This window comes from Triturus cristatus, chromosome 7, assembly GCF_964204655.1.
Source record: "Triturus cristatus chromosome 7, aTriCri1.1, whole genome shotgun sequence".
Lineage (NCBI taxonomy): Eukaryota > Metazoa > Chordata > Amphibia > Caudata > Salamandridae > Triturus > Triturus cristatus.
The window spans coordinates 1,734,094,802-1,734,166,890 of record NC_140590.1 but is presented as its reverse complement, the minus strand read 5'-3'; positions in this window follow the sequence as shown (position 1 = coordinate 1,734,166,890).

Sequence of the window (72,089 nt, the reverse complement as noted above, 5' to 3'; positions counted from 1 at the left end):
GGCGGGCTCTTGGGCCAGGAATGGAGATCCTGGAAATTGCAGTTCTGCTACCAAAAGGAAAGAGCCCAACATCGACTTACTGACAAGTTGACTTTATTCGTCATTAAATGCGGAGAGAAATGCACTCTTTAAATCCTAACGCGTTTCAGCCTTTTGCCTTGTTCACAGGTGAGTGCAATAGTATTGTGTAGTCCAAGTGGTCACGTGGTTAGCTTCTCAAACCACAAACACCAGCATGCATCAGTGCTTCAAATGCGCTGCAAGACATGGCACATAACCCAATTTTTGCCAAATAGCATTTTCACAGCCAATGTCCAACATGTTATCAGGTGCTTGCTGGTAAAGTATTTAGTTACGGCACAGTGCCGGTGCCTCCGCACCTCTTTAAATGATTACTTGCCATGCGAAGTTGTGGAAAAATGACGAAAATCACTCTCCTCTCCCTTTCTCACATAGAAAGCAGCCAAATACCTCGGAAGTCCTTTGTGTTGGCGCTTCTGTGAGCGGATCATGCCCCCTCAATTTAATAACACCAAACAAACTCCACTTTGCCGGGGGCCCCCAATCCTACAGGGCGGGCTCTTGGGCCAGGAATGGAGATCCTGGAAATTGCAGTTCTGCTACCAAAAGGAAAGAGCCCAACATCGACTTACTGACAAGTTGACTTTATTCGTCATGAAATACGGAGAGAAATGCACTCTTTAAATCCTAACGCGTTTCAGCCTCTTGCCTTGTTCACAGGTGAGTGCAATAGTATTGTGTAGTCCAAGTGGTCACGTGGTTAGCTTCTCAAACCACAAACACCAGCATGCATCAGTGCTTCAAATGCGCTGCAAGACATGGCACATAACCCAATTTTTGCCAAATAGCATTTTCACAGCCAATGTCCAACATGTTATCAAGTGCTTGCTGGTAAAGTATTTAGTTACGGCACAGTGCCGGTGCCTCCGCACCTCTTTAAATGATTACTTGCCATGCGAAGTTGTGGAAAAATGACGAAAATCACTCTCCTCTCCCTTTCTCACATAGAAAGCAGCCAAATACCTCGGAAGTCCTTTGTGTTGGCGCTTCTGTGAGCGGATCATGCCCCCTCAATTTAATGACACCAAACAAACTCCACTTTGCCGGGGGCCCCCAATCCTACAGGGCGGGCTCTTGGGCCAGGAATGGAGATCCTGGAAATTCCAGTTCTGCTACCAAAAGGAAAGAGCCCAACATCGACTTACTGACAAGTTGACTTTATTCGTCATGAAATGCGGAGAGAAATGCACTCTTTAAATCCTAACGCGTTTCAGCCTCTTGCCTTGTTCACAGGTGAGTGCAATAGTATTGTGTAGTCCAAGTGGTCACGTGGTTAGCTTCTCAAACCACAAACACCAGCATGCATCAGTGCTTCAAATGCGCTGCAAGACATGGCACATAACCCAATTTTTGCCAAATAGCATTTTCACAGCCAATGTCCAACATGTTATCAGGTGCTTGCTGGTAAAGTATTTAGTTACAGCACAGTGCCGGTGCCTCCGCACCTCTTTAAATGATTACTTGCCATGCGAAGTTGTGGAAAAATGACGAAAATCACTCTCCTCTCCCTTTCTCACATAGAAAGCAGCCAAATACCTCGGAAGTCCTTTGTGTTGGCGCTTCTGTGAGCGGATCATGCCCCCTCAATTTAATGACACCAAACAAACTCCACTTTGCCGGGGGCCCCCAATCCTACAGGGCGGGCTCTTGGGTCAGGAATGGAGATCCTGGAAATTGCAGTTCTGCTACCAAAAGGAAAGAGCCCAACATCGACTTACTGACAAGTTGACTTTATTCGTCATGAAATGCGGAGAGAAATGCACTCTTTAAATCCTAACGCGTTTCAGCCTCTTGCCTTGTTCACAGGTGAGTGCAATAGTATTGTGTAGTCCAAGTGGTCACGTGGTTAGCTTCTCAAACCACAAACACCAGCATGCATCAGTGCTTCAAATGCGCTGCAAGACATGACACATAACCCAATTTTTGCCAAATAGCATTTTCACAGCCAATGTCCAACATGTTATCAGGTGCTTGCTGGTAAAGTATTTAGTTACGGCACAGTGCCGGTGCCTCCGCACCTCTTTAAATGATTACTTGCCATGCGAAGTTGTGGAAAAATGACGAAAATCACTCTCCTCTCCCTTTGTCACATAGAAAGCAGCCAAATACCTCGGAAGTCCTTTGTGTTGGCGCTTCTGTGAGCGGATCATGCCCCCTCAATTTAATGACACCAAACAAACTCCACTTTGCCGGGGGCCCCCAATCCTACAGGGCGGGCTCTTGGGCCAGGAATGGAGATCCTGGAAATTGCAGTTCTGCTACCAAAAGGAAAGAGCCCAACATCGACTTACTGACAAGTTGACTTTATTCGTCATGAAATGCGGAGAGAAATGCACTCTTTAAATCCTAACGCGTTTCAGCCTCTTGCCTTGTTCACAGGTGAGTGCAATAGTATTGTGTAGTCCAAGTGGTCACGTGGTTAGCTTCTCAAACCACAAACACCAGCATGCATCAGTGCTTCAAATGTGCTGCAAGACATGGCACATAACCCAATTTTTGCCAAATAGCATTTTCACAGCCAATGTCCAACATGTTATCAGGTGCTTGCTGGTAAAGTATTTAGTTACGGCACAGTGCCGGTGCCTCCGCACCTCTTTAAATGATTACTTGCCATGCGAAGTTGTGGAAAAATGACGAAAATCACTCTCCTCTCCCTTTCTCACATAGAAAGCAGCCAAATACCTCGGAAGTCCTTTGTGTTGGCGCTTCTGTGAGCGGATCATGCCCCCTCAATTTAATGACACCAAACAAACTCCACTTTGCCGGGGGCCCCCAATCCTACAGGGCGGGCTCTTGGGCCAGGAATGGAGATCCTGGAAATTGCAGTTTTGCTACCAAAAGGAAAGAGCCCAACATCGACTTACTGACAAGTTGACTTTATTCGTCATGAAATGCGGAGAGAAATGCACTCTTTAAATCCTAACGCGTTTCAGCCTCTTGCCTTGTTCACAGGTGAGTGCAATAGTATTGTGTAGTCCAAGTGGTCACGTGGTTAGCTTCTCAAACCACAAACACCAGCATGCATCAGTGCTTCAAATGCGCTGCAAGACATGGCACATAACCCAATTTTTACCAAATAGCATATTCACAGCCAATGTCCAACATGTTATCAGGTGCTTGCTGGTAAAGTATTTAGTTACGGCACAGTGCCGGTGCCTCTGCACCTCTTTAAATGATTACTTGCCATGCGAAGTTGTGGAAAAATGACGAAAATCACTCTCCTCTCCCTTTCTCACATAGAAAGCAGCCAAATACCTCGGAAGTCCTTTGTGTTGGCGCTTCTGTGAGCGGATCATGCCCCCTCAATTTAATGACACCAAACAAACTCCACTTTGCCGGGGGCCCCCAATCCTACAGGGCGGGCTCTTGGGCCAGGAATGGAGATCCTGAAAATTGCAGTTCTGCTACCAAAAGGAAAGAGCCCAACATTGACATACTTACAAGTTGACTTTATTCGTCATGAAATGCGGAGAGAAATGCACTCTTTAAATCCTAACGCGTTTCAGCCTCTTGCCTTGTTCACAGGTGAGTGCAATAGTATTGTGTAGTCCAAGTGGTCACGTGGTTAGCTTCTCAAACCAGAAACACCAGCATGCATCAGTGCTTCAAATGCGCTGCAAGACATGGCACATAACCCAATTTTTGCCAAATAGCATTTTCACAGCCAATGTCCAACATGTTATCAGGTGCTTGCTGGTAAAGTATTTAGTTACGGCACAGTGCCGATGCCTCCGCACCTCTTTAAATGATTACTTGCCGTGCGAAGTTGTGGAAAAATGACGAAAATCACTCTCCTCTCCCTTTCTCACATAGAGAGCAGCCAAATACCTCGGAAGTCCTTTGTGTTGGTGCTTCTGTGAGCGGATCATGCCCCCTCAATTTAATGACACCAAACAAACTCCACTTTGCCGGGGGCCCCCAATCCTACAGGGCGGGCTCTTGGGCCAGGAATGGAGATCCTGGAAATTGCAGTTCTGCTACCAAAAGGAAAGAGCCCAACATCGACTTACTGACAAGTTGACTTTATTCGTCATGAAATGCGGAGAGAAATGCACTCTTTAAATCCTAACGCGTTTCAGCCTCTTGCCTTGTTCACAGGTGAGTGCAATAGTATTGTGTAGTCCAAGTGGTCACGTGGTTAGCTTCTCAAACCACAAACACCAGCATGCATCAGTGCTTCAAATGCGCTGCAAGACATGGCACATAACCCAATTTTGCCAAATAGCATTTTCACAGCCAATGTCCAACATGTTATCAGGTGCTTGCTGGTAAAGTATTTAGTTACGGCACAGTGCCGGTGCCTCCGCACCTCTTTAAATGATTACTTGCCATGCGAAGTTGTGGAAAAATGACGAAAATCACTCTCCTCTCCCTTTCTCACATAGAAAGCAGCCAAATACCTCGGAAGTCCTTTGTGTTGGCGCTTCTGTGAGCGGATCATGCCCCCTCAATTTAATGACACCAAACAAACTCCACTTTGCCGGGGGCCCCCAATCCTACAGGGCGGGCTCTTGGGCCAGGAATGGAGATCCTGGAAATTGCAGTTCTGCTACCAAAAGGAAAGAGCCCAACATCGACTTACTGACAAGTTGACTTTATTCGTCATTAAATGCGGAGAGAAATGCACTCTTTAAATCCTAACGCGTTTCAGCCTTTTGCCTTGTTCACAGGTGAGTGCAATAGTATTGTGTAGTCCAAGTGGTCACGTGGTTAGCTTCTCAAACCACAAACACCAGCATGCATCAGTGCTTCAAATGCGCTGCAAGACATGGCACATAACCCAATTTTTGCCAAATGGCATTTTCACAGCCAATGTCCAACATGTTATCAGGTGCTTGCTGGTAAAGTATTTAGTTACGGCACAGTGCCGGTGCCTCCGCACCTCTTTAAATGATTACTTGCCGTGCGAAGTTGTGGAAAAATGACGAAAATCACTCTCCTCTCCCTTTCTCACATAGAGAGCAGCCAAATACCTTGGAAGTCCTTTGTGTTGGTGCTTCTGTGAGCGGATCATGCCCCCTCAATTTAATGACACCAAACAAACTCCACTTTGCCGGGGGCCCCCAATCCTACAGGGCGGGCTCTTGGGCCAGGAATGGAGATCCTGGAAATTGCAGTTCTGCTACCAAAAGGAAAGAGCCCAACATCGACTTACTGACAAGTTGACTTTATTCGTCATGAAATGCGGAGAGAAATGCACTCTTTAAATCCTAACGCGCTTCAGCCTCTTGCCTTGTTCACAGGTGAGTGCAATAGTATTGTGTAGTCCAAGTGGTCACGTGGTTAGCTTCTCAAACCACAAACACCAGCATGCATCAGTGCTTCAAATGCGCTGCAAGACATGGCACATAACCCAATTTTGCCAAATAGCATTTTCACAGCCAATGTCCAACATGTTATCAGGTGCTTGCTGGTAAAGTATTTAGTTACGGCACAGTGCCGGTGCCTCCGCACCTCTTTAAATGATTACTTGCCATGCGAAGTTGTGGAAAAATGACGAAAATCACTCTCCTCTCCCTTTCTCACATAGAAAGCAGCCAAATACCTCGGAAGTCCTTTGTGTTGGCGCTTCTGTGAGCGGATCATGCCCCCTCAATTTAATGACACCAAACAAACTCCACTTTGCCGGGGGCCCCCAATCCTACAGGGCGGGCTCTTGGGCCGGGAATGGAGATCCTGGAAATTGCAGTTCTGCTACCAAAAGGAAAGAGCCCAACATCGACTTACTGACAAGTTGACTTTATTCGTCATTAAATGCGGAGAGAAATGCACTCTTTAAATCCTAACGCGTTTCAGCCTTTTGCCTTGTTCACAGGTGAGTGCAATAGTATTGTGTAGTCCAAGTGGTCACGTGGTTAGCTTCTCAAACCACAAACACCAGCATGCATCAGTGCTTCAAATGCGCTGCAAGACATGGCACATAACCCAATTTTTGCCAAATGGCATTTTCACAGCCAATGTCCAACATGTTATCAGGTGCTTGCTGGTAAAGTATTTAGTTACGGCACAGTGCCGGTGCCTCCGCACCTCTTTAAATGATTACTTGCCATGCGAAGTTGTGGAAAAATGACGAAAATCACTCTCCTCTCCCTTTCTCACATAGAAAGCAGCCAAATACCTCGGCAGTCCTTTGTGTTGGCGCTTCTGTGAGCGGATCATGCCCCCTCAATTTAATGACACCAAACAAACTCCACTTTGCCGGGGGCCCCCAATCCTACAGGGCGGGCTCTTGGGCCAGGAATGGAGATCCTGGAAATTGCAGTTCTGCTACCAAAAGGAAAGAGCCCAACATCGACTTACTGACAAGTTGACTTTATTCGTCATGAAATGCGGAGAGAAATGCACTCTTTAAATCCTAACGCGTTTCAGCCTCTTGCCTTGTTCACAGGTGAGTGCAATAGTATTGTGTAGTCCAAGTGGTCACGTGGTTAGCTTCTCAAACCACAAACACCAGCATGCATCAGTGCTTCAAATGCGCTGCAAGACATGGCACATAACCCAATTTTTGCCAAATAGCATTTTCACAGCCAATGTCCAACATGTTATCAGGTGCTTGCTGGTAAAGTATTTAGTTACGGCACAGTGCCGGTGCCTCCGCACCTCTTTAAATGATTACTTGTCATGCGAAGTTGTGGAAAAATGACGAAAATCACTCTCCTCTCCCTTTCTCACATAGAAAGCAGCCAAATACCTCGGAAGTCCTTTGTGTTGGCGCTTCTGTGAGCGGATCATGCCCCCTCAATTTAATGACACCAAACAAACTCCACTTTGCCGGGGGCCCCCAATCCTACAGGGCGGGCTCTTGGGCCAGGAATGGAGATCCTGGAAATTGCAGTTCTGCTACCAAAAGGAAAGAGCCCAACATCGACTTACTGACAAGTTGACTTTATTCGTCATTAAATGCGGAGAGAAATGCACTCTTTAAATCCTAACGCGTTTCAGCCTTTTGCCTTGTTCACAGGTGAGTGCAATAGTATTGTGTAGTCCAAGTGGTCACGTGGTTAGCTTCTCAAACCACAAACACCAGCATGCATCAGTGCTTCAAATGCGCTGCAAGACATGGCACATAACCCAATTTTTGCCAAATGGCATTTTCACAGCCAATGTCCAACATGTTATCAGGTGCTTGCTGGTAAAGTATTTAGTTACGGCACAGTGCCGGTGCCTCCGCACCTCTTTAAATGATTACTTGCCATGCGAAGTTGTGGAAAAATGACGAAAATCACTCTCCTCTCCCTTTCTCACATAGAAAGCAGCCAAATACCTCAGCAGTCCTTTGTGTTGGCGCTTCTGTGAGCGGATCATGCCCCCTCAATTTAATGACACCAAACAAACTCCACTTTGCCGGGGGCCCCCAATCCTACAGGGCGGGCTCTTGGGCCAGGAATGGAGATCCTGGAAATTGCAGTTCTGCTACCAAAAGGAAAGAGCCCAACATCGACTTACTGACAAGTTGACTTTATTCGTCATGAAATGCGGAGAGAAATGCACTCTTTAAATCCTAACGCGTTTCAGCCTCTTGCCTTGTTCACAGGTGAGTGCAATAGTATTGTGTAGTCCAAGTGGTCACGTGGTTAGCTTCTCAAACCACAAACACCAGCATGCATCAGTGCTTCAAATGCGCTGCAAGACATGGCACATAACCCAATTTTTGCCAAATAGCATTTTCACAGCCAATGTCCAACATGTTATCAGGTGCTTGCTGGTAAAGTATTTAGTTACGGCACAGTGCCGGTGCCTCCGCACCTCTTTAAATGATTACTTGTCATGCGAAGTTGTGGAAAAATGATGAAAATCACTCTCCTCTCCCTTTCTCACATAGAAAGCAGCCAAATACCTCGGAAGTCCTTTGTGTTGGCGCTTCTGTGAGCGGATCATGCCCCCTCAATTTAATGACACCAAACAAACTCCACTTTGCCGGGGGCCCCCAATCCTACAGGGCGGGCTCTTGGGCCAGGAATGGAGATCCTGGAAATTGCAGTTCTGCTACCAAAAGGAAAGAGCCCAACATCGACTTACTGACAAGTTGACTTTATTCGTCATGAAATGCCGAGAGAAATGCACTCTTTAAATCCTAACGCGTTTCAGCCTCTTGCCTTGTTCACAGGTGAGTGCAATAGTATTGTGTAGTCCAAGTGGTCACGTGGTTAGCTTCTCAAACCACAAGCACCAGCATGCATCAGTGCTTCAAATGCGCTGCAAGACATGGCACATAACCCAATTTTTGCCAAATAGCATTTTCACAGCCAATGTCCAACATGTTATCAGGTGCTTGCTGGTAAAGTATTTAGTTACGGCACAGTGCCGGTGCCTCCGCACCTCTTTAAATGATTACTTGCCATGCGAAGTTGTGGAAAAATGACGAAAATCACTCTCCTCTCCCTTTCTCACATAGAAAGCAGCCAAATACCTCGGCAGTCCTTTGTGTTGGCGCTTCTGTGAGCGGATCATGCCCCCTCAATTTAATGACACCAAACAAACTCCACTTTGCCGGGGGCCCCCAATCCTACAGGGCGGGCTCTTGGGCCAGGAATGGAGATCCTGGAAATTGCAGTTCTGCTACCAAAAGGAAAGAGCCCAACATCGACTTACTGACAAGTTGACTTTATTCGTCATGAAATGCGGAGAGAAATGCACTCTTTAAATCCTAACGCGTTTCAGCCTCTTGCCTTGTTCACAGGTGAGTGCAATAGTATTGTGTAGTCCAAGTGGTCACGTGGTTAGCTTCTCAAACCACAAACACCAGCATGCATCAGTGCTTCAAATGCGCTGCAAGACATGGCACATAACCCAATTTTTGCCAAATAGCATTTTCACAGCCAATGTCCAACATGTTATCAGGTGCTTGCTGGTAAAGTATTTAGTTACGGCACAGTGCCGGTGCCTCCGCACCTCTTTAAATGATTACTTGTCATGCGAAGTTGTGGAAAAATGACGAAAATCACTCTCCTCTCCCTTTCTCACATAGAAAGCAGCCAAATACCTCGGAAGTCCTTCGTGTTGGCGCTTCTGTGAGCGGATCATGCCCCCTCAATTTAATGACACCAAACAAACTCCACTTTGCCGGGGGCCCCCAATCCTACAGGGCGGGCTCTTGGGCCAGGAATGGAGATCCTGGAAATTGCAGTTCTGCTACCAAAAGGAAAGAGCCCAACATCGACTTACTGACAAGTTGACTTTATTCGTCATGAAATGCGGAGAGAAATGCACTCTTTAAATCCTAACGCGTTTCAGCCTCTTGCCTTGTTCACAGGTGAGTGCAATAGTATTGTGTAGTCCAAGTGGTCACGTGGTTAGCTTCTCAAACCACAAACACCAGCATGCATCAGTGCTTCAAATGTGCTGCAAGACATGGCACATAACCCAATTTTTGCCAAATAGCATTTTCACAGCCAATGTCCAACATGTTATCAGGTGCTTGCTGGTAAAGTATTTAGTTACGGCACAGTGCCGGTGCCTCTGCACCTCTTTAAATGATTACTTGCCATGCGAAGTTGTGGAAAAATGACGAAAATCACTCTCCTCTCCCTTTCTCACATAGAAAGCAGCCAAATACCTCGGAAGTCCTTTGTGTTGGCGCTTCTGTGAGCGGATCATGCCCCCTCAATTTAATGACACCAAACAAACTCCACTTTGCCGGGGGCCCCCAATCCTACAGGGCGGGCTCTTGGGCCAGGAATGGAGATCCTGAAAATTGCAGTTCTGCTACCAAAAGGAAAGAGCCCAACATCGACTTACTGACAAGTTGACTTTATTCGTCATGAAATGCGGAGAGAAATGCACTCTTTAAATCCTAACGCGTTTCAGCCTCTTGCCTTGTTCACAGGTGAGTGCAATAGTATTGTGTAGTCCAAGTGGTCACGTGGTTAGCTTCTCAAACCCCAAACACCAGCATGCATCAGTGCTTCAAATGCGCTGCAAGACATGGCACATAACCCAATTTTTGCCAAATAGCATTTTCACAGCCAATGTCCAACATGTTATCAGGTGCTTGCTGGTAAAGTATTTAGTTACGGCACAGTGCCGGTGCCTCCGCACCTCTTTAAATGATTACTTGCCGTGCGAAGTTGTGGAAAAATGACGAAAATCACTCTCCTCTCCCTTTCTCACATAGAGAGCAGCCAAATACCTCGGAAGTCCGTTGTGTTGGTGCTTCTGTGAGCGGATCATGCCCCCTCAATTTAATGACACCAAACAAACTCCACTTTGCCGGGGGCCCCCAATCCTTCAGGGCGGGCTCTTGGGCCAGGAATGGAGATCCTGGAAATTGCAGTTCTGCTACCAAAAGGAAAGAGCCCAACATCGACTTACTGACAAGTTGACTTTATTCGTCATGAAATGCGGAGAGAAATGCACTCTTTAAATCCTAACGCGTTTCAGCCTCTTGCCTTGTTCACAGGTGAGTGCAATAGTATTGTGTAGTCCAAGTGGTCACGTGGTTAGCTTCTCAAACCACAAACACCAGCATGCATCAGTGCTTCAAATGCGCTGCAAGACATGGCACATAACCCAATTTTGCCAAATAGCATTTTCACAGCCAATGTCCAACATGTTATCAGGTGCTTGCTGGTAAAGTATTTAGTTACGGCACAGTGCCGGTGCCTCCGCACCTCTTTAAATGATTACTTGCCATGCGAAGTTGTGGAAAAATGACGAAAATCACTCTCCTCTCCCTTTCTCACATAGAAAGCAGCCAAATACCTCGGAAGTCCTTTGTGTTGGCGCTTCTGTGAGCGGATCATGCCCCCTCAATTTAATGACACCAAACAAACTCCACTTTGCCGGGGGCCCCCAATCCTACAGGGCGGGCTCTTGGGCCAGGAATGGAGATCCTGGAAATTGCAGTTCTGCTACCAAAAGGAAAGAGCCCAACATCGACTTACTGACAAGTTGACTTTATTCGTCATTAAATGCGGAGAGAAATGCACTCTTTAAATCCTAACGCGTTTCAGCCTTTTGCCTTGTTCACAGGTGAGTGCAATAGTATTGTGTAGTCCAAGTGGTCACGTGGTTAGCTTCTCAAACCACAAACACCAGCATGCATCAGTGCTTCAAATGCGCTGCAAGACATGGCACATAACCCAATTTTTGCCAAATGGCATTTTCACAGCCAATGTCCAACATGTTATCAGGTGCTTGCTGGTAAAGTATTTAGTTACGGCACAGTGCCGGTGCCTCCGCACCTCTTTAAATGATTACTTGCCATGCGAAGTTGTGGAAAAATGACGAAAATCACTCTCCTCTCCCTTTCTCACATAGAAAGCAGCCAAATACCTCGGCAGTCCTTTGTGTTGGCGCTTCTGTGAGCGGATCATGCCCCCTCAATTTAATGACACCAAACAAACTCCACTTTGCGGGGGCCCCCAATCCTACAGGGCAGGCTCTTGGGCCAGGAATGGAGATCCTGGAAATTGCAGTTCTGCTACCAAAAGGAAAGAGCCCAACATCGACTTACTGACAAGTTGACTTTATTCGTCATGAAATGCGGAGAGAAATGCACTCTTTAAATCCTAACGCGTTTCAGCCTCTTGCCTTGTTCACAGGTGAGTGCAATAGTATTGTGTAGTCCAAGTGGTCACGTGGTTAGCTTCTCAAACCACAAACACCAGCACGCATCAGTGCTTCAAATGCGCTGCAAGACATGGCACATAACCCAATTTTTGCCAAATGGCATTTTCACAGCCAATGTCCAACATGTTATCAGGTGCTTGCTGGTAAAGTATTTAGTTACGGCACAGTGCCGGTGCCTCCGCACCTCTTTAAATGATTACTTGCCGTGCGAAGTTGTGGAAAAATGACGAAAATCACTCTCCTCTCCCTTTCTCACATAGAGAGCAGCCAAATACCTCGGAAGTCCTTTGTGTTGGTGCTTCTGTGAGCGGATCATGCCCCCTCAATTTAATGACAAAAACAAACTCCACTTTGCCGGGGGCCCCCAATCCTACAGGGCGGGCTCTTGGGCCAGGAATGGAGATCCTGGAAATTGCAGTTCTGCTACCAAAAGGAAAGAACCCAACATCGACTTACTGACAAGTTGACTTTATTCGTCATGAAATGCGGAGAGAAATGCACTCTTTAAATCCTAACGCGCTTCAGCCTCTTGCCTTGTTCACAGGTGAGTGCAATAGTATTGTGTAGTCCAAGTGGTCACGTGGTTAGCTTCTCAAACCACAAACACCAGCATGCATCAGTGCTTCAAATGCGCTGCAAGACATGGCACATAACCCAATTTTGCCAAATAGCATTTTCACAGCCAATGTCCAACATGTTATCAGGTGCTTGCTGGTAAAGTATTTAGTTACGGCACAGTGCCGGTGCCTCCGCACCTCTTTAAATGATTACTTGCCATGCGAAGTTGTGGAAAAATGACGAAAATCCCTCTCCTCTCCCTTTCTCACATAGAAAGCAGCCAAATACCTCGGAAGTCCTTTGTGTTGGCGCTTCTGTGAGCGGATCATGCCCCCTCAATTTAATGACACCAAACAAACTCCACTTTGCCGGGGGCCCCCAATCCTACAGGGCGGGCTCTTGGGCCAGGAATGGAGATCCTGGAAATTGCAGTTCTGCTACCAAAAGGAAAGAGCCCAACATCGACTTACTGACAAGTTGACTTTATTCGTCATTAAATGCGGAGAGAAATGCACTCTTTAAATCCTAACGCGTTTCAGCCTTTTGCCTTGTTCACAGGTGAGTGCAATAGTATTGTGTAGTCCAAGTGGTCACGTGGTTAGCTTCTCAAACCACAAACACCAGCATGCATCAGTGCTTCAAATGCGCTGCAAGACATGGCACATAACCCAATTTTTGCCAAATGGCATTTTCACAGCCAATGTCCAACATGTTATCAGGTGCTTGCTGGTAAAGTATTTAGTTACGGCACAGTGCCGGTGCCTCCGCACCTCTTTAAATGATTACTTGCCATGCGAAGTTGTGGAAAAATGACGAAAATCACTCTCCTCTCCCTTTCTCACATAGAAAGCAGCCAAATACCTCGGCAGTCCTTTGTGTTGGCGCTTCTGTGAGCGGATCATGCCCCCTCAATTTAATGACACCAAACAAACTCCACTTTGCCGGGGGCCCCCAATCCTACAGGGCGGGCTCTTGGGCCAGGAATGGAGATCCTGGAAATTGCAGTTCTGCTACCAAAAGGAAAGAGCCCAACATCGACTTACTGACAAGTTGACTTTATTCATCATGAAATGCGGAGAGAAATGCACTCTTTAAATCCTAACGCGTTTCAGCCTCTTGCCTTGTTCACAGGTGAGTGCAATAGTATTGTGTAGTCCAAGTGGTCACGTGGTTAGCTTCTCAAACCACAAACACCAGCATGCATCAGTGCTTCAAATGCGCTGCAAGACATGGCACATAACCCAATTTTTGCCAAATAGCATTTTCACAGCCAATGTCCAACATGTTATCAGGTGCTTGCTGGTAAAGTATTTAGTTACGGCACAGTGCCGGTGCCTCCGCACCTCTTTAAATGATTACTTGTCATGCGAAGTTGTGGAAAAATGACGAAAATCACTCTCCTCTCCCTTTCTCACATAGAAAGCAGCCAAATACCTCGGAAGTCCTTTGTGTTGGCGCTTCTGTGAGCGGATCATGCCCCCTCAATTTAATGACACCAAACAAACTCCACTTTGCCGGGGGCCCCCAATCCTACAGGGCGGGCTCTTGGGCCAGGAATGGAGATCATGGAAATTGCAGTTCTGCTACCAAAAGGAAAGAGCCCAACATCGACTTACTGACAAGTTGACTTTATTCGTCATTAAATGCGGAGAGAAATGCACTCTTTAAATCCTAACGCGTTTCAGCCTTTTGCCTTGTTCACAGGTGAGTGCAATAGTATTGTGTAGTCCAAGTGGTCACGTGGTTAGCTTCTCAAACCACAAACACCAGCATGCATCAGTGCTTCAAATGCGCTGCAAGACATGGCACATAACCCAATTTTTGCCAAATGGCATTTTCACAGCCAATGTCCAACATGTTATCAGGTGCTTGCTGGTAAAGTATTTAGTTACGGCACAGTGCCGGTGCCTCCGCACCTCTTTAAATGATTACTTGCCATGCGAAGTTGTGGAAAAATGACGAAAATCACTCTCCTCTCCCTTTCTCACATAGAAAGCAGCCAAATACCTCAGCAGTCCTTTGTGTTGGCGCTTCTGTGAGCGGATCATGCCCCCTCAATTTAATGACACCAAACAAACTCCACTTTGCCGGGGGCCCCCAATCCTACAGGGCGGGCTCTTGGGCCAGGAATGGAGATCCTGGAAATTGCAGTTCTGCTACCAAAAGGAAAGAGCCCAACACCGACTTACTGACAAGTTGACTTTATTCGTCATGAAATGCGGAGAGAAATGCACTCTTTAAATCCTAACGCGTTTCAGCCTTTTGCCTTGTTCACAGGTGAGTGCAATAGTATTGTGTAGTCCAAGTGGTCACGTGGTTAGCTTCTCAAACCACAAACACCAGCATGCATCAGTGCTTCAAATGCGCTGCAAGACATGGCACATAACCCAATTTTTGCCAAATGGCATTTTCACAGCCAATGTCCAACATGTTATCAGGTGCTTGCTGGTAAAGTATTTAGTTACGGCACAGTGCCGGTGCCTCCGCACCTCTTTAAATGATTACTTGCCATGCGAAGTTGTGGAAAAATGACGAAAATCACTCTCCTCTCCCTTTCTCACATAGAAAGCAGCCAAATACCTCAGCAGTCCTTTGTGTTGGCGCTTCTGTGAGCGGATCATGCCCCCTCAATTTAATGACACCAAACAAACTCCACTTTGCCGGGGGCCCCCAATCCTACAGGGCGGGCTCTTGGGCCAGGAATGGAGATCCTGGAAATTGCAGTTCTGCTACCAAAAGGAAAGAGCCCAACATCGACTTACTGACAAGTTGACTTTATTCGTCATGAAATGCGGAGAGAAATGCACTCTTTAAATCCTAACGCGTTTCAGCCTCTTGCCTTGTTCACAGGTGAGTGCAATAGTATTGTGTAGTCCAAGTGGTCACGTGGTTAGCTTCTCAAACCACAAACACCAGCATGCATCAGTGCTTCAAATGCGCTGCAAGACATGGCACATAACCCAATTTTTGCCAAATGGCATTTTCACAGCCAATGTCCAACATGTTATCAGGTGCTTGCTGGTAAAGTATTTAGTTACGGCACAGTGCCGGTGCCTCCGCACCTCTTTAAATGATTACTTGCCATGCTAAGTTGTGGAAAAATGACGAAAATCACTCTCCTCTCCCTTTCTCACATAGAAAGCAGCCAAATACCTCAGCAGTCCTTTGTGTTGGCGCTTCTGTGAGCGGATCATGCCCCCTCAATTTAATGACACCAAACAAACTCCACTTTGCCGGGGGCCCCCAATCCTACAGGGCGGGCTCTTGGGCCAGGAATGGAGATCCTGGAAATTGCAGTTCTGCTACCAAAAGGAAAGAGCCCAACATCGACTTACTGACAAGTTGACTTTATTCGTCATGAAATGCGGAGAGAAATGCACTCTTTAAATCCTAACGCGTTTCAGCCTCTTGCCTTGTTCACAGGTGAGTGCAATAGTATTGTGTAGTCCAAGTGGTCACGTGGTTAGCTTCTCAAACCACAAACACCAGCATGCATCAGTGCTTCAAATGCGCTGCAAGACATGGCACATAACCCAATTTTTGCCAAATAGCATTTTCACAGCCAATGTCCAACATGTTATCAGGTGCTTGCTGGTAAAGTATTTAGTTACGGCACAGTGCCGGTGCCTCTGCACCTCTTTAAATGATTACTTGTCATGCGAAGTTGTGGAAAAATGACGAAAATCACTCTCCTCTCCCTTTCTCACATAGAAAGCAGCCAAATACCTCGGAAGTCCTTTGTGTTGGCGCTTCTGTGAGCGGATCATGCCCCCTCAATTTAATGACACCAAACAAACTCCACTTTGCCGGGGGCCCCCAATCCTACAGGGCGGGCTCTTGGGCCAGGAATGGAGATCCTGGAAATTGCAGTTCTGCTACCAAAAGGAAAGAGCCCAACATCGACTTACTGACAAGTTGACTTTATTCGTCATTAAATGCGGAGAGAAATGCACTCTTTAAATCCTAACGCGTTTCAGCCTTTTGCCTTGTTCACAGGTGAGTGCAATAGTATTGTGTAGTCCAAGTGGTCACGTGGTTAGCTTCTCAAACCACAAACACCAGCATGCATCAGTGCTTCAAATGCGCTGCAAGACATGGCACATAACCCAATTTTTGCCAAATGGCATTTTCACAGCCAATGTCCAACATGTTATCAGGTGCTTGCTGGTAAAGTATTTAGTTACGGCACAGTGCCGGTGCCTCCGCACCTCTTTAAATGATTACTTGCCATGCGAAGTTGTGGAAAAATGACGAAAATCACTCTCCTCTCCCTTTCTCACATAGAAAGCAGCCAAATACCTCAGCAGTCCTTTGTGTTGGCGCTTCTGTGAGCGGATCATGCCCCCTCAATTTAATGACACCAAACAAACTCCACTTTGCCGGGGGCCCCCAATCCTACAGGGCGGGCTCTTGGGCCAGGAATGGAGATCCTGGAAATTGCAGTTCTGCTACCAAAAGGAAAGAGCCCAACATCGACTTACTGACAAGTTGACTTTATTCGTCATGAAATGCGGAGAGAAATGCACTCTTTAAATCCTAACGCGTTTCAGCCTCTTGCCTTGTTCACAGGTGAGTGCAATAGTATTGTGTAGTCCAAGTGGTCACGTGGTTAGCTTCTCAAACCACAAACACCAGCATGCATCAGTGCTTCAAATGCGCTGCAAGACATGGCACATAACCCAATTTTTGCCAAATAGCATTTTCACAGCCAATGTCCAACATGTTATCAGGTGCTTGCTGGTAAAGTATTTAGTTACGGCACAGTGCCGGTGCCTCCGCACCTCTTTAAATGATTACTTGTCATGCGAAGTTGTGGAAAAATGACGAAAATCACTCTCCTCTCCCTTTCTCACATAGAAAGCAGCCAAATACCTCGGAAGTCCTTTGTGTTGGCGCTTCTGTGAGCGGATCATGCCCCCTCAATTTAATGACACCAAACAAACTCCACTTTGCCGGGGGCCCCCAATCCTACAGGGCGGGCTCTTGGGCCAGGAATGGAGATCCTGGAAATTGCAGTTCTGCTACCAAAAGGAAAGAGCCCAACATCGACTTACTGACAAGTTGACTTTATTCGTCATGAAATGCCGAGAGAAATGCACTCTTTAAATCCTAACGCGTTTCAGCCTCTTGCCTTGTTCACAGGTGAGTGCAATAGTATTGTGTAGTCCAAGTGGTCACGTGGTTAGCTTCTCAAACCACAAGCACCAGCATGCATCAGTGCTTCAAATGCGCTGCAAGACATGGCACATAACCCAATTTTTGCCAAATAGCATTTTCACAGCCAATGTCCAACATGTTATCAGGTGCTTGCTGGTAAAGTATTTAGTTACGGCACAGTGCCGGTGCCTCCGCACCTCTTTAAATGATTACTTGCCATGCGAAGTTGTGGAAAAATGACGAAAATCACTCTCCTCTCCCTTTCTCACATAGAAAGCAGCCAAATACCTCGGCAGTCCTTTGTGTTGGCGCTTCTGTGAGCGGATCATGCCCCCTCAATTTAATGACACCAAACAAACTCCACTTTGCCGGGGGCCCCCAATCCTACAGGGCGGGCTCTTGGGCCAGGAATGGAGATCCTGGAAATTGCAGTTCTGCTACCAAAAGGAAAGAGCCCAACATCGACTTACTGACAAGTTGACTTTATTCGTCATGAAATGCGGAGAGAAATGCACTCTTTAAATCCTAACGCGTTTCAGCCTCTTGCCTTGTTCACAGGTGAGTGCAATAGTATTGTGTAGTCCAAGTGGTCACGTGGTTAGCTTCTCAAACCACAAACACCAGCATGCATCAGTGCTTCAAATGCGCTGCAAGACATGGCACATAACCCAATTTTTGCGAAATAGCATTTTCACAGCCAATGTCCAACATGTTATCAGGTGCTTGCTGGTAAAGTATTTAGTTACGGCACAGTGCCGGTGCCTCCGCACCTCTTTAAATGATTACTTGTCATGCGAAGTTGTGGAAAAATGACGAAAATCACTCTCCTCTCCCTTTCTCACATAGAAAGCAGCCAAATACCTCGGAAGTCCTTCGTGTTGGCGCTTCTGTGAGCGGATCATGCCCCCTCAATTTAATGACACCAAACAAACTCCACTTTGCCGGGGGCCCCCAATCCTACAGGGCGGGCTCTTGGGCCAGGAATGGAGATCCTGGAAATTGCAGTTCTGCTACCAAAAGGAAAGAGCCCAACATCGACTTACTGACAAGTTGACTTTATTCGTCATGAAATGCGGAGAGAAATGCACTCTTTAAATCCTAACGCGTTTCAGCCTCTTGCCTTGTTCACAGGTGAGTGCAATAGTATTGTGTAGTCCAAGTGGTCACGTGGTTAGCTTCTCAAACCACAAACACCAGCATGCATCAGTGCTTCAAATGTGCTGCAAGACATGGCACATAACCCAATTTTTGCCAAATAGCATTTTCACAGCCAATGTCCAACATGTTATCAGGTGCTTGCTGGTAAAGTATTTAGTTACGGCACAGTGCCGGTGCCTCTGCACCTCTTTAAATGATTACTTGCCATGCGAAGTTGTGGAAAAATGACGAAAATCACTCTCCTCTCCCTTTCTCACATAGAAAGCAGCCAAATACCTCGGAAGTCCTTTGTGTTGGCGCTTCTGTGAGCGGATCATGCCCCCTCAATTTAATGACACCAAACAAACTCCACTTTGCCGGGGGCCCCCAATCCTACAGGGCGGGCTCTTGGGCCAGGAATGGAGATCCTGAAAATTGCAGTTCTGCTACCAAAAGGAAAGAGCCCAACATCGACTTACTGACAAGTTGACTTTATTCGTCATGAAATGCGGAGAGAAATGCACTCTTTAAATCCTAACGCGTTTCAGCCTCTTGCCTTGTTCACAGGTGAGTGCAATAGTATTGTGTAGTCCAAGTGGTCACGTGGTTAGCTTCTCAAACCCCAAACACCAGCATGCATCAGTGCTTCAAATGCGCTGCAAGACATGGCACATAACCCAATTTTTGCCAAATAGCATTTTCACAGCCAATGTCCAACATGTTATCAGGTGCTTGCTGGTAAAGTATTTAGTTACGGCACAGTGCCGGTGCCTCCGCACCTCTTTAAATGATTACTTGCCGTGCGAAGTTGTGGAAAAATGACGAAAATCACTCTCCTCTCCCTTTCTCACATAGAGAGCAGCCAAATACCTCGGAAGTCCGTTGTGTTGGTGCTTCTGTGAGCGGATCATGCCCCCTCAATTTAATGACACCAAACAAACTCCACTTTGCCGGGGGCCCCCAATCCTTCAGGGCGGGCTCTTGGGCCAGGAATGGAGATCCTGGAAATTGCAGTTCTGCTACCAAAAGGAAAGAGCCCAACATCGACTTACTGACAAGTTGACTTTATTCGTCATGAAATGCGGAGAGAAATGCACTCTTTAAATCCTAACGCGTTTCAGCCTCTTGCCTTGTTCACAGGTGAGTGCAATAGTATTGTGTAGTCCAAGTGGTCACGTGGTTAGCTTCTCAAACCACAAACACCAGCATGCATCAGTGCTTCAAATGCGCTGCAAGACATGGCACATAACCCAATTTTGCCAAATAGCATTTTCACAGCCAATGTCCAACATGTTATCAGGTGCTTGCTGGTAAAGTATTTAGTTACGGCACAGTGCCGGTGCCTCCGCACCTCTTTAAATGATTACTTGCCATGCGAAGTTGTGGAAAAATGACGAAAATCACTCTCCTCTCCCTTTCTCACATAGAAAGCAGCCAAATACCTCGGAAGTCCTTTGTGTTGGCGCTTCTGTGAGCGGATCATGCCCCCTCAATTTAATGACACCAAACAAACTCCACTTTGCCGGGGGCCCCCAATCCTACAGGGCGGGCTCTTGGGCCAGGAATGGAGATCCTGGAAATTGCAGTTCTGCTACCAAAAGGAAAGAGCCCAACATCGACTTACTGACAAGTTGACTTTATTCGTCATTAAATGCGGAGAGAAATGCACTCTTTAAATCCTAACGCGTTTCAGCCTTTTGCCTTGTTCACAGGTGAGTGCAATAGTATTGTGTAGTCCAAGTGGTCACGTGGTTAGCTTCTCAAACCACAAACACCAGCATGCATCAGTGCTTCAAATGCGCTGCAAGACATGGCACATAACCCAATTTTTGCCAAATGGCATTTTCACAGCCAATGTCCAACATGTTATCAGGTGCTTGCTGGTAAAGTATTTAGTTACGGCACAGTGCCGGTGCCTCCGCACCTCTTTAAATGATTACTTGCCATGCGAAGTTGTGGAAAAATGACGAAAATCACTCTCCTCTCCCTTTCTCACATAGAAAGCAGCCAAATACCTCGGCAGTCCTTTGTGTTGGCGCTTCTGTGAGCGGATCATGCCCCCTCAATTTAATGACACCAAACAAACTCCACTTTGCGGGGGCCCCCAATCCTACAGGGCAGGCTCTTGGGCCAGGAATGGAGATCCTGGAAATTGCAGTTCTGCTACCAAAAGGAAAGAGCCCAACATCGACTTACTGACAAGTTGACTTTATTCGTCATGAAATGCGGAGAGAAATGCACTCTTTAAATCCTAACGCGTTTCAGCCTCTTGCCTTGTTCACAGGTGAGTGCAATAGTATTGTGTAGTCCAAGTGGTCACGTGGTTAGCTTCTCAAACCACAAACACCAGCACGCATCAGTGCTTCAAATGCGCTGCAAGACATGGCACATAACCCAATTTTTGCCAAATGGCATTTTCACAGCCAATGTCCAACATGTTATCAGGTGCTTGCTGGTAAAGTATTTAGTTACGGCACAGTGCCGGTGCCTCCGCACCTCTTTAAATGATTACTTGCCGTGCGAAGTTGTGGAAAAATGACGAAAATCACTCTCCTCTCCCTTTCTCACATAGAGAGCAGCCAAATACCTCGGAAGTCCTTTGTGTTGGTGCTTCTGTGAGCGGATCATGCCCCCTCAATTTAATGACACCAAACAAACTCCACTTTGCCGGGGGCCCCCAATCCTACAGGGCGGGCTCTTGGGCCAGGAATGGAGATCCTGGAAATTGCAGTTCTGCTACCAAAAGGAAAGAGCCCAACATCGACTTACTGACAAGTTGACTTTATTCGTCATGAAATGCGGAGAGAAATGCACTCTTTAAATCCTAACGCGCTTCAGCCTCTTGCCTTGTTCACAGGTGAGTGCAATAGTATTGTGTAGTCCAAGTGGTCACGTGGTTAGCTTCTCAAACCACAAACACCAGCATGCATCAGTGCTTCAAATGCGCTGCAAGACATGGCACATAACCCAATTTTGCCAAATAGCATTTTCACAGCCAATGTCCAACATGTTATCAGGTGCTTGCTGGTAAAGTATTTAGTTACGGCACAGTGCCGGTGCCTCCGCACCTCTTTAAATGATTACTTGCCATGCGAAGTTGTGGAAAAATGACGAAAATCACTCTCCTCTCCCTTTCTCACATAGAAAGCAGCCAAATACCTCGGAAGTCCTTTGTGTTGGCGCTTCTGTGAGCGGATCATGCCCCCTCAATTTAATGACACCAAACAAACTCCACTTTGCCGGGGGCCCCCAATCCTACAGGGCGGGCTCTTGGGCCAGGAATGGAGATCCTGGAAATTGCAGTTCTGCTACCAAAAGGAAAGAGCCCAACATCGACTTACTGACAAGTTGACTTTATTCGTCATTAAATGCGGAGAGAAATGCACTCTTTAAATCCTAACGCGTTTCAGCCTTTTGCCTTGTTCACAGGTGAGTGCAATAGTATTGTGTAGTCCAAGTGGTCACGTGGTTAGCTTCTCAAACCACAAACACCAGCATGCATCAGTGCTTCAAATGCGCTGCAAGACATGGCACATAACCCAATTTTTGCCAAATGGCATTTTCACAGCCAATGTCCAACATGTTATCAGGGGCTTGCTGGTAAAGTATTTAGTTACGGCACAGTGCCGGTGCCTCCGCACCTCTTTAAATGATTACTTGCCATGCGAAGTTGTGGAAAAATGACGAAAATCACTCTCCTCTCCCTTTCTCACATAGAAAGCAGCCAAATACCTCGGCAGTCCTTTGTGTTGGCGCTTCTGTGAGCGGATCATGCCCCCTCAATTTAATGACACCAAACAAACTCCACTTTGCCGGGGGCCCCCAATCCTACAGGGCGGGCTCTTGGGCCAGGAATGGAGATCCTGGAAATTGCAGTTCTGCTACCAAAAGGAAAGAGCCCAACATCGACTTACTGACAAGTTGACTTTATTCATCATGAAATGCGGAGAGAAATGCACTCTTTAAATCCTAACGCGTTTCAGCCTCTTGCCTTGTTCACAGGTGAGTGCAATAGTATTGTGTAGTCCAAGTGGTCACGTGGTTAGCTTCTCAAACCACAAACACCAGCATGCATCAGTGCTTCAAATGCGCTGCAAGACATGGCACATAACCCAATTTTTGCCAAATAGCATTTTCACAGCCAATGTCCAACATGTTATCAGGTGCTTGCTGGTAAAGTATTTAGTTACGGCACAGTGCCGGTGCCTCCGCACCTCTTTAAATGATTACTTGTCATGCGAAGTTGTGGAAAAATGACGAAAATCACTCTCCTCTCCCTTTCTCACATAGAAAGCAGCCAAATACCTCGGAAGTCCTTTGTGTTGGCGCTTCTGTGAGCGGATCATGCCCCCTCAATTTAATGACACCAAACAAACTCCACTTTGCCGGGGGCCCCCAATCCTACAGGGCGGGCTCTTGGGCCAGGAATGGAGATCATGGAAATTGCAGTTCTGCTACCAAAAGGAAAGAGCCCAACATCGACTTACTGACAAGTTGACTTTATTCGTCATTAAATGCGGAGAGAAATGCACTCTTTAAATCCTAACGCGTTTCAGCCTTTTGCCTTGTTCACAGGTGAGTGCAATAGTATTGTGTAGTCCAAGTGGTCACGTGGTTAGCTTCTCAAACCACAAACACCAGCATGCATCAGTGCTTCAAATGCGCTGCAAGACATGGCACATAACCCAATTTTTGCCAAATGGCATTTTCACAGCCAATGTCCAACATGTTATCAGGTGCTTGCTGGTAAAGTATTTAGTTACGGCACAGTGCCGGTGCCTCCGCACCTCTTTAAATGATTACTTGCCATGCGAAGTTGTGGAAAAATGACGAAAATCACTCTCCTCTCCCTTTCTCACATAGAAAGCAGCCAAATACCTCAGCAGTCCTTTGTGTTGGCGCTTCTGTGAGCGGATCATGCCCCCTCAATTTAATGACACCAAACAAACTCCACTTTGCCGGGGGCCCCCAATCCTACAGGGCGGGCTCTTGGGCCAGGAATGGAGATCCTGGAAATTGCAGTTCTGCTACCAAAAGGAAAGAGCCCAACATCGACTTACTGACAAGTTGACTTTATTCGTCATGAAATGCGGAGAGAAATGCACTCTTTAAATCCTAACGCGTTTCAGCCTTTTGCCTTGTTCACAGGTGAGTGCAATAGTATTGTGTAGTCCAAGTGGTCACGTGGTTAGCTTCTCAAACCACAAACACCAGCATGCATCAGTGCTTCAAATGCGCTGCAAGACATGGCACATAACCCAATTTTTGCCAAATGGCATTTTCACAGCCAATGTCCAACATGTTATCAGGTGCTTGCTGGTAAAGTATTTAGTTACGGCACAGTGCCGGTGCCTCCGCACCTCTTTAAATGATTACTTGCCATGCGAAGTTGTGGAAAAATGACGAAAATCACTCTCCTCTCCCTTTCTCACATAGAAAGCAGCCAAATACCTCAGCAGTCCTTTGTGTTGGCGCTTCTGTGAGCGGATCATGCCCCCTCAATTTAATGACACCAAACAAACTCCACTTTGCCGGGGGCCCCCAATCCTACAGGGCGGGCTCTTGGGCCAGGAATGGAGATCCTGGAAATTGCAGTTCTGCTACCAAAAGGAAAGAGCCCAACATCGACTTACTGACAAGTTGACTTTATTCGTCATGAAATGCGGAGAGAAATGCACTCTTTAAATCCTAACGCGTTTCAGCCTCTTGCCTTGTTCACAGGTGAGTGCAATAGTATTGTGTAGTCCAAGTGGTCACGTGGTTAGCTTCTCAAACCACAAACACCAGCATGCATCAGTGCTTCAAATGCGCTGCAAGACATGGCACATAACCCAATTTTTGCCAAATAGCATTTTCACAGCCAATGTCCAACATATTATCAGGTGCTTGCTGGTAAAGTATTTAGTTACGGCACAGTGCCGGTGCCTCCGCACCTCTTTAAATGATTACTTGTCATGCGAAGTTGTGGAAAAATGACGAAAATCACTCTCCTCTCCCTTTCTCACATAGAAAGCAGCCAAATACCTCGGAAGTCCTTTGTGTTGGCGCTTCTGTGAGCGGATCATGCCCCCTCAATTTAATGACACCAAACAAACTCCACTTTGCCGGGGGCCCCCAATCCTAAAGGGCGGGCTCTTGGGCCAGGAATGGAGATCCTGGAAATTGCAGTTCTGCTACCAAAAGGAAAGAGCCCAACATCGACTTACTGACAAGTTGACTTTATTCGTCATGAAATGCGGAGAGAAATGCACTCTTTAAATCCTAACGCGTTTCAGCCTCTTGCCTTGTTCACAGGTGAGTGCAATAGTATTGTGTAGTCCAAGTGGTCACGTGGTTAGCTTCTCAAACCACAAACACCAGCATGCATCAGTGCTTCAAATGCGCTGCAAGACATGGCACATAACCCAATTTTTGCCAAATAGCATTTTCACAGCCAATGTCCAACATGTTATCAGGTGCTTGCTGGTAAAGTATTTAGTTACGGCACAGTGCCGGTGCCTCCGCACCTCTTTAAATGATTACTTGCCATGCGAAGTTGTGGAAAAATGACGAAAATCACTCTCCTCTCCCTTTCTCACATAGAAAGCAGCCAAATACCTCGGAAGTCCTTTGTGTTGGCGCTTCTGTGAGCGGATCATGCCCCCTCAATTTAATGACACCAAACAAACTCCACTTTGCCGGGGGCCCCCAATCCTACAGGGCGGGCTCTTGGGCCAGGAATGGAGATCCTGGAAATTGCAGTTCTGCTACCAAAAGGAAAGAGCCCAACATCGACTTACTGACAAGTTGACTTTATTCGTCATTAAATGCGGAGAGAAATGCACTCTTTAAATCCTAACGCGTTTCAGCCTTTTGCCTTGTTCACAGGTGAGTGCAATAGTATTGTGTAGTCCAAGTGGTCACGTGGTTAGCTTCTCAAACCACAAACACCAGCATGCATCAGTGCTTCAAATGCGCTGCAAGACATGGCACATAACCCAATTTTTGCCAAATGGCATTTTCACAGCCAATGTCCAACATGTTATCAGGTGCTTGCTGGTAAAGTATTTAGTTACGGCACAGTGCCGGTGCCTCCGCACCTCTTTAAATGATTACTTGCCATGCGAAGTTGTGGAAAAATGACGAAAATCACTCTCCTCTCCCTTTCTCACATAGAAAGCAGCCAAATACCTCAGCAGTCCTTTGTGTTGGCGCTTCTGTGAGCGGATCATGCCCCCTCAATTTAATGACACCAAACAAACTCCACTTTGCCGGGGGCCCCCAATCCTACAGGGCGGGCTCTTAGGCCAGGAATGGAGATCCTGGAAATTGCAGTTCTGCTACCAAAAGGAAAGAGCCCAACATCGACTTACTGACAAGTTGACTTTATTCGTCATGAAATGCGGAGAGAAATGCACTCTTTAAATCCTAACGCGTTTCAGCCTCTTGCCTTGTTCACAGGTGAGTGCAATAGTATTGTGTAGTCCAAGTGGTCACGTGGTTAGCTTCTCAAACCACAAACACCAGCATGCATCAGTGCTTCAAATGCGCTGCAAGACATGGCACATAACCCAATTTTTGCCAAATAGCATTTTCACAGCCAATGTCCAACATATTATCAGGTGCTTGCTGGTAAAGTATTTAGTTACGGCACAGTGCCGGTGCCTCCGCACCTCTTTAAATGATTACTTGTCATGCGAAGTTGTGGAAAAATGACGAAAATCACTCTCCTCTCCCTTTCTCACATAGAAAGCAGCCAAATACCTCGGAAGTCCTTTGTGTTGGCGCTTCTGTGAGCGGATCATGCCCCCTCAATTTAATGACACCAAACAAACTCCACTTTGCCGGGGGCCCCCAATCCTACAGGGCGGGCTCTTGGGCCAGGAATGGAGATCCTGGAAATTGCAGTTCTGCTACCAAAAGGAAAGAGCCCAACATCGACTTACTGACAAGTTGACTTTATTCGTCATGAAATGCGGAGAGAAATGCACTCTTTAAATCCTAACGCGTTTCAGCCTCTTGCCTTGTTCACAGGTGAGTGCAATAGTATTGTGTAGTCCAAGTGGTCACGTGGTTAGCTTCTCAAACCACAAACACCAGCATGCATCAGTGCTTCAAATGCGATGCAAGACATGGCACATAACCCAATTTTTGCCAAATAGCATTTTCACAGCCAATGTCCAACATGTTATCAGGTGCTTGCTGGTAAAGTATTTAGTTACGGCACAGTGCCGGTGCCTCCGCACCTCTTTAAATGATTACTTGCCATGCGAAGTTGTGGAAAAATGACGAAAATCACTCTCCTCTCCCTTTCTCACATAGAAAGCAGCCAAATACCTCGGAAGTCCTTTGTGTTGGCGCTTCTGTGAGCGGATCATGCCCCCTCAATTTAATGACACCAAACAAACTCCACTTTGCCGGGGGCCCCCAATCCTACAGGGCGGGCTCTTGGGCCAGGAATGGAGATCCTGGAAATTGCAGTTCTGCTACCAAAAGGAAAGAGCCCAACATCGACTTACTGACAAGTTGACTTTATTCGTCATTAAATGCGGAGAGAAATGCACTCTTTAAATCCTAACGCGTTTCAGCCTTTTGCCTTGTTCACAGGTGAGTGCAATAGTATTGTGTAGTCCAAGTGGTCACGTGGTTAGCTTCTCAAACCACAAACACCAGCATGCATCAGTGCTTCAAATGCGCTGCAAGACATGGCACATAACCCAATTTTTGCCAAATGGCATTTTCACAGCCAATGTCCAACATGTTATCAGGTGCTTGCTGGTAAAGTATTTAGTTACGGCACAGTGCCGGTGCCTCCGCACCTCTTTAAATGATTACTTGCCATGCGAAGTTGTGGAAAAATGACGAAAATCACTCTCCTCTCCCTTTCTCACATAGAAAGCAGCCAAATACCTCGGCAGTCCTTTGTGTTGGCGCTTCTGTGAGCGGATCATGCCCCCTCAATTTAATGACACCAAACAAACTCCACTTTGCCGGGGGCCCCCAATCCTACAGGGCGGGCTCTTGGGCCAGGAATGGAGATCCTGGAAATTGCAGTTCTGCTACCAAAAGGAAAGAGCCCAACATCGACTTACTGACAAGTTGACTTTATTCATCATGAAATGCGGAGAGAAATGCACTCTTTAAATCCTAACGCGTTTCAGCCTCTTGCCTTGTTCACAGGTGAGTGCAATAGTATTGTGTAGTCCAAGTGGTCACGTGGTTAGCTTCTCAAACCACAAACACCAGCATGCATCAGTGCTTCAAATGCGCTGCAAGACATGGCACATAACCCAATTTTTGCCAAATAGCATTTTCACAGCCAATGTCCAACATGTTATCAGGTGCTTGCTGGTAAAGTATTTAGTTACGGCACAGTGCCGGTGCCTCCGCACCTCTTTAAATGATTACTTGTCATGCGAAGTTGTGGAAAAATGACGAAAATCACTCTCCTCTCCCTTTCTCACATAGAAAGCAGCCAAATACCTCGGAAGTCCTTTGTGTTGGCGCTTCTGTGAGCGGATCATGCCCCCTCAATTTAATGACACCAAACAAACTCCACTTTGCCGGGGGCCCCCAATCCTACAGGGCGGGCTCTTGGGCCAGGAATGGAGATCATGGAAATTGCAGTTCTGCTACCAAAAGGAAAGAGCCCAACATCGACTTACTGACAAGTTGACTTTATTCGTCATTAAATGCGGAGAGAAATGCACTCTTTAAATCCTAACGCGTTTCAGCCTTTTGCCTTGTTCACAGGTGAGTGCAATAGTATTGTGTAGTCCAAGTGGTCACGTGGTTAGCTTCTCAAACCACAAACACCAGCATGCATCAGTGCTTCAAATGCGCTGCAAGACATGGCACATAACCCAATTTTTGCCAAATGGCATTTTCACAGCCAATGTCCAACATATTATCAGGTGCTTGCTGGTAAAGAATTTAGTTACGGCACAGTGCCGGTGCCTCCGCACCTCTTTAAATGATTACTTGTCATGCGGAGTTGTGGAAAAATGACGAAAATCACTCTCCTCTCCCTTTCTCACATAGAAAGCAGCCAAATACCTCGGAAGTCCTTTGTGTTGGCGCTTCTGTGAGCGGATCATGCCCCCTCAATTTAATGACACCAAACAAACTCCACTTTGCCGGGGGCCCCCAATCCTACAGGGCGGGCTCTTGGGCCAGGAATGGAGATCCTGGAAATTGCAGTTCTGCTACCAAAAGGAAAGAGCCCAACATCGACTTACTGACAAGTTGACTTTATTCGTCATGAAATGCGGAGAGAAATGCACTCTTTAAATCCTAACGCGTTTCAGCCTCTTGCCTTGTTCACAGGTGAGTGCAATAGTATTATGTAGTCCAAGTGGTCACGTGGTTAGCTTCTCAAACCACAAACACCAGCATGCATCAGTGCTTCAAATGCGCTGCAAGACATGGCACATAACCCAATTTTTGCCAAATAGCATTTTCACAGCCAATGTCCAACATGTTATCAGGTGCTTGCTGGTAAAGTATTTAGTTACGGCACAGTGCCGGTGCCTCCGCACCTCTTTAAATGATTACTTGCCATGCGAAGTTGTGGAAAAATGACGAAAATCACTCTCCTCTCCCTTTCTCACATAGAAAGCAGCCAAATACCTCGGAAGTCCTTTGTGTTGGCGCTTCTGTGAGCGGATCATGCCCCCTCAATTTAATGACACCAAACAAACTCCACTTTGCCGGGGGCCCCCGATCCTACAGGGCGGGCTCTTGGGCCAGGAATGGAGATCCTGGAAATTGCAGTTCTGCTACCAAAAGGAAAGAGCCCAACATCGACTTACTGACAAGTTGACTTTATTCGTCATTAAATGCGGAGAGAAATGCACTCTTTAAATCCTAACGCGTTTCAGCCTTTTGCCTTGTTCACAGGTGAGTGCAATAGTATTGTGTAGTCCAAGTGGTCACGTGGTTAGCTTCTCAAACCACAAACACCAGCATGCATCAGTGCTTCAAATGCGCTGCAAGACATGGCACATAACCCAATTTTTGCCAAATGGCATTTTCACAGCCAATGTCCATCATGTTATCAGGTGCTTGCTGGTAAAGTATTTAGTTACGGCACAGTGCCGGTGCCTCCGCACCTCTTTAAATGATTACTTGCCATGCGAAGTTGTGGAAAAATGACGAAAATCACTCTCCTCTCCCTTTCTCACATAGAAAGCAGCCAAATACCTCGGCAGTCCTTTGTGTTGGCGCTTCTGTGAGCGGATCATGCCCCCTCAATTTAATGACACCAAACAAACTCCACTTTGCCGGGGGCCCCCAATCCTACAGGGCGGGCTCTTGGGCCAGGAATGGAGATCCTGGAAATTGCAGTTCTGCTACCAAAAGGAAAGAGCCCAACATCGACTTACTGACAAGTTGACTTTATTCGTCATGAAATGCGGAGAGAAATGCACTCTTTAAATCCTAACGCGTTTCAGCCTCTTGCCTTGTTCACAGGTGAGTGCAATAGTATTGTGTAGTCCAAGTGGTCACGTGGTTAGCTTCTCAAACCACAAACACCAGCATGCATCAGTGCTTCAAATGCGCTGCAAGACATGGCACATAACCCAATTTTTGCGAAATAGCATTTTCACAGCCAATGTCCAACATGTTATCAGGTGCTTGCTGGTAAAGTATTTAGTTACGGCACAGTGCCGGTGCCTCCGCACCTCTTTAAATGATTACTTGTCATGCGAAGTTGTGGAAAAATGACGAAAATCACTCTCCTCTCCCTTTCTCACATAGAAAGCAGCCAAATACCTCGGAAGTCCTTTGTGTTGGCACTTCTGTGAGCGGATCATGCCCCCTCAATTTAATGACACCAAACAAACTCCACTTTGCCGGGGGCCCCCAATCCTACAGGGCGGGCTCTTGGGCCAGGAATGGAGATCCTGGAAATTGCAGTTCTGCTACCAAAAGGAAAGAGCCCAACATCGACTTACTGACAAGTTGACTTTATTCGTCATGAAATGCGGAGAGAAATGCACTCTTTAAATCCTAACGCGTTTCAGCCTCTTGCCTTGTTCACAGGTGAGTGCAATAGTATTGTGTAGTCCAAGTGGTCACGTGGTTAGCTTCTCAAACCACAAACACCAGCATGCATCAGTGCTTCAAATGCGCTGCAAGACATGGCACATAACCCAATTTTTGCCAAATAGCATTTTCACAGCCAATGTCCAACATGTTATCAGGTGCTTGCTGGTAAAGTATTTAGTTATGGCACAGTGCCGGTGCCTCCGCACCTCTTTAAATGATTACTTGTCATGCGAAGTTGTGGAAAAATGACGAAAATCACTCTTCTCTCCCTTTCTCACATAGAAAGCAGCCAAATCCCTCGGAAGTCCTTTGTATTGGCGCTTCTGTGAGCGGATCATGCCCCCTCAATTTAATGACACCAAACAAACTCCACTTTGCCGGGGGCCCCCAATCCTACAGGGCGGGCTCTTGGGCCAGGAATGGAGATCCTGGAAATTGCAGTTCTGCTACCAAAAGGAAAGAGCCCAACATCGACTTACTGACAAGTTGACTTTATTCGTCATGAAATGCGGAGAGAAATGCACTCTTTAAATCCTAACGCGTTTCAGCCTCTTGCCTTGTTCACAGGTGAGTGCAATAGTATTGTGTAGTCCAAGTGGTCACGTGGTTAGCTTCTCAAACCACAAACACCAGCATGCATCAGTGCTTCAAATGCGCTGCAAGACATGGCACATAACCCAATTTTTGCCAAATAGCATTTTCACAGCCAATGTCCAACATGTTATCAAGTGCTTGCTGGTAAAGTATTTAGTTACGGCACAGTGCCGGTGCCTCCGCACCTCTTTAAATGATTACTTGCCATGCGAAGTTGTGGAAAAATGACGAAAATCACTCTCCTCTCCCTTTCTCACATAGAAAGCAGCCAAATACCTCGGAAGTCCTTTGTGTTGGCGCTTCTGTGAGCGGATCATGCCCCCTCAATTTAATGACACCAAACAAACTCCACTTTGCCGGGGGCCCCCAATCCTACAGGGCGGGCTCTTGGGCCAGGAATGGAGATCCTGGAAATTGCAGTTCTGCTACCAAAAGGAAAGAGCCCAACATCGACTTACTGACAAGTTGACTTTATTCGTCATGAAATGCGGAGAGAAATGCACTCTTTAAATCCTAACGCGTTTCAGCCTCTTGCCAATAAGAGGGCGGCAAGATTGACTTTCGCGATGTAGGAAGCCTCCTGGACACTTGGGCGCTGATGAAGGCTGACAAATTGCCGAAATGCATTCGCCATGTAAGGAATAAAGTTTGCTTCCAAGGTCCTCCCCTGTGTGGTCTCTGCTCTCTCGCAAGAAGGAGTTCTGTCGGATATATATATATATATATGTATATATATAACGAGCAATGATATCCTTAAGAGGGGAACAACTTGTGCTGGTGCCGGCGTCGAGGAAAGGACCCGTCCTCGTTTAAAATTCCAAAAGCAATTGAAGAAAAACGCCGCACTCGCTCCAGTGTAGTCAGTTGATATTTATTGACTACATAGCTCTTCACCTATGTGTTTCAAGCTGAACACAGCTCCTGATCACGGTAGTTTTACAAGTCTTTTTTCAATTTCCTCATTTTATACCAAAATATCACATGAGCTGATAGTGGTGCATTATGGACTTGATAGTCCATACAATGTTATAATGGCATTTGTTTAGTTGTATGGGTTCATATCTGTAATCATTGCTCATATTAAATTATGTTAGATTGTTCATTATAAATTATAGATTAAATTATTTAGCCTAAGTGGCCTGACATGAGCAAGATTAAATTCCATAGATTACGGCATTTAGCATAGTTGCTGTTGTCTGCTCGTATTGTTGCTCATAGTATTGGGGGCTGAGTGCCCTATTATTACATGAAAAATGAAACCAATCAACAAAAAAAAAAATTTGTTGTACCAATAACTTAGCATATACATCTATTCACTCCGAGAAAAAGAAAAAGAAAAAGAAGAGGAAGAAAAGAGGGGGAAAGGGAAAAAGAAGGATTGTGAGGAAAAGATGGGAACAAGAGGTAGAATGAAAAAGGGGAAGAAGAAGGATAAGTTGAGGAAACATGGTACATAATGGAAGAGTAGAGAAGTTGAAATATAGAAGTCCTCAGATTTCATTATGCTTGTGAGTACAAAGTTCTACAAATGTACATGCATCTCCTCATCTCCATTAAGCCCAAACGGATTCTTGGTTTTGAACCGAATTATGAGTTTAGATTCTAATCGTCACAATTTCTGAGTTCTATTGCCTCCTCTTTCATGATTTGGTATCAATGCTAGACCTGAATATTTGATGTCCAACCAAGTCTTGCCCTGATATTGCTGGATGTGCTTTGCTATTGCATAGGTGTTATTTTTATTCTGAATAGCTCGAATATGTTCCAATATGCGTTTTTTCAACGGACAAATTGTTGATCCTATGTATCGTTGGCCACAGCAACATTCGATCAGATACACGACAAATTGGGATTCGCAGGTGATAGTGCCCTTGATTTCAAAAGTTTGGCCTTTGGGGTCTTTGATTGTTCATAGATTTCTTCCCACTTTGCAAGCCTTGCATTTCAGGCATTTGGTGAATCCTTGTTGTCTTTTTTGAAGCCAGGTCTCTGTTTTTTTGGTCTCAAAGTGGCTGTGAACCAGTGTGTCCTGAATTGAAGGTGCTTTTCTATAAGAAATCAATGGTTGATTTCCTATCTTTGTTCCAATATCAGGATCCTTTTTGATTATATTCCAATATTTCATTATTGTTTTGCGAATTTTAAAACTCTCTTTGGAATATGTTAGGATGAGCCTTGGTAAATCATTATTCGATACTTTAGTTTTGCTTTTGTCTTTGCAAGTTAGAATTTGGGCTCTTGATTTCTGTCTAGCTTTGATCTCTCCATTTGTAATATCCTTGTGTTTGTATCCCCTTAGAAGAAAACGTTTTTTGGTATCTTCAAACTTAGCCTCCATTTCTTTCGGTTCAGAGCAATTTCTTTTCATCCTTAGAAATTCACCGTATGGAATGCTTCTTTTTAAGTTCTCTGGGTGGAAGCTGTTTCCATGAAGGAGACTATTCGTAGTTGTTTTTTTGCGAAATAGAGTAGTGTGTATCTTATTGCATTTTATATACACCTTGGTGTCCAAAAACTCAATTTCCTTCTGTTGGATGTTAAAGGTGAATGTTAGACCAACATCGTTCTGATTTAGTATTGTTATGTACTCTATCAGTTTGTCTTTGGATCCCTTCCATAGGAGGAAGAGATCATCAATAAAACGCAGCCATAATGCTATGTTGGCAGTGTATGGGTCGTTTTCCTCTCTCCAAGCCACGTTTTTCTCCCACCAACCCATGGTGAGATTGGCGTAGCTTGGAGAGAAGGAAACTCCCATAGCAGTTCTGCATTTCTGGGAGTACATTTGTTTATTAAACAAAAACACATTATTGGTTAAACATAGTTCGATCATTTCTAGCAGCATAGTAGAGTGCTGTAGGTCCCCAATTGGTCTCTGTTTAAGAAAGTAGGCAATGGCAGCTAACCCAATATTGTGATTGATAGAAGTGTACAAAGACACAACATCAATAGTTACCAGCAAATATTCGGGGTGCCAATCTGTTTCCATCAAGATCCTCAAAAAGTCCCCAGTGTCTTTAATATAGGAGCTTAGAGTTGGAACTATGGGTGCCAAAAAGTGGTCCACATAGGATGCTATGTTTTCATATAGGGATCCACAACTGGATATTATTGGGCGTGCTGGAGGTTTGTTTAGTGTTTTGTGCACTTTAGGCAAAAAGTATATAGTTGGTGTTAAGGGATTGTTTGTAGTTAAGAAGGTCATTTCGTCAAAGCTTAATAGCCCCTTTTTGTGCCATTGCATTAGCCGTTCTTGTATTTCTATGATCATTTTTGGAATAGGGTTGTGAGTCAGTCTGGTGTAGTTGGTCTGGTCATTAAGTTGGCATGTGGCTTCATCAATATAATCCTGTTTGTTGAGGATGACAATGTTGCCACCTTTGTCCGCTGGCTTGATTTCAATTAGATGATTGTTTTTTAGCTTCATTAAGGCTTGACGTTCTTGTATTGATAAGTTTTCTTTTCTGTTGCCATGTTTAGTATTTTCCATGATCTCCAGTTCTGCCACAACCAGGTCATGGAAAGTCTCTATCCAATTACCAGGATGGAGTATTGGACAGAAGGTTGATTTCATCTTGAATTTAGTCCTTGGATGATTGTCTGTTTGGATTCCCAATTCTTCTAATACTTGTGTGTTTGTAAGATCACCTTGGTCACCTATGGCACTAAGGTGTGTGGTGGCGCTTGGCAGCTGAAACAGCAATAGGGAGAGGGGAGGAGAGAAACATCTCTCTGTAGATATATGGCTCTCTCCTGCTCTCTCCCTGTCACACAACGCAGCGCAACCTCTTTTGGGGCTGCCCTGTGTTGCTGTCTTTATTTTTTTAGGTCTCGCCTGACCCAGCGCATGCGCTGGTCTGGCGAGACTTTTTGTGAGGGCGTAAAAAAAATGGTCCTTTGTTTTATACTCATATCCAGACCGGGGGTTCGGGATCCTCATTACCCTCACTCTCTCTATTGTTTTTTTGGATGTAAAAAAAATGGTACCATGGCCAGCCTAGAGCTACAGTGCATGTGCGCGGGCGCGCGCTGTGTTTGATCGCGATTGCGACCACTTTCACTTTGATGTTTGATTGGTTCGGTCCTCTTCGCCTCCCGGAGTACTTTCCTTCGTATTTCCTTTTTTTTTTAAAGTATTACATGCTGCCTGAACCACCGCATTTGGATACCCCTGTTCGGCTAAGGTTATGAATTATTTATTTTAAGGACATATGGTCATTTGTCCAACGCCTGCATGTGAATCTCCAGGTCAGTGGCTGTGGCGAGGGGCACTTTACTGAAGAGACACGGCTCCCAAGAGTGTAAGTGGTAGCCTAAGAATGGCAAAATTAAGTGGCAGGACTACATTAATGTGGTCATGTGCGTGTACTAAATGACATTCAGAACCTGTAAGTTTTGGTGCTTATTGAAGGAGAGATGGTTTATTAGGCATTGAGACTTTCATCAGATGCAATGTGAAAATGCAGGTCCTGCTTTCAGGTTAGAACGGAGAAATTACATGCAAATATAGCTGCCAAAATCAAACTATCCGACGGATACAGTCCTCTCTTACTGGCCACTTTTTAATCCCCCAATGGGAACAGTTTACAAGACTTTTGAATTAATTGCATATTGAGGGTTGACCTCATTTAATTTCAAGCATTGATAAAGGCAATGTGCTGAAATGCATCTGCTTATAAAGCATATAATAGATACCCCGTGAGTGCTTCGTGTTGTCCTTTGGAAAAACATATGTATATATATATATATATATATATATATATATATATATATATATATATATGTGACAGGCATTTATAATACCATTGGGCGGCAACATGGTGATTGTTCTGACGCGTTTCAGCTGGAATAGCCTTAATCATAGAACACTGATGCAGCTTGCCAACAGGTCTCATAGTCCCACAATGCATCACTTTGGTAAGTACCAGTTCAGGCAAAGTGCTTGTGATTTTTAAAATATATTGCTGCTACCTGATGTTGCCGCTATGCCGCAGTAAATGTCTCGTAACATGATCACAAGGGGCGATGCAATATCCCCCCTGGCATCCCTTGCTCCTTATCTTTGTGTCGAGTGACTTTCGGGAAATCCTGAAGTCGGAGCGGGTCAGTCTCCCCAAATTAACATCCACTCACGAGCCTTCGTACGTCATGAGCTCCCACGTACGAAGGCTCGTGAGTGGATGTTAATGTGGGGAGACTGACCCGCTCCGACTTCAGGATTTCCCGAAAGTCACTCGACACAAAGATAAGGAGCAAGGGATGCCAGGGGGGATATTGCATCGCCCCTTGTGATCATGTTACGAGACATTTACTGCGGCATAGCGGCACCATCAGGTAGCAGCAATATATTTTAAAAATCACAAGCACTTTGCCTGAACTGGTACTTACCAAAGTGATGCATTGTGGGACTATGAGACCTGTTGGCAAGCTGCATCAGTGTTCTATGATTAAGGCTATTCCAGCTGAAACGCGTCAGAACAATCACCATGTTGCCGCCCAATGGTATTATAAATGCCTGTCACATGCTACCAGTGCCTCGACTTTTCTTTGTTACTTTGCTGGATGCAATTGAGCGGAATGCTTCGTTTCCGTCGCTGTCAGAGGCTGCCCTGCAGGGTCATGAGGCTCGTGAGTGGATATATATATATATATATATATATATATATATATATATACATATACATCCAAGGACAAAACTGCTCCCACCAGGAAACAGAACGGGGCATATATATATACACATACACACACACACACACACACGCACACGCACACACACACACACACCCACACACATACACGTGTTACCATCCTTGTGGGGACTATGTGTGAATACCTGCCTTGTGGGGACTAACCTTTCCCAATGTTTTTAAAACACACTAAAAACAGAAAAATGTTAAGAAAAAATTCATGATACAGGATCCTGCTTCAAATTAGCAAATATATTGTTATTTACTCGTGCGCACAGCACCATACTTGTGGGGACTTGAACACGTGCTACCATCCTTGTGGGGACCTAGTCCGTAACATTATTTGTGAATGAATACAGTCGAAGGCACATGGCTAAATGTTTATTTTATCAACAATATACAGCAACAACATTATAATCTATTCATATATGAATTGCTGCATATATACTAGGGGTATACATAATGGACAGATTAGCTTAATGTGCCCTAAAATATCATATCATATGCTTAAAGAAAGACCCTAAAAGCTGTATTTAACCTCTTTATCAGTGCCTAACACATAAAGAAATTATCATATGGAACTAAGAAATATGGTCAAGTGGAACCCAAAGCTTGATTAGCTGCTTACATTTTTGCCAAAATAGATGTTCAAGTCCCCACAGAGATAGTGGGTGAAGATCATTGTGTTTAAGTCTCCATAGAAATAGTGTGCACATTCAAAGCTTAAAATCCATTATAGAGTGTGAAGCTAATGATGTTCAAGTCCACACAGAGGTTGTGTGTAATTATAGGAATGCTCAAGTCCCCACAGTGATGGTATGCTATTATAGCGATGTTTAAGTCCCCACAGAGATAGTGTGTTATCATAGAGACGTTCAAGTCCCCAAAGTGATGGTGTGTTATTATAGTGATGTTCAAGTCTCCACAAAGATAGTGTATTATTACAGTGTAGTTTAAGTCCCCACAAAGATAGTGTGTTATTATAGCGATGTTTAAGTCCCCACAAAGATAGTGCATGAAGGTGATTGTGTTTAAGTCCTCATTAATATAGGGCCCAATTCACAAAGGTCAACTTAGACAAAAAGTCTAACTTTACTACTTTTCAGTATTTACGAAGGTAAATTTAGACCAAAAGTCTAAGTTTATTACTTTTCAATATTCACAAAGCCTCATACAAAGAATGTGAAGCTGATTATGTTAAGTCGAAGAAAACACAAGGAGATGATGGATGGAGTGCTGAAACTTTTCAGTCACTCACCCCCAGTCACAGATCTGGGTTTAATCTATCATTGTTCTTTAGCGCACTTGGCCACCCCACTTCAGACCCAACTATATGCAAATCAGTCTTGACCCTTTGCTTCATGGGAACAGTCCAGCCCGAACTGCCAAGCCAGGTCTTCCCTTGATTGGAAACAAGCCTCCTAGGACCGGTTTTGGGGTAACACCCCCTCATCAGGCAGACTTGCTTGAATCCAGTGGCAAAGTGAGCAAGAGACCCACGTCTTGGCATACCCTGCCAACTTAGGGTGAACAAAGCGAACACAAGGAGATGATGGACGGAGTGTTGAAACTTTTCAATCACTCACCCCCAGTCACAGATCTGGGTTGAATCCATCATCGTTCCTTAGCTCACTTCGCCACCCCAGTTCAGACCCAGAAATATGCAAATCAGTCTTCACCCTGTGCCTCATGGCAACCCCTGGTGCTGCAAGTCAAAACAGAGCTTGCGTTTAATTACAGGAATGCTCGAGTCCCTACAGAGATGGTATGTTTTTATAGTAATGTTCAAGTCCCCACAAAGATAGTGTTTTATTATAATTTTTTTCAAGACCCCACAAAGATAGTGTGTTATTATAGTGATGTTTAAGTCTCCACAAGATAGTGCATGAAGATGATTGTGTTTAAGTCCGCATTAAAATAGGGCCCGGTTCACAAAGGTAAACTTAGACAAACAATCTAACTTTTCAGCTTTTCAGTTTCACAAATGTAAGCTTAGACCAAAAGTTTAACTTTACTACTTTTCAGTATTCACAATGCCCCATACAGAGAATGCAAAGCTGATGATGCTCAAGCCAAAACAGAGCTTGCGCATAGTTACAGGAACGCCCAAGTCCCCACAGAGATGGTGTGTGACTATAGTATTACCATTGTAGCCAAAGAGAATGAGTGTGATTATAGACATGCCCAGGTCCCCACAGTGATAGTGTGTGATTAAAGACATGCCCAGGTCCCCACAGAGATAGTGTGTGAATATAGAGATGTCAAGGTCCCCACAGAGATAGTGTGTGATTATAGACATGCCCAGGTCCCCACAGAGATAGTGTGTGATTATAGAGATGTCGAGGTCCCCACAGAGATGGTGTGTGACTATATTATTGCCACGGATGCCAAAGAGAATGTGTGAGATCATGGACATCCCTAGGTCCCCTCAAATACCTACACCCACCTAAACCCCAAAAATTCACTTGCCACCCAAAAACCCATACCCACCATAAAAAATCCCTTGTGACCCAAATACCCATACAAACACTAAACCTTAAATGATTCATTACCACCTAAAACCCCATATCAGACCTAACCCCTAAATGTTCCCTTGCCACCAAAAACCCATGCCCACCCTAAATCCTAAAAAATCAATTTCCACCCAAACGCACCCTAAACCTTAAAAACCATTGCGACCCAAAAACCCATACAAACTGTAAAATCTACAATATCCCTTGCCACCAAAAATCTTACACCCACCCTAAACCCTAAAACTTCCATTGCCACCCATAAAACCCCTACCCACCCTAAACCCTAAAAAATCTCGTACTGCTTAAAGACCTACACCCACACTAAACCCTAAAAATTCACTTGCCTCCCAAAAACCCATGCACACCCTGAAAAATCCTTTGCCACCTAAAAACCAATACAAACACTACACCTAAATGATTCATTACCACCCTCAAACCCATACACAGCCTAAACCCTAAAAAATTCCTTACCACCCAAAAATTAAAACCCACCTGAGACCATAACATTTCCCTTGCCCCCAAAAACCCACACCCACCCTACACCTTAAAATTTCCTTTGCCACCCAAAAAACCATAACAACCCTGAACCCTAAAAAATCCCTTGTCGATCAGAAACCCAGAACCACCCTAGAAATAAAAATTCCCTTGCCACCCTAAACCTTAGCAAATCCCTTGCCACCCAAAAACCCATACCCACCCTAAGCCCTAAACATTCCCTTACCACCCAAAAAATCAAAACTCACAATAAACCCTAAACATTCCTTGCGACCCTACCTCCAAAAATCCCTTACCACCCAAAAACCCATACATACCCCCACCTTAAGAATCCCTCACCTCCCAAACACCCATACCCACCTTAAACCCATAAAAATATACTGGCCACCCAAAAAACTATACCCAAAAAAACAAAAAAGTACCTCACCAACCAAAAACACACATCCACTCTAATCCCTAAAAATTCCCTTGTCATCCAAAAACCCATACCCACCCAAAACCATAAATTTCCCTTCCCCCAAACATCCACACCCATTCTAAACCTTAAAAATTTCTTTGCCACCTAAAATCCCACACCCATCCCAAATGCTGAAAAATCCCTTACCCCTCAAAAACCTACACACACCCTTAACCCTAATAAATTAACTTGCCTCCCAAAAACCCATACCCATCCTGAAAAATCCCTTGCCACCCAAAAACCCATACAAACTACACCAAAATGATTCATTACCACCCAAAAACCCATACCCAGCCTAAACCCTAAGAAATCCCTTACCACCCAAAAACCGATACCCACCCACAACCATAACATTTCCCTTGCCCCAAAAATCCACACCCACCCTAAACCTTAAAATTTCCCTTGCCACCCAAAAAACCATAACAACCCTGAACCCTAAAAAATCCCTTGTCAATCAGAAACCCATAACCACCCTAGAAATAAAAATTCCCTTGCCACCCTAAACCTTAACAAATCCCTTGCCATCCAAAAACCCATACCCACCCTAAGCCCTAAACATTCCCATACCACCCAAAAAAACAAAACACGCTAAACCCTAAACATTCCTTGCGACCCTACCTCCAAAAATCCCTTACCACCCAAAAACTCATACATACCCCAACCTTAAAGAATCCCTCGCCTCCCAAACACCCATACCCAACTTAACCCCATAAAAATATACTGGCCACCCAAAAAACTATTCCAAAAAAACCGAAAAAGTACCTCACCACCCAAAAACACACATCCACTCTAATCCCTAAAAACTCCCTTGTCATCCAAAAACCCAGACCCACCCAAAACCATAAATTTCCCTTCCCCCAAAAATCCACACCCACTCTAAACCTTAAAAATACCTTTGCCACTTAAAAACCCACACCCATCCCAAATGCTGAAAAATCCCTTACCACTCAAAAACCTACACACACCCTTAACCCTAAAAATTAACTTGCCTCCCAAAAACCCATACCCACCCTGAAAAATCCCTTGCCACCCAAAAACCCATACAAACACTACACCAAAACGATTCATTACCACCCAAAAACCCATACCCATCCTAAACCCTAAGAAATCCCTTACCACCCAAAAACACATACCCACCCAAAACCATAACATTTCCCTTGCCCCAAAAATCCACACCCACCCTAAACCTTAAAATTTCCCTTGCCACCAAAAAAAACATACCCAACCTAAACCCTAAAAAATCCCTTGCCACCTAAAGATCCATACCCACCCTAAGCCCTAAACATTCCCTTGCCACCCAAAAAAGCGATACCCATGCTACACCTATAAAATACTTTGCGACCCTACCACCCAAAAACCCTACAGTTAAAAAATCCCTCACCTCCCAAAAACCCAAACCCACCCTAACCCCATAAAAATTCACTGGCCATCCAAAAAAACATAACCAACCTAAACCCGAAAAGTACCTTACCACTCAAAAACACACATCCACTCTAATCCCTAAGAATTCCCTTATCATCCAAAAACCCATACCCACCCAAAACCATGAAGTTGCCTTGCCTCCAAAAATCCACACCCACTCTAAACATTAAAAATTCCTTTGACACACCCATCCTAAATTTCCCTTGCCACCCAAAAACCTATACCCACACTAAACCCTAAAAGTTCCCTTGCACCTAAAAACCCATACCCAACCTAAACCCTAAAATTTCCCTTGCTACCCAAAAATCCAAACTTACCCATAACCCTAAACAATCCCTTACCACCCAAATACCCACACCCACGCTAAAAACTAAATATTCACCTGCCAACCAAAACAACCATACTCGCCCTAAACCCTAAAAAGCCCTTATCACCTAAAAACCTACACTCAACCTAAACCCTAAAAATTCTCTTGCCGCACAAAAACCCACACCAACCCAAAACCCTAAACATCCGCTTGTGACTCAAAAACCCATACACACCATAAACCCTACAAAATCCCTTGCAGCCAAGAATGCTCTATCGTGTGCGTGTTGATGTTTTGTGTGATAAACCTGGTAAACATCGAAGCCACCTCACAATAGATAATATGGCATATAGGAGCTGTGTGGGATGTAAATGAGGTGTTCTGTGCAAAGATTTCACACCGTTAGGACCAGTTTAACAACCAACTACAACCAACTACAGAAAGCAGCAACTGAAAGATGACACACATTTTTTGTACTTTTTGACCTTTTTGCGCTAGAAACTTTTTGTTGTTAAAATTTGCAGATTAAGCAGCGATGACAGATTATGTGGCAAATGCGGCAAAATAGTAATATAAAAGGCAACCTCATAATTGCACAATTCTAGTTGCCCTGGTTATAAGGCATATTTATGCGTAGATGTTTGGGTGTGCCTCTTGGTGCCATTACCAATAGTTCCAATCCCATGAAAGGGGCAGCTGTCCTGAAGTGATTGTAAAGTCTGAATAAAGGCCAGAAATCCTGTTCATAAACGTATCAGCCATCATGAGAAGTGCTATTGTCTTTCTGACTCTTCCTGGCATTCTGTATCTCAGTCTTTCTATGTCTGCAAATGTATTTCTCTCTGTCTTTTCCCATGTCTCTCTCTCTTTTTGTCTTTCTCTGTCCCGTTCTTTTTGTCCTGTTCTCTCACTCTCTGACTCCCCCTGACTTATCTTTGCAGCTTGCTGTCTCTCTCACATCCCTTCTTCTCTTTCTCTGACTTTGTATGTATCTCTCTGTCTTTTTCTCTCTCAGTTTCCCTCTATCCATGATTTTCTTTCGCCTCATCTCTCCCTGTCCTAGGACGTTCTTATTATCTTGGACAAATTCCAAATGTTTTCAAACTCTGCACTTGATCTTTGCAGCCTGCTTTGCAAACTGGAAAGTTTCAGAAGCAAAATTGTTTGAATGGGCCTGTCAGTTCTCAATGTAGTCCGCTGTGCATTTTTATTACTGCCATCTGACCCTGCATTGACGGGGTCAGTGGACACTTCATCTTCTTAAATCTCAACTATGTTTTTCTCTATTTATAAATGTTGGATGTAAGTCATCCTCTTCCCTCCCACATCACAATAGATCTTACCATTTGTACCTACTCACATATTCCACATACCAGACCTTCAATTAACTTCAACGTGAGAACCTTATGAAAAAGCTACAAATATGTATTCAGCTTTTGAACGGACCTGAGAAATATTTGTCCCTTTTACTGAGTAAAAACGCCTCAGACATCTGTAGACGTTGAAGGAATTATTTGTGAATTTATAACTGTAACTAGAAAACGGATACATTTAAATATACTATGCGCTTTAAAATTGCATATGTTGTTTTATTGTTTTCAATGTAAACTCGCGCTGAGCAGGAGGCCGCGATCAGTCGGCCTCTTTTTGAACACCATAGCCCCATCCTTGCTGCTGTCAGGGTCTCGGATCAGAGGCACCTGATGGTCCTTATTTCTCGAAGGTGTTTTCCTTGCAACAGGGCCCATCCCCCAGTCTGCAGGGTAAACTGATTTCATGAGATCCCGGCACACTGCCTCTTGATATTCTAATGGCCCTTGTAATGCACAGGTGCCTATTTGCACGTTGTTAGCTGCCCAAATCGAAGTCCTGCCATAAGCTTCCGCTCAAGGCACATATTTTAACATCTTGAATAGTAGACCGAGGAAAGGGCTTTGTCTACACGCTATGGAGCAACATTTTTGTTTTAAAAGCAAATATTGTGAATTGCACAGACCCCTAATCATCAGACATTTGTAAAAATGCGCCATGTCAATAATATTTTTTTAAAACTTCCATGTAAGCCTTCTGCAACTTTGGCACTGTAAAAGAAACGAATTTCTAACAATTAGTCTTCAATGAGAGATTAGTGCTAACAGCAGTTTTAATTTGACCTCATCAGAAGACCTGAAATAATTTGGTGGTGAAGCCATGTTAAAATATCATTGTTGCTAAATCAAGCAGAGTGAGCCGTCTTTACATGCATCCAGAATAAGAAGATATCGAGCCTATGCCGAGATTCCAACACTCCCCAGTTCTTAAAGGCGGCAGCTCTGGTCATTTCCCCACATCCTCTACTTTCCTGGATTTCTCTTTGGTCACCCCATTATGTGTTCCAGTCCCCAGACATATAATTTGTGTTTACACACATATCCCCGTTTGTAGTGCGCACTACTGAAGATGCGAAAAGCCTAAAAAAAACCTCAGCACGGTAACTCCAAATGTTTAGCTGGTGAAGAGATCAAAGAATCATGTAACCCTTTCAGTCTGCACAAGCTCGCCATGGAGCTGCAGTATTTGTAAGGACAAATTAAATAATTTACACAGTAAACTATGCTGCGCCTTTAAATCATACATCGCTTAACAGTTGCACTTGTTAGTTTAACTGCTTGCAGTTTGAAGCTTTACAGAAACAGCCTCAGTTTGCACACCTGAATCCTATGCTGCTTCTCTCTACAAAGGTGTGTTAGAGGCAGGGCCCATCCCCCAGTCAGAGTTAAGAGAACGCGGGTCTCTTGCGATGCTAATTGTCCCTTTGTTATGCGAAGAGATGCATTTGCATCTCCAGTCCGGCGGCATCCTGAAGCCCTGCCCTGAGTTTCCTCTCAATGCAGGGAGTGTTCACAGACGCTGATGAGAAAGGCCTCACAGATTCATGCCCAACAAGCGACCTCTCTTTTAAGACCTGATGACTTTAATCAGTTAACCTCCACTGTGCCTAAAACAAACAAAAAAGGAATGTGTCCGTATGTAATGTTACCCAGGCTACATACAGCACACAATATACACAATTGGGAATTGAAGACAAAATAGGGATGTGCAGAATGAAACAGGTGTACCTTTTGTTTTATATAGTGTGTACATGCATTTTTAATTTCTGTCGAGTTTAACATAGTCTTCCACAACACCTGCTTCTGTAGGCCTGTAGTGGATAAAGAAAACGTATTTACACCATATTTATGCCAGTTACTACATTATTTTCAGACAGTACAGCTCAGAAATAGCAGTCAAAGGTTGACTATTTGTATTTCTGACCTTAGCTGTCTGAATCTAAAGCACCAATTTCGAGAAATATCATGATGCTGTCCCAGCACCTAAATAATTCATAGTTATTATTTAGGTTCTGAACAGAGTACAGGGAAGTTGTTTGGGGTACCTATTGCCATAGCAGGAGGGGTGGTAGCACTGGATATACAACTGTGGCACACCTGCTCCCTGGCATACATTTTGTGCTCACACAATAAATAAGTGTACATACAAGATCAACACAACTATAAGGTGCACTGCAATTGTGTGTATAACTATAATCGTGACCAAGACATGTAGGGCTATGTGTATGTTACCTGTTGCGCTCCCACCACGAGCACACAACACTTCAATATCAGCATATGCTTTACAACTTGTGGGTCCTTAAAGCAGGCGTGTACATAGTCAAAGAGTGATTTGTTCTAACATCTCTTTAGAATGTTATGCCAAAATTGATTTTTAAAGGGGCACAGATTATGGAAGAATATACATTGCAAATAGTTTCTTTATACTCATAAAGAATGGGAATTTGTTATTCTCTGCCCTCTGTGTTCATAATTTCTAAAATATGAAAAAGAGCTGTGTTTGAAAGCATCTAACTAAGGAAAATAAATTAATTTGAGGGTATCACATTTTCCTACTTCTTTGTTCAATATTGCATGGACAACAGAGAAGCATGTTTAATTTTTCAAGGTGTAAATACAGGCCCTCAAGAGCAACTGGTCACAAAGGGAAGTGCAAACATCAACCCATCCAAAACTGGTATGAAGCAAGCACAGTACAGAGATGTCTAGCAAGGCACTTTAAAGAACTAACAAAAAATTCCTGTCCCTGGGCCTGGTGATTTGGGAAGCAAATTATTATACTGTAGCACTTGATTCAAATTTTGGTGCAAAGTTTTGTTCTTTTTGCGCTTAAGTTGATCAGCACTGCTCATTTGAATGCTTTACATAATGAAGCATTGCACAGAGTTGTGGAAACATTCATGTAAAATTATAATAAATATTGGCCTCACATGGTGAAGTAGAGGTATAAACAGTACTAATAGACTACTCTATGATGATAAGCAGTTTGACATTTGGAATATCAAGGCACCAAGCTCCTTGTACAAGTAACAGACATGCATTTTTCCTGCCACACTATCCTTCCAGGGTTCCACAGAAATTGTATAACAATCTGTGGCCACAGGGGAAGTCAGTCTTATTGCCAATGAACACTGAGAATTTTACACAAATTCTTTCTCACCTACAGCTTTTGACCTTGCAGAATGGCAAAACTTAAAACAAATGGCTACTTTTTTTCTGCTAAACCTGGGTGGCAGTGAACCCTAGTGTTGACCACATGTGTATTTCAGCATTTCACAAGTCAGTGACAGGGCCCTACCTGGGTGCACTAAAAAACTTTACTTGTCTTTTTTATAAACTGTGTGCATGATTCAGTTAGCTGTGAGTATGAGAACACCTTGGTACATGGGTCTCTGGGGGATATATCTAGATGTCAGTGTCCTTACTGCTACAGTTGACCACCTCTGTCATCTCTAGTGATACTGTGTGTACTTGTAAGTGTCAGGCTTGCCTGGTAGTGCTGATGTTAATTGAACTGGCCTCTGCAGAGCATGAGAGTCACTGCCTGAGTGCTGCTGAAATTACTATTGAGAAGTTGTTCAGGCTGCAGCTTTATGAAACCACAGCTGGCCTTGATAGCCCTAGGCCGGTCATAGTAACTGGGAAGGACTCTTACCTGTCTGGATGAAGAGATGAAGGCCACACACAATCTCACTGTCAGACCACCAGTAAGAAATATTTAACACAAATATCCTGCACGTCGTGAATGCCCTGACTGCATGATCAAGTGTTCTGCAGCAGGGGGATATGGCTGTCTGTATGGAGTTACTGCCACTATGTTTGTTATTATGATCCAATGGCTGTGTCGTAACATCCTATTAGTGGCAAAAATGCTGTACTGCCCTCCGTTGCACGACACAAAAGGAGCAGGAGAGCACCATATCTACAGCGAAATGGCTCTCTCCTCCACTCTACCTAGCGCCAGCACAGAATTTTGCTGTTGTGCACCACTTTTGCACCAAAATGCAAGGGTGCATCGAGAGTCTAGCATAAGCTTTGTACTGGAAGGATTCCCTTCCAGTACAAAATACTATGCTCAGACCAGTTTTCAAACTTTTACTTCCTTGTATGTGTGCTGTACAGTGCAGCACACATGAAAAATCGGAAAAGAGAGTTGAAAGAAAATATTTCTCCTTTTAACACCTGCTTTCAAATAATGTTAATTTTTGATGCACAATACTGTCTCACATTTTTGGTGAATAGGGTTTTTGTCAAAAAGCATGGGTGGTTGCATGGGAGAGTCCATGTAATGCCCCTTTACGCTAAGTAATGCAATGCATGACATTACTTTTAGGCAATTTCGAACACAAAACTTGAAAGTAAATATTAATAAAAACATTGTGCTGGTTTGCGTCACTTTTGTGATGAAAACAAATTGCTAAAAGTTGGTAAATCTGCTCCTAAATGTGCACAGTAGCAAGTGCAAGAAATTAAGGCCCTCATTTATGGGGATTTGGTGTAGGGCAGCAAAGCAAGTCAGCTTGCTGCACTGCTCTACGTCAAAGCGAAAGGGTAGGAATGAACCGTATGTATGCAATACAGTAAATTCCTGACCTTCCCACCTGCACTGGCGTTTTGGCAGTCTAGCTCCAATGCATGCGCCCTTGCACCATGGTGTAAGGGTGCTTGTGTTGTCGGCTGAATTGTTTTTCTGCAGGAAGGGGCACAATTCTGAACAGAAATAATCCTAAGTGGAGGAAAAAATCAGGAGCAATAAAGTTATTTCTCCTTGTTACGTCTCGCCTTGTAAATCTGGGAAAAATTCTGCAAAACAGATGGAATGCCTCCTGAGTGCAGAGTAAGACAACTCAACGATTTGTGCTGCCTTGCATTACTCCATAGCTATGAGGCCATTCAAAGCCACGCATTGTGGGTTTGTGTGGCCTCATAAATATGATATTGTGATTTGCACCACTAGAGCGTCACAAAAAAGTGACAGTCCGATGACGCAAGGGGCTTGTAAATATCCCCCTAAGTAAACAAGTCCAGCCCTATGCTGACAGGGCTGTACCCGTAGCAACCAGTCAACTCTCCTCCAACTAGGCCCGGCTCAGATATTTATCCTTTACCATGATTTTCTTTTTATCCTGCATGACAATTACCTATCACTATTTACCACACAAATAAGTAATACGCAGGTAAATGATGCTAATAGATGTTTACTCTTACCATGAATCCTTTACCACTCAGTACTTTACTTCACAGGTAAGTATATTTTTTTTAAATAGCATTATGTTATTTTAAAGAACGAAACAGGGTCAAGGTGTAAGTAGAGGTAAAGGGGTTATGAGTGATTTTATGGTTACAAGGTGCATAGTGGGAAAGGAGGCTAAGGGTGTTTTTAGGGTTACTGAGTAGGTATAGATATTGAGGTTAAAAGTGATTTTAGGGTTAATGTGTCAGTGGAGGTAAGGGTGATTTTAGAGTTAATGTGTAAGTGTAGTGGGAAGAGGTTGGAAGTGGTATAGAGAGGGGAGTGATTTTAGGGTTAGGGCTGGTAGAGGTAATTGGAGGTTAGGGGAAGATTAAGCTTAGGGTGAATGGGTTGGAAGAGGAAAAGCAAGGTAAAGAGGATTTTAGGGTTAAGGGATAAGGTCAAGGGAGGTAAGGGTGATTTTAGGGTCAAGGGATGGATAGAGGTGAAGGAAGATAAGCGTGATTTTAGGATTCGGGCGTAGGTAGGGGTAAAGGTAGGTTTTGACTTAAAAAGGTGGACTTGGGATTACCCCCAGAACATACCAAAAAAGGAAAGAGGGCTAGGGCCTGACCTCCCAAAAAACAACAAAATTTGATAGATATAGAGATATACATCTAGATATAATTTTCAGAGTGCCAGTAGCCACTTTGTAGTTCTAGTTAGGAATCCCAGAGATAGGAATTCCTTGGAGTTTTGCTTTCTAATAACTTTTCTCCCATTTGATGAATCTCCACAATACTTTCCTTGCCTGTAGCTAAATTGACTGTTGATGGCAAGTTTTGTGGTAATTCATTAAGAGGGTGCAGAGAAAAAACCAGGGTCCCAAAACAGGTTTTTTCCACCAATGTAATTTCCATAAACTTTGGTCTTGCATGTAGGACATAAACGGCTGCACTGATGTGGCTGGAGTAAAGATTATGGTGTTTAGATGATCCTTTTGGGTAGTACAGAAAAATAGGGTAACCATTTCTCAAATTTATAAGGTATTTTAACTTAGTATTAACGGTGGATGTTGCAGTTACGCAAATGTTTGCGAAAGTACTGTGGTGAATGCTAATGTCTGCCTTTACAAAATTTAAAGGCAATCATGCTGTTTTTACGTACACTTCAGCTTTTCTGATTTAGGCCTTAGATATAGGTAAGTATTAGGTTTTATATATTTTCCCTACCTATTACCACTTTAACAAAGTGGTAATAGGTAGGGAAAATTATATATAAGTTATTCAATATTTAAAAAAAATGTCACAGCACCGCAGTCCTACCTAGGCATACCTGCAGTACTTAATTTTTTTTAATTAAACATGTAACAAACTTTACAATACACTGTAGTATATACTGTACTACATTATATTTCACTAATATAGTGTCCTACATTGCATTTTTTTTTAATGTTGTAATTTTTTTCCTGAACTTCCGTGGTACTTTGTTGGTTCTAGCGTAGTTCTCCATAAACTGTTTTAAAAATATAGCAAAAAATATAAATTCATTTTCACTACCTTTTACTACTCTAATACATTGGTAATAGGTAGGGTACAACAATAAAAAACACTACTTACCTATATCAAATGCCCCAACCCAGAATGGAACGAAAGTGGGCTAAAAACGACATAGCTGCCTGTTATGTTTTGTAAACACACTTGCTAGCCAGTCATATGCTACCTTGTTATCGGTATTTACATCGTTATACTGCAAGATTACCATAGTAGATCAAGGCACAGTATATAAGTAAGTATTGTCAGATATATAACTTTAACACTACTTAGACTATTTACATCTACTACCAAAAATTACCATTTACACTGCCACATTACATCTACATCCATTCACACACGTTCACGCTACGTTTAAAGTAACGTGCCATACTCTGCCCCTTCACTGTATGCTATTCCACTCTACACTAATGCACTGTACATCAGTCCACTCTGCCCCATTTCACTGTACTTCACTCCGCACCACTGCACGCTATTACAATCTAACCCATTCCATTCTATGACACTCTAGTCTATGCCACTCCGCTGTACCCCCTCCACTCTACTCTACGCTATTACACTTTACCCAATTCCACTGTATGCCACTCCACTCTATGCCACTTCAGTATATGCCATCCCACTCCACACTATTCCACTGTACGCTATTCCACTGTATGCTAGTACAGTGTATGCCACTAAACTGTATGCCACTACACTATATGCTATACCTCCCCAAGCAATTCCACTCTATGCTACTCCACTCTACAGCACTCCACTCTATGCTATTATACTTGACGCATTCCATTCCATGTCACTCCACTATATGATACTCCACTCTACTCTAATCCACTGTACGCTATTAAACTCTATTCTATGACATTCCACTGTATGCCAGTTCACTCTATACTCCTCCACTCTACGCCTATCCACTCTACTCTATTACACTGTAACCAGCGGCTCCACTCTAAGGCACTCAACTCTGCACTATTCTACTCTGTCGCTACACTCTATGCCATGCATATTCAGCTGTAAGCCAGAACTACTGCTTTTGCTTTGGCTTTAATGTGCAAAAACATTCTTATTAGGTGGCCCTCCTTCTGAAGCTGAGGCATTAAGCAGGCATAAAAGATAGTGTAGCAGACTAGACAAATGCAGCATAATGTCAACCAACCTATCCAGCCCTAGGCTCCGCCTCACCCTATTGTTTCAGCTTGTGGTAAACAGAAAGCAACAAAGCAGCAGAGACTTATGCATGCACATAAAAAGGTTGTGCCTCAATGCACTGCTGTATTGGAGAACATTCAGGATGCACTGCATGGCGGCTTGTTATACTGTTATCAAACAAGAACTCCTTGGTATTGTGTCTGACACAGCTTCTTCTTTGCTGCTGGTGCGAGGCATGGCAGCTTCCCCATAGTTGCATTGCAGTGCATTCCTTACCTACCATGGATGCCATTTATAAAGATGTCAGACAGTGAGAACCTTCTCCAGCCCGCACAGGCTCTGCGCCTCCTTATCTATGCCTGCTTGGTTGTTACCCATAAAACACCACCCTGATTTCAAAGTATGGATAACCCAATGCCATGTGTCGAAGTTCTATGAAGTTTTCACAAGGCATAGTGATTGACACTATAAACAAGAAAATGCCTGCAAGCTTTTAAAAGGCACCAGAGAAAGAGAGTGCGCTTTTATATTTGTATGAAAACAATGATTTTGGAGAATATCCTAAAGTGCACATAAGTTTTGTAGTTTAGATCAGTTTATTTATTTATTATTTTTTATTCACATTTTTTTGTTGTCTGACATTGTCCAAGGGGCAATGTAGAACTTTTGAGAGGTCCATAAACAGTACAGTTAAATCCAGTAGAAAAGAGTATATAGGCATCACTTCTAATATTTACAGAGTAATTAATTGTTCCATAATAAAGTGGGTTGTCATTAATTTCCCTGTAAATAAAAAGAAAATTGCTCTTTGATAATCATAACTCAGTCAACTCTGAGTAATGTTACTTTAGCCCTCATCAAGTGATGCCATCCTTAGAGAGCAACACATTAAGAAGTTTACTATTTTCTGTTAAGTATGGGTGTGCACTGTTAGCACAAAATGATCTTATAAAGGAAATAAGGTGCCTTCTCTGTTAAAAAAATGTATTACATCTATAAATCATCTATATATAGACAAAAAAGGAACAAAGCCAGCACACACCCTTTTTGCATACCTCACTGCATTTTGATAGAGTCCGTATATTTCCCATAAGTGCCGTGCCTAATATGTGCAGGCAAATCCTCGTACATTTGCACCAAAAAGTGAACCAAAGCTTCCTTCATTCCCATGACAAACATTTCGCCCTAGAGCTTGCCTATATCCACCCCGTCGAAGGCAGAAGCAAGGTATATAAAGATAATGAGAGACAGTTCTTCTTAGCCTGTGCATATTTACTAATTATCAACCGCAGATTTAGATACTGCTCTGTCATGCCGAGACCCTTCTGAACGCATACTGTATTGGGGACAAGCTACCTTTTTCGGCTACCCAGGCCTCCAAATGGGCTAACAAGATCCTTCCCAAAACATTTGTTGCTTGAACATGAAATACCTTGAAAAAACAAGAGACAAGAAGCTTTTGGCAAACTAGAACATTCTGTTTTATTAAACAATGCAACCGGGAGAACTGCCACAGACATAGGGTCTGAGGACTGTCTCAATTTACAATTGGTAAAACAGTTCTGGTGATAGTTTTATGGTAAGGAATGTGAACCTCTATCTTTGGAGACTTAAATTAATGTATTGGAGGAGGAATCCAGGTGGGCTTTGAACTTGCGTAGACACAATGCGGCCAGTGAGTAATGTGTCTAGATGTCCAACATGGGGAGAGCATGACCACTGTGTGTACTCTGTGTGCTGTGTCCTGCTTGGCTATGTGTTCCTAACTTCATGTGGCATCTGCCTTTATGGTGTTTTGGGAGCGCACGCACCCCTCCGGCAATGTGTGCTTTATTGGGGCCAATCTCCCTGATCATTGTGGTGTCTCTGCAACTATCTGTGGGATTGATCTGCTATGTGCCACCCCACCTGTGACCTTTCAATTAGTGACCTCGGGCCTGGGTCTCAGGGCCTAATAACTTTGTATTTCTGAGTCAGGGTTGACGTGGAGTTCACAAACGGTAAATTTGACAATAAAAATGCAATTTCATTTTTATACATGAATGTGTCATTATTCATATTGACATCAGCTTGCATGTGGAAACAATCAAGGAAACAGGGCGATAGAAACATGTATCTGATCTGTCGCCCTTTTCAAAGATGGGAACGATAATAGAAGTGGACCAGGATTTAAGTGGACCAATGGCAGCGGCACTTCTTAGCATGTTAGTGATAAGTGGAGCCCAAAGAGTGATTTTATTACCAAATATGTACATTGGTACTCCATCCCGTCTTTGAGCCGTATTCATCGTACTCTGCTTAAATACATTTCCGACCTGGGCACAGATCTTCAGTCTGACATAGTCAAGAGCATGCAATCTGAGCTGGTCAAGGGCCTAAAGTCTCAGTTCTGCGTAGGGCTTCAGGATGATCTGAGAACAGGTCTGCAGTTAAAGATGCACACATGTGTATGAGGAAGAAGCCAACGACAAAAGTGACTTAAAAATGTGTAATAATCTTGTGAAAACTTGATTTCTAAAGCAGTGCTACTTATACTTATTCTAACATGGTTAAGTAGTTACTGTTTGTGACTTATTTGCAACTTTATAAAGATATCATCTGAAGGGGAATTTTGCCATTACTAGTTCTTCTAGCTTTATTGATTAAGTCTGGTTAGGATTTGGTTTTTAACAAATCGACTATGCTGCTTTTTGAAGACATGGGCAGATGTACCAACATTTTGCACTGGGTTTGCTTTACAAGAATGAGGTAATCTAGTACAAAATGTTTATTTTGAATTTACTATCTTGCTCAAAAAGTGATTTGTCATGGAAATGTGCCTGTAAGTAACGCAATGCAGTGTTTTGTATCACTGCATCAAAGGAGAGTGCCATGGAGGTACATGGACATTCGCATGCAACCCATGTTTTTTTTTATGTAAAACCCTATCTACTATCACTATTATGCAGGGTTTGGCCAAAAAAATAATGCATCCTGGAGGAAAGGGTAAAAAAGAGGAATGCTTTTATTTCTCCAAAACCTTTACAGTGCAGCACACATCTAAAGTGTGTACATTTTTAAAGTTTGTCTAGGCAAAGATCTTGTACTGGAAACCTATGCTAGACATGACACAGACCCCTTTGCACTATGATGGAAAAGTGTGTGTCTGGTTGTAGGAAGCCTGATTGTTCACCAATTTTAGTCGCTATGCAAACAGTAACTTAGATAAATAATTGGCAGTTTTCATACAAGGTGAAATGTAAAGTTCCATCGTAGGAATCTCATTTTCTCTATGGCTTGACTTTTGTGTATGAATATGTCATCATGACAAAGCAGTGCATTTTTGTCGTCTGGCTGATCATAAATGTGGTATACTCAGCCAATCAACATCTTTTAATCCTATTTGTTTAAGTGCATGTAATAAACCCATTTCCTACAAAAGAAACCCATAATTTTCACAATTCTAACATAATACATGTAAAGGCAGAAATTTGAACATTCTGTTTAACTCTCTAGTCATAAAAAAGATGCTCAGGTGCGCTGACCTACTGCAAAGGTATCAAACAACTTGGCACAATGGCAATTTGTGCATCCCACACTGTTCCTTGTCACAAATTTCTGGTGCTCGCTCTATTCTCTGCATATTGTTCTGCTCTTTAAATCACTCAAAATAAATACTATTTTGATAATCGAATATATCTTTCAAGAAGTTTATTCATTTTAGAAGAGCATCCTTTGCCTTTTAAATAGATACTTCCACACGCTGCGTTCATAACATTGCTTCCATTCACTGTATGCAAGAACGTAGCCCTTAGCACAATACAGCGCTAGTCACTCACACATCTAGCCATCATCTCAAAGAACATATTCCATAGTGCATCATAATATGTGAACAAAGGCAACGCAACATAAAAACTCCGAATTCCTGATACAAGAATTAAAATGTAACAATAGGCATTTATGCCTCAAGGTTATTTACAAAACACACTCAGATCAGTTTATATCCTATCTCAGCGCAGTGCACCATCATTCTTTAATTGCAGATACAGATCAAAAGACAATTGTGAAGTATCCTGGGGTTAGAAACTGACCCTAATTGCCTTTAGCAATATTTATAAAACCACAAACAATTTTCAGACACAAAAAGTCTAAATTAAATTGCTTCATGTAAATAAAACATTTATTTTAATAAATAGAAAAATTGTTAATTTTCATTAAAATATTTGAATAATCACTTGGCTATGCAGCTTTCCCTTTGAAATATCTGCCCTTTCTGCTGCTAGCATGAGATTCTAGTGAGCAAAGTGTGTTTAAATGCAAAGTGTGTTTAGGACTGCAGTACCATCTCCAGTCTACGGGGGCAGAGCTGAGCACAAATATAAACACACTTGATGAAACACAGGTCCCCACAAGGCAATTTTTTCAAAAGTTGTAAAAATCGACACAGATGTTCCTGAAGCCATTTTTTATCATTTAGAAGTCATTGCCTTGTGGGGACCTGGGTTCAGGTCCCCACAGTGCACTCAAGTCCCCACAGCGTGAGTGTGTTATCACACCCAAGTCCCCACAAGGATAGTAACACAAACCCACACACCCACACACACACACACACACACACACACACACACACACACATACACACACACACACACACACTTGTATTCTAACATTATTCAGTTAAAAATAACAGTGTGTCCCCTAGATCTATCATTACCAATTCTTTAAAATGCACACAAAGTGGGTTTTGGCTGTACACAGTGTAATTTCTATCATCTCATGGTATTGGCAATTTGAGCTATTACATATGTCATCAGGCTCGATTCAGGCGGCAAACTCTAGATTTATTTTAAAATTGCTTTATTTTAGCTCTCCCACCATAAAAATCGCCTTTGATTGAATATACTTTAATGGGGAAAACTAAACTTCGTACATACAAAAAGGTATTCCACCTAGAGTATTGTATATAGTGTGCTGGGCAATGCTACTCCTCACTATGGCGTCGCGTTCCTAGATGCGGGGAAAGAAAGACTTCCTTTTTATTAAATAACACTCACACACTCAAGTAGTGTCATGCTCCATCATAGGGTTCACTCTGGCTCCTAAAGGTCAGGGTGGGCTCAACCATCTTCCTGGGAGCTCTTATAAGAAAAGACCAGGGGGCGTAATGTAAAGATTAAAATTACCTCGACTACTCCAAGGTATCCCTTTATTGGTGGAGTGGTCAGGATGGTAAAATAAAAAATATGTGGGGTGTTAGTATATGATGGTGCTATGACCCCTTTACCTGATTGGTAAAGGGTCATAGGACCATCATATCCTATTTAAAGAGAAGGAAGTCTTTCCTTCTCCACATCTAGGAACACGGTGTCATAGTGAGGACTGGCACTGCCCAGCACACCATATATGATACTCTATGTGGGATACCTTTTTGTATGTACGAATAGATAGGGAGGACATATCCCCCATGGTTTTCCTGCTCTATAGTTGAAGGACCACTCTACCCTCTGGGCCTAAGAAAGGGAACTCCCCGATCCCTTCTCAGAGCCTAATGTGTAAGGAAACTAAACTTCCCCTTATTTTTTAACTAAGTCTCCCTTTTCTCAAATGTAAAAATGTTTGCAAGTATGGTATTATTTTATCTCCTAAGGAGCACTTGCAAGAGGGACTCTTCTACTTCCCAAAAGTAGTTTGATTCATCATATATTAAATTAATTACACCTTGTAAACAATTTTTTATTTTTTTCCATCGCTGTAGCAGGTAATAAAGGTTTACTCAGGGCTCAAACTACAAGTCAAATGCCTGAAGGAGGTCCACACTTGGAAAATTCCACTAGACCCAAAATTGATTCTTCTCCATAGCACAGACTGCATAGGAGGGAATAGATACAAACGATTGCTTCTTTTCCTGGGTCTTATCCTGGCGAAAAGGGATATAGCCAGGACATGGAAAGCTGATTTACCTACATATCTTGGGCTGTGGAAAAAGGAGATGGGTCAGTGTATGGGGTTGAAAATGGCAGTGTACCAGGCGAGGGGGTGCCCCCTAAAAAATTCTAAAATCTGGCAGAGATGGGACGATTACAACGGAATTGTTTTAGATCCTGTCCGCTCTTCTGATTCCCTCCTGATAGAGGAAGTTTGGGGATACAAAAACAAGGGGCTGATGTATGCGACTAATGTTTATTATGTTGCGAGATATTCATGATATCATATAGTATTTAGGTGTGGTGGGTGGGTGTCAGTGCACGTTATGTTGTTAGATCTCGCCTAGCGAATGCAGCGCATGCGCTACTTCGCCTTGCCGACCCTATTGTTGTCGGTTTGGTGCATGAAGGGAGACAAACCATGAGCGTGCACGGACAGGTGATGTGCACGCTCATAGCGTCTCATCTCTGCCTCACACGCTCCCAACGCGCGCTCACACGCTCCCACTATGCGCTTGATTCAGGTTTTAGTTTCACTGCGCGCTGCAACTATGCAAGGCAGACACGCGCTTGTTAATATTCTGGGTTTGGAGGAAAATAAAATATTGAATTTACTATGCGTGTTCGTATTTAGTGCCTCGTTTGACTTTCTCCCTTGTAAAATCTCTGTATGTGTGTTTTGTATTCAGGCTTTTTATTTACTGTCAAAATGTTTGCTTTTTTTCCAGCTTTAGCTGAAAAGCTCACTTTTCGCCTGGCGCAATTTGTCACCCTGTGTAAGACTAAACACGATAAACATTTGCTGCCAGTGCTTTCTTTTACTGGCAGTGACGGCTAATCAACTGCGACTTTACTGTTGACAGGCATCGCATATTTGGCGGCAGTGCTGCATACTTTGCGTCTGGGAGTTTACAGCAACTGTTCTGTAATCTGGTGACTGATTGCTTGAAGTGTGTAATACACTTTGCGAAGGTGGGTAGGATAGTAGTTCGCGCCCGCTTTGACCAGCCCTAAGTTTACACCTGAACAAGGTCTGCGCCAGTTAATGCCTTGATTTTTTTTTGGGGGCGTCCCTTCAGGTTAGTTGGCTTTTTGTGCTTGTAACTGATTGCATATTCTATGTGGCTGTAGGTTTGCCATGGTGAAGTCCGGTTTCATCGCACCTAGTGAGACCAGTCGTTAATGTGTTATAATTTTTTGTTTTAACAGTGCTCTGTCTATTTTAATCACCAGTATAGATTCACATTTTTTTGGAGAGGGGTTGCTTGATTGACTTTGTAGCAGGTCTATAAACTAGACTAACTTGGCTTATCCCAAGTTACTGCATGTAGCTTCACCATGTTTACCCATACATTCGATGGAATGCCCAACTTTCGTTGATATTTGCCACAAGCTGATTTCCTTGGCTGCTGCTCGGTGATGTCAACCACGGTTTACATTTGATAGTTGTGATGCACTTTGGAGTAAACACACCACTTTAAAGAGGTTCCAGGACATGGAGGTGTATAGTGCATGCTGGTAGTCACCGACCGGTACAGCCACACATGCAAATTTTGCACGCTTGAGCATATATCTGGTCATCTGTCTCCATGCACAGTCTTGTGTTTTGGGCCAAACGCGGGAAGAATAATTTCCTGGTCCAAATGGAAGGTGAAAATAACGTTAGGAATAAAACCAGGTCATAGTCTAAGTAACTTCCTACCTGAATGTTTTACGAAATTGGTGTTAAAGACAAGCATTGGCATAGCCAATAGGTCTCGCCTTTGGGACCTTATAAGTGTTTAGCCATGCAACAGCTGTTGCTGCACCAAGGATATTGTGCTGCATAACTAAATACTTATAAGGTCCCAAAAGCGAGACCTATTGGCTATGCCAATGCTTGTTTAATCTGGCCCTAAGCGCTTTATTTAGCGCTTCCTGGTCCAATTTAGAGACCCCTGCCATGTCAGCAGGGACTTTTCACTGAAAGTGCTTCCATCAGCGCAGCAGAAGAACTTTTAGCAAAAGCACACTGCTAAAACAGGTGTTTGTTTCAAGAAACACTAGAATTAAATGTACCTGATGCTCTGGCAGTTTTCTTCCAGTGCATGGTTGACGTTTGTCTTTTTGTTCCTGTTTGTGCCAGCCAAAATTCGAACAGTGGCTGCGAATAGGAAAAATCAAAGCAAGGAGGCCCACACCGAAAGAGGGGGACCTTCTGATACTGTCGACATGGTGGACCTGTGGCGGATGGTCCACTGGGAAGGGGTTTGCTATAGCGATGCCAGCTAAGGACATTTAGTGGTTCCTTTACCAGTTTAATGAGGTGGGGGTAACCGTGAGTGGCATGTGGGACTTCCACTGATTTGTGCAGAAGCGCTGCTAATACTACAGAAGGGCCATTAGTCAGCGGGGAATTTCTGAAATTTCAACCTCCCCTTTTAATATTGTGGAAGTGCAAATCTTGCTGGCTACGAAGAGTAGGTATGGGCAGGCTACTTTAAGCACAGGTGAAAACATGATCTATATCTCCATTCTTGAGACATGGTTTGTCACCATTGAGAAGATAATTTCCAGTTGCCTCAGATGATATACTGTGTCAGAATGCCACAAACAATCAAAATGAGGAAAAACTGTTTGTCGAATTCTATTAAAAAACACCACATCATTTAGTGCTCCATATAGTTTGCAGGATAAATTATTGAATTCAATTAAAATAAACAATCTTCTGACTTTGAAACTTCTTATGTGTGAGCTTAATGCAAAAAAATGAGAAGAGAAAGTAGTCAATTAGAGTAAAGTCATCTAGAACAGATGCTATGGGTTGTTGCCTTTGTTTCAGTCTTTTCATTGTATGGAGATAGCAAATACATTCATGAAATGACAGCATTTCACAGCTTGAAAGGATTTAGGGGCCGATTACAATGCCCCCAGGTTTACTTTTCAATCACGACATTATAATGCTGGCGGTTGGAAAGTAAACTGGCCGTTCATTCTAGCTGGCTTCCGGCGGGCTCAAGAAGCCCATTGGCTGGACGGAGCCGGCTCATAATCCCAAAGGGCGCGCCTTTCTGCCGTTGGGATTACGATGCACCATTTCCAACATGGTTTCCATGCCGGGCTGTCCAACATAGAAACCATGTCGGAAAGTGTGTTTGGGGGCCCCATCAGGGCCCCCTTGTGTGTGCGGTCTCCAGTTGGATGTCTAGGGGGCACCTATGGTGCCCTCCTGTTGATCCCTGCACCTTGTGGGAGTAACCTTAAGGTGCCTGCCACGGGGTGCAGGGATGAAGAACACCTCCCATTTCTCAATGGGATCTTGCTTTATGGCTGGTTTACGGCCGTAACACGAGCTCCCATCGAGAAAAGGGAGTATGCGACCGAACAGTGTTCGGTCGCATTGTGATTAGGCAATAAGGACCGCCGACCGGTGGTCGGTCGGTCCCAGGACCGAGATAGAGTTGGGCTGACGCAAGTCCGTCCGACATCATAATGAGACCCTAAATGTGACTCTCTGACCAGGGATTCTATTGGACGAGAGAATAGTGTAAGCCTGATTAACTATATATCCAATAAATATGAATACTTGTGGCTAGTCGCAAATGTGTATTGTAAGAAACATCTTGCCCCAAAAGGAATCCTAATCCCTTAGATTTTTGGCTCAGTCAGAGGCAGATTAGAATGATATTCAGCATTACCCAGAATGAGGACGTACAAAACATTATCTTAAGTCTTTTTTAGCCTTCTTTCCTGGCCAGTGGCGAAGGCCAAGACCTCAGGAACCGTGGCACAGACAATCTGCAGTTTTTAAAACTGGTAGCCTGCCTTGTGGGACATCTGTGGTGTGAATGGAGCTGTAGAGCAGCTGCCATGGCCGTTCCTTCACAGCAGTGTAGGTTGCTGTGGGGGCGGCATTTTTTTAATGCGCCTATTCTGCAAATGTTTGCTGTTCGGAAAAACAAACTCTGAGAAAAAATGAGCAGCTGTAGTTTGTTTTCTCAGAACAAAAAATATTTTCTGATAGAAGCGATCTCTTATCTTTCAGAGAATAAAGCACTTGGGTGCATCCTATTTTTAGATGCTGTGAAAGTGTTTGAAGCTGCGAGGAGTTCACAAGAAAATAAAAATCTTGAATCCGTTTATGAGTTTAATTTCGCGTCGATACACTAGAGTGCAGATCCTATTAAAGGTGAGTAGCATAAAACGGCAAGTGATGGAGAATAGATGCACAGTGAGGCAGGGGTTTCCCCTGTCTCTTCTATTTGCTTTGTATATTGAACCCTTCACATTAAAAATGCATAAAAAAGAAGGCGGTGCAGTGTTGTCTTCCATGGGGCTGCAAAATAAAATTACATGCTGATTCTGTTGTTGTGTATCTAGATTTTGGGCAGCAAAATCAGGAAAAGGCATTGGGCATTATCCAAGATTTGATAAGCAATTCAGCTGTGTCCTCTGAATGAAGAAGTTTTGGAGATAGCTTAAAAGATGTAGCCAAAACATCTTTTCTTTTGCTGGTTGGATTTCCTTAATCAAGATGCCTTTCCATCCTCAATATTCCAAACATTAACCTATAAGTTACCAAATACGTTTTTAGTGAGCTAAATGGAAGCACTTTTAGAATTATTTGGTTTAATAAAAAGAGAAGCCTTGCCACATATTGAGAAGTAGTGATTAGCAGCTGCGCTAGGGTACCTTAAACGATTAGTAGTACCATTTGGAACATGAAATGGATAAAAGTCTTCTTTTTTTAATATATTTGTACTGGCAGTTGGTTATTTATTCAAGCAAGATACATCATTGCCCAAGTCATTTTCACATGTTAACAGTTCGTTGGGGGTGCAAGATAGAATGCAAACATTGGGCTGTCAAACACATTATCATACATTCACACAATAACATTCCCAGATCCCTGCGTACCACAGACTGGTTATCAGTTTGGTATCAATGCCCACCAGTGACATCCCAACTACATTATGACTAGGGTAGTCTGGACCTGGTTTCCTGGGTTCTCGTTGGAGTTTCCCTGTGCCACAAGTCATCAATGATTTCGAATCAATGCCACGGTAGTGGGGGAACCGGGAGAAAGCAAGAGGAATCAATGCCTGTAAGTCTGGGAAGTGTATAAAAGGGAAACAACAGAAAAATCCAAAAGGAAGGAAAAAAGAATTGAAGAACAACATACAACTAGTGTGGCTCATGGGGGTTTGGGTCTCACATGGGACGAGGTGTATTGAGTCGAAGGCCTTCTCAAGGTCCACTGACATGAGCATTGCCTAGGGAGAGGCCTGTACCTCTGGATGGTAGAAACCATGGTACAGTCTCCCAAGATTGAAAGAGGTACTACAGTTTGGTATGAAACTGTTTTGGACCAAGACCTGCATGTAGGGGAGCAATCTGCATGCTAGCACTTTACTCAGGATCTTGAAATCCATGATGAGCATGGATAGTGGGCAAACTGCAAAGGTGGGGGCACCTGAGATTTTGGTTTTGGGGAGGGGGATCACAGTTGAACTCCTTGTAGAGTCGGGTAGACAGACCGTCCTTAAGGACTCAGCGTAAAGTGCTTCCAGCCTTGGTGCCAATAGGCCCATAAAAGCAGAGTAAAACTCCGCTGGGAGTCTGTCGGGCCCGAGATTTTGCCAGTGGCCATTTCCTTCATGGCATGTCATATTTATTGCACATTTACCGGACCCCCCAATAGCCTCTTGTGCCTCATATGGCAAAGTGGGGTGGGGCTGGCGGCTCAAGAAGCTATATTGTAGGTTATCTGGAAGTTCCTCTGGATGGAAATGTATAACAGCCTTCTAGAAGCTATTGTAGGACACTACTGAATTAAATGATATTTTTTTAAACATGGCTACCTGAAATATGTCAAGAAAGCAAGCTTAAAAATGATTCATAGTTACTCTCAAATTTTTGGGAGAATTGCTATGATTTAAAAAATTCACTAGCACCATCAAATAACCCCATTTGTGGAAATCTCAACATCTGCCCCGAATTGTGAACATGCAGTTCAGATTGCCTCCTCAGTGGTATTAATAAGCTGTGAGATATGAGGTGGGTGAGGGGTACTGGCTTTAAGTCTTTTTCTCAAATGGTGTTTAGACAAAATATCGAGAGACAGAAATATTGGAAATTAAATATTGTAGCACACAGTTTCCATGATGTACAGATATCATTGACAAGAATATTGATTTTTGAGGTAAGTAATACGATTTTAAAGAATATCGATGTGTTTGATAAAATTTTCAGTAACATTGTTTTTTTAATTATTTCAATGTATTTTAGATGCTATATTAATTTTAAGTATCACTATTGTTTAGCTAGTGATTTAGAATATTTTATTTATTTAGCAATATTAATTTATAGTGTTGTAGGGGTTTGTTGTGTTTGTGGGGGAATAGGGTGGGAAGTTAATTATGTTAAAATTAATTACAAATTTTTAAATAGTTTTTGTAAATATATGATTGACATTTATTGCATAATACTGATATCTTTTTGTTATATGTTATTTAAGGGCTGCTAGGTTTGTGCGGGTAAGGGTGGGAAGTTAATTAGGTAACATTTCATTAACAATTAATTACTAATTGTTAATTAACTATTTAATTGATATTTAACTATGTAATTTATGGAATACTTATTTATTTGACTTATATTTAGTTGCGGGTTGCTAGGTTTGTAGCGGTTTAGGGTGGAAAGCTAATTAAATATAAGAATAATTAACAATTTATTATTAATTGTTAATCAATTCTTTAATTGATTTTTTATAATGTATAATATGGAATACTGATTTATTTTGCTTACATTTTAGCTGTGGTCTGCTAGGTTTGTAGGGGTCTATTGTGGTAAGTTAATTAAGTAAAAAATTATTAATAATTAATGAATAATTGGCAAATAATTATCAAAAAGATTTTAAATACGTAAATTATGACATACGTATTTTTTATAGTAATATTTTAGGTGCACGCTGCTAGATTGTTCAGGGGTATTGGGTGAGAAGTTGATTAATGGATAAATGAATAACAATTATTTACTATTTGATAATTACTTATTTTATTGAATAAGTATAAATATTTAGTAATTTTTATATTAAGAGTTTAATATTTTGTCTACATTCTCATATAGTTATTGTGTTTGCGGAGAAGTATTTTCCCTACTCTTGCTTAGACTGGAGTGGGAAGAGTAGATTTTACCCATCCAAAATCCAATGCTTTCCCTACTGTTGCCCTATTTGGAGTGAGAATAGTAAGTTTAACCCTCCTGAAGTCCAACACTATCCTTAATGTTGTCTTGTTTGGAGAAGGTATAGTAAATTTATCCCCACTGAAATCTAAAGATTTCCCTAATGTTGTGCTGTTTGAAGTGGAAATAGTAAATTTCACCCCTCCAAACTCCAACACTTTCCCTACTGTTGTTTAGACTGGAACGGAAATTGTAAAATTTCACCTCTAAGAAGTTGAACGCTTTCCCTACTGTTGCACTGACTGGAGTAGGAAAACTAAATATAAATCCTCCAATGTCCAACACTTTCCCTACTATTACGGTGACTGGATTAGTGATAGTAAATCTAACCCAAGCACTTTTCCTACGGTTGCAAAAACTAGAGTAGGAATAGTATATTCGATATTCTTAGACTCCAACAGTTTTCATAGTATTGATTAAATAGATTTTATAGCATTAATTGATTTATTTATTTATACTATTTGTGTTTATTTCGAAATGTATTTTAATATTTGTAGTATTTTTGTAAATGTGTCTTTAGGTTTAAAATGTATTAATATTCTGTATATTGCCTAAATTAATTAGGATATATTTTTTGCTATTCAGTTGTTTATGGTTTCATTGTGTATATATATATATATATATATATATATATATATATATATATATATATATATATATATATATATTCACTGAAAAAAACATAGGTTTCAGAGACGTTATAGTTAGAAATTAACATTTAAAAAACCTTAGAAATTCACAGAAAAAAACATAGGTTTCAGGGGTGTTATAGTTAGCTGGCCATTTCACTCGTACAAAACCATAGAAATTCCTCCGTTATAGTTAGTTCTGCTAGCTATAACTCATGCTTCCGCAATGCACTGCTGATGATGTCACATATTGCATCATTCATGACATGGTCAGTGACATCACTGATGACATCACTGATGACATCTCAAATGACATCACTGATGACATCACCGATGATATCATCCAGTAAATGTAGTTTAGTTTGAAATTTAAGTATGTATTATATATATATATATATATATATATATACCAATCTATATTGAAGATTGAGTGGATATCTATCTGTCTGGATGGAGGATTTAGTAGCTGTCTGACTGTCTGTTTAAGTGAGTAATCAAAAGTGTCTCACTTAATACATGGATTAGTAACTAAACTATGTGAATGTGTGCATCACTGTCTCTGTTGCTGTATAACATGCTGCATCAGTTGGTCACTAACTACATGAGTGTGTATATTAGTTATTGATTAGTTGGGTGAGTATTTGTATGGGACACTGAGTTTGTGTGTGGTTGGATGGGGTGTGTGTAACTCTATGCATAGATGTGTGAATGGTTGATTGACTAGGTGTATAGGTTTAAGAGTGCATGTGGAAACAGTTGTTTGGGTGACTGAGTGTATTTATTTGTGTGTTGGTGAGCGAATATATGTTTTAGTTGTACATCTTCAACAAAGTAAAAAAATAAAAGGCATTGTATGTGAGAGTTGGTGTATATATATAAATATGTGTAAGAGTCAGTGATTGTGAAAATAACTATATGAATTAGTGTATAATTGTAATGGTGATTTTTAACATATTAACTATGAGTTACTATGTGTTTGAATAAATGAGGTGTTGTTGGATAATTGTGTAAGTGAGTAAATGTAAGTGTGATACATTTTTTTCATGAGTGAGTAGGATGACTGCATAACCAACTAAGATGACTGCTGATGTGTCAATGTCTATATATGTGTATAAGTGCATTTGATAGTGTTCTATTAATTAGTGACTGCATGTATAAATGATTCTGTTGTTGAATGGGTAGTTGTGTGTGTAGACTTAGGAATCAGTGAGTGGGTATGTAGTAACTGGTATTGGTGTGTCAATGGTTTCAAATATGGTACTCTGTATTTTACAGCGAGTGATGAAAGGTTATACTAGTGTACGATGAGGTGTATCAGATTGTCAAGTGGATGATGTCATCAGTGATGTCATCAGTGATGTCATTTGAGATGTCATCAGTGATGTCATCAGTGATGTCACTGACCATGTCATGAATGATGTAATATGTGACATCATCAGCAGTGCATTGCGGGCGCGCGAGTTATAGTTAGCAGAACTAACTATAACGGAGGAATTTCTATGGTTTTGTACAAGTGAAATGGCCAGCTAACTATAACACCCCTGAAACCTATGGTTTTTTTCTGGGAATTTCTAAGGTTTTTTAAATGCTAATTACTAACTATGATGACTCTGAAACCTATGGTTTTTTCGGTGAATTTCAAAGCTTTTTTAAATGCTAATTTCTATCTATAATGTCTCCGAAACCTATGGTTTTTTTCAGTGAATTTCAAAGGTTTTTTAAATGCTAATTTTTAAGTTTGATAGTAGTTATACCTATTTTTTGTTTTGATTTTCTACAGTTTTTTAACTGTTCATTTATAATATTTTATTCATTAAATAACATTCTATATTTTTCAGAAAATTGCAACAAAAAAAATACAAAAATTATTTTAGTATATTTATATTCTTTTCTTTAAAAAAAAGTCACGCACTGAAAGCGTACACATTACGGTGGGTGCGGGGATTCTAGCCGCTATTTTAGAAAAGTTGAGAAGGATCCGCGTACGGTGTGCGACGGCTGCGTGTTTTTCAGTTACATCATATACATTTAATATTACGTGATGTGCGCGATTGGTATGCGACCAGTCCGCGACTCCTGCTCCCGCGCATTCATGACACATGGGCATTACGGTACGAGATGGTTGCGCGGTGGCGGGTCCCGCGTGATGTCATATACGTGCTGGGGCGCGCTGGGTGAGCAACTCCCGCAAAAAAAATGTTATGTTCCAAAATTATGTTTGTGTCTTTAATATACATATTAAGGCAAGAGATTATCTAAGATAGTCATAAAAATAACATATTTGTACTTATAATAAACTTATATTATTTTAAAATATATTTTCGCGAAGTCGGGTGCGTGCATCGTGAGTGCAGAGAACCAGGTCAGCAGAGGTGCTGTAGAGCCAGAGAAACTAGGTCAGCAGAGCCGTTGTAGAGCCAGAGAACCAGGTCAGCAGAGCTGCTCTAGAGCCTAAGAAGCAGGTCAGCAGAGTTGCTCTAGAACCAGAGGCCCAGGTCTGCAAAGCTGCTCTAGAGCCAGAGACCCAGGTCAGCAGAGCTGCTCTAGAGGCCGAGAACCAGGTCAGCAGAGCTGCTGTAGAGCCAGAGAAACCAGGTCAGCAGAGCTGCTTTAGAGGGAGAGAACCAGGTCAGCAGAGCTGCTTTAGAGCCAGAGAACCAGGTCAGCAGAGCTGCTCTAGAGCCAGAGAACCAGAAAGCAGAGCTACTTTAGAGCCATAGAACCAGGTCTGCAGAGCTGCTTTAGAGCCAGAGAACCAGGTCAGCAGAGCTGCTCTAGAGGCAGAGAACCAGGTCAGCAGAGCTGCTCTAAAGCCAGAGCACCAGGTCAGCAGAGCTGCTTTAGAGCCAGAGAACCAGGTCAGCAGAGCTGTTCTAGAGCCAGAGAACCAGGTCAGCAGAGCTGATTTAGAGCCAGAGACCCAGGTCAGCAGAGGTGTTCTAGAGGCCGAGAACCAGGTCAGCAGAGCTACCGTAGAGCCAGAGAAACCAGGTCAGCAGAGCTGCTCTAGAGCCAGAGAACCAGGTCAGCAGAGCTGCTGTAGAGCCAGAGAAACCAGGTCAGTAGAGCTGCTTTAGAGCGAGAGAACCAGGTCAGCAGAGCTGCTTTGGAGCCAAGGGACCAGGTCAGCAGAGCTGCTCTAGAGCCAGAGAACCAGGTCAGCAGAACTGCTTTAGAGCCATAGAACCGGGTCAGCAGAGCTGCTTTAGAGCCAGAGAACCAGGTCAGCAGAGCTGTTGAAGAGCCAGAGAACCAGGTCAGCAGAGATGCTCTAGAGCCTAAGAACTAGGTCAGCAGAGCTGCTCTAGAGGCAGAGAACCAGGCCAGCAGAGCTGCTGTAGAGCCAGAGAAACCGGGTCAGCAGAGCTGCTCTAAAGCCTAAGAACCAGGTCAGCAGAGCTGCTCTAGAGCCAGAGAACCAGGTCAGCAGAGCCGCTGTAGAGCCAGAGAAACCAGGTCATTAGAGCTGCTTTGGAGGGAGAGAACCAGGTCAGCAGAGCTGCTCCAGAGGGAGAGAATCAGGTCAGAAGAGCTGCTCTAGAGCCAGAGAACCATGTCAGCAGAACTGCTTTAGAGCCATAGAACCGGGTCAGCAGAGCTGCTTTAGAGCCAGAGAACCAGGTCAGCAGAGCTGTTGTAGAGCCAGAGAACCAGATCAGCAGAGCTGATCTCTAGCCTAAGAACTAGGTCAGCAGACCTGCTGTAGAGCCAGAGAACCAGGTCAGCAGAGCTGCTCTAGCTGACACTGACTGACTGACACTGACTGACTGACACTGACAGATTGACACTGACTGACACTGATTGACTGACACTGACTGACACTGACTGACCCTGATTGACTGACACTGACTGACTGACAATGACTGACACTGCTTGACTGACATTGACTGACTGACACTGACTGACTGACTGACTGACACTGACTGACTGACACTGACTGACTGACTGACTGACACTGACTGACACTGACACTGATTGACACTGACTGACTGACACTGACTGACTGACACTGACTGACACTGACTGACTACTCTCTACTACTCTACTACTCACTCTTCTACTCTCTCTCCACTACTCACTCTCTACTACTCACTCTCTACTACTCTCTACTACTCACTCTCTTCTACTCACTCTCTACTACTCTCTACTATTCACTCTACTACTCACTCTCTACTACTCTCTCTCTATTACTCACTCCCTACTACTCACTCGCTACTACTCTCTACTACTCACTCTCTACTACTTACTCTCTACTATTCTCTACTACTCACTACTATTCTCTACTATTACTCTCTACTACTCACTCTCTACTACTCACTCTCTACTACTCTCTACTACTCACTCTACTACTCTCTATTACTCTTTACCACTCACTCTTTACTACTCTACTACTCACTCTCTACTACTCTCTCTCTATTACTCACTCTCTACCACTCACTCTATTACTCTCTACTGCTCACTCTCTACTACTCTCTCTCTACTACTCACTCTCTACTACTCACTCTCTACTACTCACTCTCTACTACTCTCTACTTCTCACTCTCCACTACTCATTCTCTACTTCTCACTCCCAACTACTCTCTACTACTCGCTCTATTACTCACTCTCTACTACTCTACTACTATCTCTACTTCTCACTCTCTTCTACTCTCTCTACTACTCACTCTCTACTACTCTCTACTACTCACTATCTACTACACACTCTCTACTACTTGCTCTCTACTACTCGATCTCTACTACTCTCTACTGCTCACTCTGCTACTCTAATACTCACCCTACTACTCACTCTCTACTACTCTCTACTACTCACTCTCTACTACTCCACTACTCTCTACTACTCACTCTCTACTACTCACTCTCTACTACTCTACTACTCTCTACTACTCTCTCTCTACTACTCACTCTCTACTACTCTCTACTACTCACTCTCTACTACTCTCTCTACTACTACTCTCTACTAATCTCTACTACTCCCTCTCTACTACTCACTCTACTACTCACTCTACTACTCACTCTCTACTACTCCCTCTCTACTACTCTCTACTACTCACTCTCTACTACTCTCTCTCTACTACTCTCTACTACTCACTCTACTACTCACTCTCTACTACTCTCTACTACTCTCTCTCTGCTACTCACTCTCTACTACTCACTCTCTACTACTCTCTACTACTCAGGTTCATATGTCTTTATTTCGACTTAATATCATAAAAGACGGTACACACAAGGACAATAATATATACATACATTACATTGCATTAAAACATTAAAAACCGCCTACATTCAGCATTTAAAAAAAAATTAAACAAAATATTATAGACTTGATATATAAAGAACCCTTATATTACGACAAAACAAAACAATCAGGCTACCTGGAAATGTCTGGCTCTAATGACCCAAGCCCACCCAAGGAACTTTGCAACACCTACTACCACAGTCTCCGAGGTATTGGTTTGCAGAGTCCACAAGGCCTCTGAGCTCCTTCTCAATTTCAGCATTTGACAGATGGGCCTAATCCATCTATGCCTAGGGGCATGATAGGCAGGGCATGCAAAAAAGAAATGCCCCACACTCTCCTTGTGGTCACTACATCAAGGACAAAATTCATTTGAACCAGACCAATTCCTAGTAAAAGACCTTACAGGTAGGGACCCAACTCTAAACTGATGGTATAATTTTTTATCCAGACTCTTAGTAATAGTGTCCCAATAGTTTTCCAAAAGGGAATCGGTTTTAAATACCAAAAATCTACCTGTTAGGGTAGCAGCACCTGACCGTGCAACAGTAAGGGATCTGGCAGAAGCCCAATAAAGTGCTTTAAAATCTTGTTTAGGGGGGAATACATTGGAACCCGGGGAAACCCAGAGTTGACTAAGACCCATATCTTCCAAAATTAGTTTCACCTCACGTAGCCATGGTATATTCGCAGAGCCCAAAGATGATCTAACTTCTGCCAATTCGCTTGCAAAAAGACTGAGATCCGGCGACGTCCAGAGCAGTCTCCACAGTGCGACTAACCGATATCGAGCCATCTCATTAATGGGCTTACGGCCCATATCTAATAAGAGGGGTTTAATTGGTCTGGATTGGGGAAGTTCTACCAGTTTGCGCATGAATTTGTTCTGGACTTTTACCAAGGGGGTTAAATCCATATACCCCCACAAGTTAGCCCCATACAAAATGGCAGAGCTAATTTTGGCCTCATAGATCTTAAGTACAGGTGTAACCCGTTTAGTTAAGGACATTTTTTGCTCCTGGATTAGACAGCCCGAGAGGCGGGCAAATCTTAATTGAAGGGCTTCTACCTGGGGTTTCCAACGTAGGCGATAGTCTAAGGTTACTCCAAGGTAGGTCATAAGTTCCACTTGTTCAAGACTTACGCCATTCATACTAATGTGGCTTTTAATGGGGCGATTTTTCGTTAAGACCATAAATTTGGTCTTGCTCACATTAATTTGCAGATTATTAACTTGACAAAACTCCTCAAACCTATTTATTGCTATTTGCAGCCCCCTTCGTGTCTTTGAGAGGAGTAAAGTATCATCTGCAAAGATGAGCATGGGGAATCTTGTCCCACCCAATATAGGAGCATCAGTCGGGGTGTTATCAAAAAACTTCACCATCTGATCAATAAACAATAAAAAAAAGGGTGGGTGCCAGAAGGCACCCCTGGCGAACACCTCGCGTTACTAGGAAACTATTTGTCACCTGTCCTTGGGCTCCCCACCTCACCCTGGCAAAGTTGCCCTCATGCAATCTAATAATAAGTTCAAGGAGATTCAACGGCATCCCTAAGTTACCCAAGACTGCCCACAATTTTGCCCTAGGCACAAGATCAAAAGCGGACTTAAGGTCCACAAAGGCGGCATAAATGGATCCTCCGCCCAACAGCACCACCTTCCAGTAAATCAGAGTAAATCTGAAGACCTGGTCGATGGTGCTGGTACCTGATCTAAAGCCAGCCTGTAGTGGGGAGAGAATGTTCTCCATCTCCATCCACCCTTGAACTCTAGCAAGGACCATTCTAGCAAAAATGTTCTGCACAGAGTCGATGAGGCTAATAGGGCGATAATTCCCCGGGAACGAAC